The sequence below is a fragment of the Magnolia sinica genome, chromosome 17 (genome assembly GCF_029962835.1).
Source record: "Magnolia sinica isolate HGM2019 chromosome 17, MsV1, whole genome shotgun sequence".
In the NCBI taxonomy this organism is placed as follows: Eukaryota; Viridiplantae; Streptophyta; class Magnoliopsida; order Magnoliales; family Magnoliaceae; genus Magnolia; species Magnolia sinica.
Genome location: NC_080589.1, coordinates 65,301,777 through 65,373,865, shown reverse-complemented (window position 1 = coordinate 65,373,865; position 72,089 = coordinate 65,301,777). Strand labels below are relative to the sequence as shown.

General features: G+C 39.6%; 2 protein-coding genes across 2 annotated transcripts; both read left to right on the top strand.

Moving 5' to 3' along the window:
- The first annotated feature begins 27,078 nt into the window (after positions 1-27,078).
- LOC131230292 (probable E3 ubiquitin-protein ligase RHB1A) lies at positions 27,079-38,218 on the top strand. Its single transcript, XM_058226141.1, has 5 exons — positions 27,079-27,236; positions 31,638-31,771; positions 33,707-34,127; positions 35,367-35,476; positions 37,983-38,218. Exons 2-5 carry the CDS (start codon positions 31,706-31,708, stop codon positions 38,013-38,015), a joined length of 630 nt encoding a protein of 209 aa, XP_058082124.1. The 5' UTR covers positions 27,079-27,236; positions 31,638-31,705; the 3' UTR covers positions 38,016-38,218.
- Positions 38,219-56,758: 18,540 nt separating this feature from the next.
- Positions 56,759-57,238, top strand: LOC131230587 (uncharacterized). Its single transcript, XM_058226491.1, has one exon. It carries the CDS (start codon positions 56,759-56,761, stop codon positions 57,236-57,238), a length of 480 nt encoding a protein of 159 aa, XP_058082474.1.
- Positions 57,239-72,089: the final 14,851 nt, after the last annotated feature.

Sequence of the window (72,089 nt, the reverse complement as noted above, 5' to 3'; positions counted from 1 at the left end):
CATCCGTCTCTATTAGTGGACCCCCCGGAATGTATGTGTCTACGTACCATGCCGTACACCTGTTTTTCTTTGGAGTGGGGCCCACCTTGAGGTATGCGTTGTATCCACCCTGTCCATCTACGTGGCCCACCATGCTAGATGTGTTCTTGCTTGACCGTTCAGACCTGCTGGACGTGGGATGGACGCTGGTGAGCCACCCACATGGCACCTCACCATGATATATGTGTTTTATCCTGGCCGTCCACCATCCAGACAGTGCTGGACGTGGACCCCAGCATGATATGGGTGTTATATCCAGGCCGTTCATGGCCCAAGTGATGTATGTTTTAGATCCACACTGTACACATGAGGGGACCACCGAGATGTATGTGTTTTAAATCCATGCCATCTGTTTGTTTTGTTAGACAACGTTTGGACGGTGCCGATTTACATGGGAATGTTTGATGGTACAGATTTACATAGACAATGTTTGGGTGGTATTGATTCACTTAGACAATGTTTGGTTGGTGTTGATTATCATACGTGGGCCATGTGTGCAGTAATACACATGTTACACCCCGCCTTGTTGTATTTATGGCTACCTTGATTTTGGTGTGGCCCATATGATGAGGCCCACCGTGATATATATTTGTGGCCATCCATGAGGTCCACTTTGATGTATTTGTGACCATCCATGAGGCCCACCTTGATATATATTTGTGGCCGTCCATGAGGCCCACTTTGATGTATTTGTGACCATCCATGAGGCCCACCTTGATATATATTTGTGGCCGTCCATGAGGCCCACTTTGATGTATTTGTGACCATCCATGAGGCCCACCTTGATATATATTTGTGGCTGTCCATGAGGCCCGCTTTGATGTATTTGTGGCCGTCCATGAGGCTCACCTTGATATATATATTTGTGGCCGTCCATGAGGCCCACTTTATGTATTTAAGGTCGTCCAAGAGGCCCGCCTTGATGTATTTGTGCCCGTCCATGAGGCCCATTAGTGCGGTCCATTGATGCAGCCCACTTGTTGTGTTTATAGCCCATGTGCCGAGGCCTATTGAGGCCCATTGGTGCAGCCCGTGGATGCGGCCCGCTTGATGTAATACGACTTATTGTGATAAACTTCCAGCCTATGTGATAAGGCCCAATGTGATGTATTCAAGGCTCATGGGTGAAGCCCATTGTGATGTATTCGAGGCCAATGGGCGTGGCCCATTGTGATTCATTTGAGGCACTTGTATGAAGCCCAACATGATAAATGAGGGGCGCATAATGGGGCCCATTGGGATGTATGTGTGGCCGATACGTTGCGTATGAATCCCTTATGTGGGCTACTCCTTGGGCACAATGTTGGTTAGATGTCCACATTGATGGGCAATGATGGTTATATGTCCTCATTGTGACCTTCCCGTAGGCCTTGTTAGGCCCATTCTCATCATTCTCTTAGTGGGTTAATCCAATTAGGTGAGCCCCATTCGCCATAAACCGATGGTTTCGTGTTATTGAATTTGGTATAACTACGGCTGAGGGTCGATCTTTATGTTATGGTTGATCGGTTGTTCACATATGGACCCCGCCTTATTTATATGATGATTATTGTGATCGATTTGCTGGCTCTGATTATCAATCGATCCGATTGTCGTGACCAATTTGCCGATTCTAATTATTGATCGATTCGAATGTCGTGACCGATTTGCCGATTCTGATTAGCGATCGAGGCTGATTATCGTGACCGATTTACCGATTCTAATTATCGATCGATCCCGATTGTCGAGGCCGAGTATCGAAGCTGATTCTGATTGTTGAGGCTGATTTCGATTATCGAGACCGATTTCGATTGGCAAGGTCGATTGTTGAGACCTATATGATGTATATGCGACCCGTAGTTGAGGCCCATTGTGATGAATTTGAGGCCCATGGGCAAGGCCATTGTGATGTATTCATGGCCCATGGATAAGGCCCATTGTGATGTATTCATGGCCCAAGGACAAGGTCCATTGTGATGTATTCGTGGCATATGGGCAAGGCCCATTGTGATATGTATTAGGCCCATGATGCATGACCCATTTGATGTATTCGAGACCCATGTGTAGGGCCCGCATGTCATGTATTTGAAGCCCATGAGCAGGGCCCACCTGTTGTGTATATGTGGCTCTTGAGTGAGGCCCATGGTGTTGTATATTTAACCCTTGTGAGAGGTCATAGGTCCACCATATTTTAGGCCCTATGTGGGCCATTCCTTGGGGGCGATGTTGGTTAAATGGCCACACTGTAGAGGTCGATTGTCGATGCCGGTTATTGATACTGATTATGAGTATGTGACAGCATAGCATCATGATACATGCTCATACGCATCATCTGTATGTTTGTTATGAGATGTGGTTGACCATTGCATATGTCATTGGGCAGGTTGTTATGAGACTCCTTGATAGGCAGAGATTATCTCACCTGAGCGCATGGTATGCGTAGGAGTGAGGCATGATTGGATTGTATGACTCATGCATCTTGCATTGTGATCACTGCACGCCCTAGCGACATCAGGGTCGTAGCCTCCACAGGTATTTCGTGGATGACGAGATGGGACACCGAAAATCTGTTCTACATGGGGTGCTATAGATATCCCTGAATGAAAGTCCCTAAACCCTCTTGGTTCCAGAGGTTGCTCCAACGTCTAGACCGAGTGGATGCACGAGCGCATGAGGGTCGTATATCGTTAGGCCGCGTCTCCCACTGTGTCGTGGTCGGTTGGAAGGGGGTACGGCCTTACCTGCCCGAGAGGAGGGGGCAATGCTAGGCTGAGTCTGACCAGCTCGAGGAATGGGTCCGCTATCGACGAGCTGGGCCCGATATTGGCAGGCGGATAGTGAGGTCTCTTTCACTCACCTTATTGCGCGCGATGGGACGACAACCTGGTTTGGAGTGTAATAGACCCCGGTGATTTCCAAGAGAGTAACCGCACTGATATGTGGACTTATTGAGCAGGAATTGCATATTCATTCATTCATTCATTCATTCACTATCCACTCAGACTGGTGGTGCGTAACTATTTGTTACTGTACCTTCGCATGGTGAGGATTTCGGTTTGGCGCGCGACTAACCTGAGATCAGGAGTTTACCACATTGAGTCTGACTATCCAAATTTAGGTATGAGACTGGTTTGGATAGAAGTCCCTTGTGGTGGACCCCGTAGCCTGCGATACTACGTACTATCATCCCGACTTCACACTCCAGCATGGTCATCTCATTCGCATCGCATATCACATTGCATCTGCAGTACTTAGCATTTTAGGTTGCTATGCTTCTGCATTATACGACCTAAATACTACTGACGGTATTCGTGGAGTCATCAGGATTTGCATATTGCATTGCTTCATCGACATCTGATATTCGACTTACTGTCTCCGCATTGCATAGCTGATCTGCATTGCTTCATCAGTACATAATATTGTTTTCATTATATTTTTTTGCATCGCATAGCCTAGATAAGGCTGATGGTATTTATGGGCCTATCAGTATGTTTTTGCATTACTCTGATATCGTATGATTCATAATCTTGTTAATATTCCCGCTTACTCTGATATCGTATGATTCATGATCTTGTTAATATTTCTGTGTACTCTGATAATTCCTGATCTAGTCAGTATTCTACTTATTCCAATATTATACGAATTATGGATTACCAGTATTTTCGGTATTGTATGATTGTGGCATTGTATTGAATACTTGACACTTACCTTGTGCACACACTTTCACCACCCACTAAGCTTTCTATAAGCTTATGCACGATAGATGCGTGCAGGTGGCATTTGGTCGCGGCAGCGTTGACCTTGGAGCGTGCAGCAGTCTTTTGGAGCTTGATTTTTTTATATGTATTTCCTTTTCAGCATTGTACTCAATGATTATATTAGTGGACATGTGATGATGATGTTGCCTTTGTGATTCAGGTAATCTTATGGTTATGCTTATTGTGAGTTAAATGTACACAAAGAAAAAAAAAATCTTCCTTGTAGAATCCCAGGATCGGAATCTGGCGTATGAATGTTAGGAGCCGAGAATGGGGTACTACGGAGGCTGTCGGCACTGGATTCGGTGATCGGGATTTCTGTGAATCCAATTTCTGGGTTTGGGGCGTGACAGACTGTCACGCCCCAAACTCAGAAACCGGGCTCACAAAATTCTCGATCGCCGAATCCGGCGCCGACAGCCTTTGTAGTACCCCATTCTCGGCTCCCGGCACCCATTTACCAAGTTCCGATCCTGGGATCCTATAAGGAGGATTTTCAACATCAATTTAATTCTTAATAAACATAGCGTACGAATAATAACCACAAGAACACCATCACAACATTCATTATGATAAAAAACTTTAAGGTACAATGCGTATGAAGGGAAATACAAGATAATAATAACGAAAACTCCTGAAGCTCGACTGCACGCTCCTGCTATGATAAGCTACGACTGCATCCTGACGTCACCTGCACTCATCAATCGTGCATAAGCTTATAGAAAGCTTAGAGGGTGGTGTAAGTATGTGCGCAATATGAGTGTGCTCAGAATACAATATCAGAGTAATGCGGAATCATACTAATGAGTCCATGAATGTAATTAGCCGTACCAAGGCTATGCGATGCAAGACATGAATGATATCGGCTACATCAAGGCCATACGATGCAAGGAGTGAATAATGTCGGCCATACCAAGGCCATGCGATGTGAGATGCAACTCAAGCATACCAGTCCTCATCCGAATCCACATATTAATGCAACTCATCGCTAGAGCATCAAATATCAGTACAGCTCTCACGTTGGACAATCATCGGGGTCTAGTTCACTCTACGCCAGCTTGTCGCCCCTATCCGAGCATACAACTAGGTAAGTGGAAGAGACCTCACTATCCACATGCTAATATTGGGCCCGACTTATTGATAGCAGACCCATTCTTCAAGCTGGTCAAACTTAACCTAAATATTGCCCCCTCACTCAGGCGAGTAAGGTCACACCTCTTTCCAACTGACCACGACACAGTGGGAGACGACCTACTGGTATACGACCCTCGTGCCCTCATGTATCTACTCGGTCTCGACGTTGGAGTCATCCTCTGGTACCATTGGGTTTAGGAATTTTCACCCAGGGACATCTATGATGCCCCGATGCTAGTAACAGTATTTTCGGTGTTCGATCCTGCCATCCATGATATGCCTGTGGAGGCCACAACCCTGATGTCGCTAGGCGTACAGTAATCATGTCATACAAATGCGAGGTGCATGACTCATACTATCAATCATGCAGCAACACTGTGCGTACCACACACTCATGTGGGGCAACTCTACCTATAAAGGAGCCACATAAACAATCTGCCTAATGGCATATGCTATGATCAGTCACTCCTCATATCAAGCATACATATGATGCGTATGACCATGAATCATGGAGCTATACTAAGCATGTTATATGGTAATGAACTCTATTCATAGCGAAGATGGGCCTAGACGGCCTACACGCTACAAGTATGGGCCTAACAATGGGCCCTAGGGAGAGTTACAATGCGGACATTTAACCATCATTGCTTTTACAATACGGATGTCAAACCATCATTGCTTCCAAGGCGTGGCGGCCATAAACATCATTACATACATCATGGTGGAATCTCATATCGCAATGAGCCTCATATATAATACATTCAGCCCCACACAAAGGCCTCACATACGTCTCATCGGGCCTCACTCGTGGTCCTCATGTACATTACATTGAGCCTCAATCCCTTGGGCCTTAAATATATCTAAATGGGCCTCATGTACATCAAGTTGGTTGCATCATATGGGCCGCACTAATGGGCCAACATACATCAAATGGGCCGCACCAATGGGCCAATATACATCAAATGGACTGTATCATATGGGTCACACCAATGGGCCAATATACATCAAATGGGCCGCACCAATGGGCCAATATACATCAAATGGGCCGCACCAACGGACCAATATACATCAAATGAGCTGCACCAATGGGCCAATCATACATCAAATGGGCTGCATTATATGGGCCACATCATCTACATTATTCTTCTATTTTTAGAGATCATTTTAGAGCATTTACCATAACTAAATCATATCGAAAGATCATCTGGACCATACCACAAATAACAGTGGAGATAATGATTTTCATAGTTTAAATTTGTGGGGCCCACCATTTTATTTTCTGTCCAACCTGATCATAAGGTCACAAAGACCTGGGCTAGAGGAAAAAATAAATTTCATATTGGTCCAAACTTCCATGACCCCAAAAGGGTTCCAATGGTGGATGTTTACTCAACACTATTTTCTGTGGTGTGGTCCACATGATCATCAGATCTGCTTCATTTTTTTTATCCTAAGCCTTAAGATGAGCTTGCCAAATGGGTGGACGGTTTGGATTGAACACATCCATCATGATGGGACTGCTGGCCATCCAGCAGATGGACGACCTAATATAACACATGAAATAGTGGGGCCCACAGAATTTGCTGACGTCACTCACCAGCTGGATATCTGTGGGACCCACGACTCTTGCTGACATCAATTCAGCTGTATAGCTGGTGTGAGGTACCCAGCCAAACCGTCTAGCAAGTGGGTCCCACATGGGGCCCACCACCTACACATATATAAGTATAATATTATATTATTAATATATATATATATGGAAAATCTCCAGCGTTTAGATAGATGAACGGCTGGATAAAATACATATATCAATGTGGCCCACCGTCCAAGCAATGGAGGGTGAGGATCCACATGCACATCAAGGTGGGCTGCTGCACGGACAGTGCAGATACAATATGCATCATGGTGGGTCACGGTGACCCACAGCTTGTTGCTGCACGTACATTAACAGTTTGCAGCGGCTGCTGGCCCACCGTCGATCGAACGAACGGTTTGGATATTCAATAGATGGACGGTGAGGGTGTGAAACACATAGGGTGGGTCCCATCCAAATGGATGGACAACGTGGATGAGATCCACATGCAGCTGGGTCCCACGGACCTTGCTGACGTCAATACACAGCTATGTATATAGCTGGTGTGTGAAAAAACCAGCCAATCCGTTTCCAGATGGGTGGGTCCCATGTGGGGCCCACCTCTAATACCTATTATATATATATGTATGTATAATATATATATATATATATATATCATTTATTATATATATATATATATTATTTATTATTATTCTTATTATTATTTTAAAAACATAACTGTCCAGCATCCAGGTGGTGTTCCCATCCCAACAGTGGATGGTGTGGATCATCACATGCATACGGTGGGCCACACCATCAGATGGATGGAGTAGATATAACACATATATTGGTGGGGCCCACTTCATCATAAAAGGGAGAGAGAGAGAGAGAGAGAGAGAGAGAGAGAGGGAAAGAAACATGAAGGGGAGGGACCCCGCCACTATTGGGCCCTCCCTTAAACAATGCAGACATCAAGTGGGTCCCACAACAAGTGGGCCCTCCCTTAAACAATGCATACATCAAGTGGGTCCTATAACAAGTTGGCCCTTAAAACAAAATAAACGGCGGATCACCTACCTATTGGCTTCCTCTTACAGCTTCTTAGACTCCTATGCTCCTTGGCTTGCTCTTTGATGGTGGATGATGAAGATCGAATGACTAAGATGGGAGATTGGGTAGTATGGAGTGGGCCATACTAGGCTCTCTTTGGGAAGAGTTTGGACATTGGCTTCTCTTGGGTTGCTTGGGAGTGAAGGGAGAAATAAGAGAGAGAGAGAGAGAAGTGATGGGTGGAGTGATGAAGTTGTAAGAATGAGATGGGTGGAGAGAGAGAGAGAGAGTTGACTTTGGACAAGGGAAAGGGATGGGTTGATTGTACTTGTGATAAGGTATGTACTTGACTTGATTGATGGGATAGGTTGTAGAGATTCTTTCGGAATTCGCACGCGTGACATTTTTCTCGAAATGAACGTGGGCCCACATCTTCTCTTCTGGGTATCGTATCGGCCTGTGAGACACGACGATGGTGCGGTCGCTAGGATATAAGTTTCGAGTCGAGCCGACTTAGATATACGGGTTGCAACCTAGGATTGCGCACAAATGCCGATTTCAGGTCGAGGGTTGCCGGAATTTGACCAGGAGGATCGCGGAAGCGTACGGAATGGTACGGTTTAGGATATGGGTCTTACACTGACTGTCTCAACATTATAAGTAATCTTAAACATCACTACAGACTCGGTAATTCATCACGTAGTCATAGTAAGATTTCATATGAAGCATGGATTCAATGACACATCCACTTAGACATTAAAATTAAACATATGAGCATAAGTGGAACAATACATTCACTTGGACACTTTATCAAATATATGAGCATCAATAGAAAAATACGTTCACTTAGGCATTTCATCAAACATATAAGCATCAATAGAACAACACATTCATTCACTTAGGCATTTCATCAAACATGAGAGCATCCATAAACAACTAATAACACATGTTGCAATCAAATTGAAAATATGAATATGTTAGTAATCACTTATTCACAACAAAACATCATTAACTAAGACCCTCAAGGGTCGATAAATGGAAACATAAGCATAATGGTCCGTACATTTACAATGATTCGCCCAACTCAAAGCGCTTGTAGGATTAGAGTTATAGGAAAAGTTCACTAAAACCTAAACAATCATACAAACAATTGTAAGGACTAGAAAACCTAATCTAAAATACTAGATAAGATAGTATAATATATTTCTTATCTCCAATTGTCACCAAGAAAATTCCGATGATGACTCTTATTACGGCGAGGCGGCTAGAGAGTGGATGAGAGGATAGAGGTGTACCATCACTCACACCCCAAGCTCTCTCTCTTCTCCTTTCTCCTCTTTTTCTTCTCCCTTTATCCATTTTTCTCTTGCTAAAATTCGTATGGGAGGAGGGGGTGCCCAAATAAGGGCCTTATATAGTGTCAGAAGTGGTACAAATGGCCCCAATGACCCTTTATTCATTATACTAATCCTAGAGGGGGTTCTTTCCAATCAATGAGATCTAGGTGTCCAACAATGCGATCTTTGTTTGGACATAAATATATGATGATCGGGCGTGTCGATCAACCGGGAATGCCCTAACTTAGATCGAAGGTCACCGATGATAAATCGGGGTTGCTGTTATACGGATATGTGTGGAGAAATATCTTTAGTCGGTACCCTAAACTTTGCAATGAATCAACAGTCCGAAAGTTACAACTTTGTAAAAGAGCAATGGGCTAGTTTCACTTAAATTTCAGGCTTTCACTTATGACATTTACACATCTTATTGTAACGTTTCGAAAAAATTCGTACAAAGACCCGAATACCACCTCAAGTAGAAATCATTAAGGGCCAAATCCTTTAGAAATTAGACGAAAATTTATTAAACACTAAACTAAATAAATCGGAGAATTAATTCGAACCACTTTTTATATGAACTGTAATGTCAAAACTATTATAATCGCTAACCCAACATTACACAGAAACCAATGATCAGTCTCAAAACCTAATTGCTCTCGGGAGCATATTGAAACTCCGTATCGGTCTTAGACTGCGCGTCGAAAGTCCGATGACAGCAAAACTATAAGGTTATGACCACCTTACTGGGCTTGACAACCATCGCGGGAATCAAGTCCAAATAGTATTCAGAAACACATGACTTGAGCCTAGAGCGAAGTGTGTGATAAACACGAATATCTTTAGAAAATGAACTCAAACTTAAGTGAATTGAGCCGTTCGCTTGCAGGCCAAATTTAAGGTTTCAGGTCGTCAGATTCTGACCCAATTACATCCTTAGATCAGGAAAATTTCTCTGCACCCATTGGTATACTTGTGGCCCTGATCGAGTGACGATGACTGTTGATCTGAAACGGGTCCTCCACGATTGATTCACTAATCTGATCAGATCGAAATATTAACCTGGCATAAATCCATTGTCAGAGAACTTTCTCTAGATCGTATGTGACCACTGGACCTCCAGATGAGCTCCGTTGGCCTGAAACAACCATCCTTTGGCTATACCCTAAGTATACTATGGCCCTGGGGCCATTGATATCGGTTCTGAGCTTATATAAGGACCTTAACCCACCCCTCTCTCATTCCATACGAATTTTTCTAACCCTAGGAGAGAGAAGAGAGAAAAGAGGAGAAAGGAGTGAGGAGAAGAGAGAGAGTTCAGGAGATCGTTACTGGGATTCATTCCCACTGCTCCTCGTATTGAATCACCACTCCACTGTCCCTACACCGTCAATTCTAGCTTCGATTTGGGTAAGAAATTCTAACCCTAATCTTGTTTTAAAAATCCAAAATAGAGAAACCGGTGAAATAGATAACCTATTTCAATATTTAGGTAGCCGTTATGCCGTAGACAAAGACGTGGTGTACGAACCGAGTTCGTAACAAGCGTACCGACGAAAGGTGTGGACTATAAACATTTATATTATGGTTTTCAAGGCTTTTAATGTCAGCAATGATATATGCTTGACTTGATCGCTGCCATATGATATTAGCTACGACGTTTTGTCTGATAAACTATACATATGTGAAATATGTGAGTTTAAAATGCATTGTATGTGTTTGTTGAAATGTTTGAATGAAAGTGAAATTATGATTTATGCTGGCCATGCCTATTAACGTAGAATACATGTTTGTTGTATGTGTGACAACTCCTTTATGAAAGGATTTGTTATAATATATGTTATAACTAGATTAGTTCATGTATGTAGTATTATATAGTCTAAATGTTTGCTAAAATGTCTGAATGATATTTTGTTGATGGATTGTACTTATTAAATATATTGAGACATGATTCTTAGTTTCCTTAGTCATATGATTCATTTTTCTTCATGTGTTGCAAATTGTCACTATATGATTTGTGAATGAAATGCATGTGTATGTTAACTTGTCAAATGTGTTTGATAAAATACTCGAATGAGATTCATATTTGTATTATTTGTTAAATGCGGATATGAGTAAAATATGTGATTCCCTATTGCATTTAAGTATGTTTGGGATTACCACTTAGTCCAGGCAATCGGTAATGGCCCATAATCGAGTGGCAAAACTAGTTTCACCACGTTAGACACGTTCGAGGAATCCAAGTCATGCGGTGATTGTCGACAGTAGTTAAGCCACGCGGAGTGCTTACGTGCTTTATGTCGATCAATTCAATGTGCACTCGTATAAACCGAACTTGATAAATAACCCGATTGGCCTATTGTGTGTTTACCATGTATAGACGCTATTGCTTGAATCTAAAGTACCACTTACCAATGTAAAGCTCATTTCAACCTTAGTACCACGATTCGCTAAGACTCATGAGCCGAGTATGGTGGTATGTGACACCGTGGTCGAGCTGTCGGCGTACGCTGGGGTGACAAGCCTCCCCGTAGTGACCAGTGAGCAATCCAAACTCGTGAGCCGAATACGGTGGTATGAGACACTTTATTCGACTTGTCGGCCTACGCTAAGGTGATGAGCCTTCCCGTAGTGACCTCGAGTATAAACTAGGCCTACGCCGAGGTGACGAGCCTCCTATAGAGACCTGAACTTGCCTATCCACTACTTTTAAATCAGGGGTGATGTTGCCCTATAACTTGCCTAACGTATGTGATTAAATAGGATTGACTACCTTAGATGGATGATCGTTTGGGTAAATGATATAAAGGAAGGTACCTTAGCTTCCTGAATCTGCTATATGAATAAGCCTAAATAAATTACTTGGCTAACATGACTATGCACCGCATTGCATGTGCTTTGGTGAGGAAGTGTATGTTTAGGGAGTTTGCCATGCGCGATTGTGAGATGATGTCGTTGAGGGAGTGCAGGCGAGGGCATGCATCATTATAGCATATCATTCGTGCATTAAAAAGAATACTTAGGACATGATTGTTGTACTGCTTTATCATTACTACTTGACTGAGTTGATAACATGTTAACCTTTACCTTATAGTACCACCGAGTTGATCACTCACTCCCACTCTGGGATGGTGTTTTAAAATATCAATCAGACTCTGTTTTAGCTGCAGATGTTGGTGAGGCTTACGAAGTGGAGCCTGACTTCTTCGATGATGAGGAGTTCTCCTATATGCAGTTATCAGGCGGGTCTATTTAGACCATGTACTGATCGATGGGATTGCAGGGATACGAATTAGTGGGACATTACACTTTGTCATTTTGTTTATTTTAGAACAAACATATATATATATATAGCCTGGTAACATGATCATAATCTGGGGATTTATAACCACTCATATACTTTATATATCTATCACAGTCTTCCGCTTGCTAAAGTTAATCATCTCTGGAGTATGATATACTGTTTTAGTGTAATCCCATTCATGTTTAATGCACTAATATAGACAACATTTAATCATCATTATTTATGTTGCATAAGTGATGCGTTGGCTCGACCCCCGATTTTCGGGGCATTGCACTCATGCACTTGGCTTGCAGGTCTAAGTTGAGCAATTCGATATGCGACCTCAGCTCGATGTCTCGCGATGGACGTCAAGCCCACTAAGACAAATATTTTTCTATAGTCTCAGGTTTAATGGCCCATTAACGAGCGGTCTAGACCTTGTTTGGATAATCAGAGCATTTTTGGAATGAATTAGGTATCTAGATTTCTTATGCGCAATGATTAAGGTTTGGATTAGCTAAGTTCATAATGTAGCTTATTCACAACTAGCAGAAATGACGATTCAGTTATAATCATTATAAGCCATTGGTTCTTAGGCTTAAAGGTTATGTGAGTCAGTTTGGTTTGTTAATTAAGATTCGATCCCTATTTGTCTCAGCCTTTGGTAGGTCTTTATTTAGATGCGGTTGTCTTGATTAGTTAGTGATAGGCCGGCTAGATTTAAGCCATATGTCATAAATCATAAGACTAGGCTCAATGTTTAAGTGATCGAGCAGATTCGTTGGCTCCTACAGTTGATTAATTAGATTTGTGCGGTTCGTTAATAGTACCACTCATATATAGGTTCATTTCGAGCGTCAATGGCCAGTAAGTGACAATGTAGGCTAGTTATATAGAAAAATTTTAAGAATTTTTGAAATTTCAAAATAGTGAAAATCCAGGACGTTACAAATATTGAATTTTGGGCTGTTGAAATTAAATATTTATAAAAAGGGGTTGCTCCATGACTTTTAAAAACTTAAAAAATCTTGGATTTTAATTTCATAAAATTTCATAGTTTTCTTTTATAATTCTAAGGGAGAGTGTACAAAATTGGAGATTTGGGAGTCGCCTCTACATTTTAACCATTGCTGGCTCCTCTCTTAAGCTATTCACATTCATTCACATGTTGGATGATTTGCTTGTAAGATGCTACAAAGTTAAGGGGTGTTTGGATTTTCCCTTATTGTTGCGGAAAAACATCCATGAGTGATTCATGTACCTTGTCAATGTAGGCTAAGCTAAAACACAAAAGAAAAATAACCAAATAAAATGCTAACAGGGCCAAATCAAAATAAGAGATTAGACATGAATTTATATAGTTTAATAATATGCCTACTCCACGGGCAGTAAAAAAAATAAAATATTTCTTCACTAGAAATAAGAAAAAAGATATACAATGATTACTTCTCTCTCACCCATGTAAGTAATCTACTATAAAGAATATATATAAATAAAATAAAATACCTCTCTCTACATAGTGCATCTCGTAATAAAGACCATACTCACAAGAGAATGCATATGGCAAAGATCTATACAAGCTAAGCTTGACCATACATGGCTATACGTATGGCCTTGTGGACGAATGGACATAAAACATGTCTTCATAAAGAGTGATGTTTAAGAGGAAGGAAGATTCTCCAATTAGGAGATGTCGGCACTCTACTGACTCAACATTCTCCCACTTCAGGATTAATTTTTCTTGTAGTTATAAAAATACTTCAAATAAAAATTATCCAAACATCACCAATCACCAGGTACCAACAAGCTTAAGAGAAGTCCTTCACCAAACAAACTTCTCTTTTGCATTAGGCTTCGTCGGCATATTTGTCACGTTGTCATCAATATGAATCTATGTCAATGAGATCTGACAATCTTCTACCACAACATTAAAATCACCATATAGATTCTTTGCATGCTTGTGTAGCTGACATGTACTCTGCTTTTATAGTGAACAAGGTCACCAGCGACTGCAACTTCAACATCCGGCTAACTTCATCACCGACCAAAGAGAAAATATAGCTTGTGGTAGGTATTTTTTTTATCACAATTTCCTTCATAATCTATATCCACAAACCCAATCAACTTTAAATTTTGGCTACTCTAGCAAATAACCACCTTTGAAGCACTTTTCAAGTAACGAAGGGTCTACTTCACAGCCGTCTAATGATATTTATTCAGGTTCGTTATGTTTTTATTGATTGCGCTCACTGCTTACCCAATGTTTAGTATGGGACACACCATATCAAACAAAAGGCTCCCTACCGTTGATGAATATGGTATTCGAGATATATCCGTCTTCTTCGTTTCTGTGCTAGGATATTGATTTGAAGACAATTTGCAATTAATGGGGAATGAAATACTAATTGGGTTAGAATTCTTCATATCGAAGTAATTCAAAACTCTTTCAATATAATTCTTTTGGGTTATCCAGATTTTCTTTTTCTTACTATCTCCAAATATGGTCTTTCGAAGAACATAATTAACAATACCTAAATCTTTCATATCAAATTCCTTAGTCAAACGAGCTTTTAATTTTGTAATAATATCTTGACTAGTACCTACAACCAACATGTCCTCTACATACAATAATAAAATAATAAAGTCAATATTATCATAGTTTTAAACATAGGCATAATGGCCTACCTTATATCTATGAAATCTCAAGCTTACAATGAAGGAATTACACTACTTATACCAATACCTTATCACTTGCTTTAAACCATGAAGTAATCTGATAAGCCAACAAACTAATTTTTTCTTGTTTCCTTTAATAAAGTCTTCAGGTTGAGTCATATAAAATTCTTCATCAAGATTTTCATGCAAATTTTTTTTTTTTTTACATCTAAATGCTTAAGCACTGTTGCCATACTCAACATAGTATAAATAGTACTCAATCAAAAAACTGGAAATAAAATTTTATTGAAGTCTATTTATGCATAAATCTAGACGTCCTCTCTAGACCACTTGAGACCTGCAAAAAAAGACAAAGATTGATACCCTGGCTACAACAAGGGACCCTCCAATGCCAAAGTCAGACAGGTAAGCTAGGTCTAATTGAACGTGGAGTTTTAGGGAGTATTTTCGGAGTTGAATTGTGCATACCTTTCACCATTAGGGACACCCTTTTTATAGTTGAGAGAGGGTGGTAGCGTAGAAGGCGATCTCCCTGATTAGTAGGCATGTATTGTAGAGAGATTCGGAACCCATGTCTATCACAGATATCTCCCGAGATCCTCGGCGGAGATCTCGAGTGGATCTATGTTGCGATCGCCTTATGGGATCCTCGGCTAGGATTTCGGGTAGTTATAGTTTGAACCAGGTCGGAAGGGGTACGGGCACGTGGTAAGAGTCCGAGGTGGACGGCGTTCCGAAGAGAGAGTTTTACCGACCTAGGTTCTCTTAGCGAGTCGTGGTCGAGTTTTCCCTTGGCATTAAGTAGATTAACGACCCGCTGACCTGCCCTTAGGAATCATGTTAGAGGATCATGACCGAGCTCATTTCCTTAATATAATATAGATGGATGTCCATTCTCTTCATTTTGTCGTACGACGTTGGGTCGTACTTTGGGGTCCTTTTCCAATAAATGTTCTAAGCATCAACTCGGAAATGTATGAGTCCATGGAAGGGCTCGACATCTAACGGAGATGGAGAGAGTCCATCTCTCGATGGCCGAACCTGAGGTCGTTCAGTTAAATATAACAGAGTGTTCTTCCTTGGCCATTAAGGAGCTCCTTGGTTATGGCTAGTGTTGGCCAACCTCCTTGCATTATGCATATATGTCCGAGTTGATTTTTCCTTAGTGGCTAGTCCATTTTTACCCATAACAGTAAGCCTCCTACTTTTGAGCTCGCGAAGTAGGCTAAAAAAGTAAGCTGAATTCAGTGAGGTCGGACGTTCTTGCACATGGGGCATTGGGTCTACTAGTCATTAATACAAAGTAAGGTGGCGTGCACGAGAATCAGGGGCGTATATGCAATTACGATACATCATGCTTGAGATAATGCGCACCGCTCGAGGTCACGTGCCCTGGCAGCACACCTGCTCGATTTCTGGCCTATAAAGTGCTGACGGGCGGTGTCTTGTGGAGATTTGGGTTGACTAGCGAGTGGTAAAGCTCCACGTGTCCGAGCGCGGGTTTCAAGGAGCCGTTTTGGCTGTCGCGATAAGTGTGAGCATTAAATGACGTACAACCGAATCCCCTATAAAAGGGGATGCCCAAGCATCGTTAGACCCATTTTCTCCGTCATCCCTCTGCCTCTTTCTCTTCTCCTCTCAGACTTAGGTGATTTTCGACAATCCTCAAAGGACTCATTCTCCTCCTCCAGTGAGCTTCATCTCCCATCTTCCCTCCCTTTTTTCTTATTCTTCTAGGTTCAGGCTTCTAACAACCATTTCAATCAAAAAGAAAAGTAATGCCAAGTCCATCGGGCTGGTGGGGGGAGTAGTCCCATTGTGATGGTGGGCCAGACGATTTTGATCTCCTGGAGAATCCGCCCTCTCTGTTGGTGATGATGAGTGATAGGGACTTCCGGGCATCCCATGGGTCAAGGATGACTGCCCAGTCCTCGGCCGAGCGACCAATGGACACCGAGGGGGATGCCCCAGCCAGGGAGAAGGCCAGTCAATCTTCATCGAAGTTAGAAGAAACCGGACCAATCGGGTCGACATTGACGGAATCTGCCCTCGTACGGATTAGGTCGGAGTACCACATTTTTGACTCTGTGGTGCTCCGAGCTCCCTTTGTGAAAATTTGCTCGACATTGTGCTCTTGGACGAGAGAACCAATGTGTGAATCTTATGGAGTTTTGATCGAAAACTAATCCCACACCCGATGGACAGTTTGGATTATCCATCTGGATGATTATGGTAGGCCAGGATCGAACGCAACGGACAATTTCTATTTAAACGCCCACGGGTGAGAAACTATAAACGGAGAAGAAGATTTTCTTCTCTAGCCTTTTTCAAGTCAAAGCCGGCTTGACCGGATTCTAAGTTCAGTGCACTGTGGTGCACACTCGTTGATACACCTACCAAAGAAAATCTGGGGTCCACAGAGTTTTTTAGCAAGATCCACACCAACCATCGGATTCTAATATTCTCATTAGAATATATATGGAGCGATGAGGCAGATCCATACCTCAGATGGGCCATATCACTTGATTTTGTGCATTTAAATGTCATTTTTCAATGATCCATTAATCAAATAATTTCCAGATCGGATCATAAAGGTTACTAATAGGTTTCTACTTGTGAGGTTTTACTGCAATTTGAATCCTATAAATAGGTTTCTACTTGAAGATTTTGAAATTCAAAGTGTAATCTACGTGTGTACACACATACTTAGTTTAAATTTAAATAATTATGCCGATTACTTCCAACACCCGAGTGTTGGAAAGTTCAGGGTGTTACACATAAAATGGAGAAATTCCATGTGGCGTGTACACACGTTAGATTGACTCGTTAGCGCAAACTCACTTCACTTGGAAGGGAAAAGACAGCGATGCCCTCCCCTTTAGCCAAAATTATAATCTATGCCATCGATCCAACTGCTTGGATTGCACTATGTGGCAGTAGCCAATCCCGGCTCTTAAAGCCTATTTTGCTCATGGACTTTATAAGAATTACGAAAAAAATGACTAGAAACTTTATAAATATCCATTCCCTTTCATTTCAAACCATCTCTTCTAAGCATCGAGGGACCTTTCACCCACCTCATTCAGCCTAAACTCATCTCATCCCTCGACCAAAGAGAAGTGAGAGTTAAAGGAAAGGAATCTAGCCCAGGTAAACCAAGCCAAGCCCAGCCCTTAGTCACCTAAGCAACTGAAAACATTGATCTAATCTACTCATTTCTTCCTTAATTGTCTTGCTTACTTAGCCCATGAACATCTCATATTGCATGCATTACATTTGAGTACCTAGTTAATTTGAGTGTATGCTCCACGGCTTACCAAAATATCAAATCCTACAACAAAACTAAAAACTTAATTGACTAGTTATTTGACCGCTTCCTCAAGTAGATGAGTCAGGTAGATTTATCTTACCCGGGCCATCACTTGTTGTAGTCATCGCATTATCACAAAGCATCGCACACACATTTACATCACTTAGTGCTCTAATTCCTGATATTTTATTTAGTCCTGTGAGTTAGAGACTATACACTTGTATGGGTAAAGAGAGTGCCTAATACTTTTACTCTTTATAACCGTCGTTCTCTACCCAGAATTATGCTTGCAGATCAATGAATCGTTTTAGGAAAGAGTATCCAATGATTCATTTTCATAAGGCTCCTAAAATATCTAGCGATTGTGGTAATATGAGCAATTGGCTAGTGGTAAGGCTGCCGATGGGCTGATCCTGTGATATGTCTCAGCCCATATTTTGAAATGTTTTGGGTAAGGTTGTCAATAGGCTAGGCATGTTATAGGTCTCGGCCCAAATTTTGAAATGTTTCAAGCCGGGCCGTTGAGCCGGCCCTATTCAAAATTCTAATTTTACAGGCTCAAGCTTGACCCATTGACAACCCCAACCGGTGGCAACCTCTCTCTCTCTCTCTCTCTCTATATATATATATATATATATATATATATATATATATATATATACACACACACACACACTTGACAAAAATCCCAAAAAATCACCTGCGAGCGCAATCCACCCACAATCTAACGTCCACAATATTCAATCCCGATGATTAAGTCATGCAGACCTCGAAGAAGGGAACAAACAAATACTACCCTGATCCAAAACTTGTGTGGTCCTAGAGAGGGCTTGAACATGGTTTCCTGTGATGTGGTCCACTTGAAATTTATTTCATTTTTGGGCTCATGCCGTAAAATGATCTGAAAAAAATGGATACGCGGTATGGATGAAACACATACATCATGTTGGGGCCCACAGAGCACCAACCATTGGCCAGTGCACCGACACTAGCCAAACCGCGTCGTGTACAAACACCATGTGGGACTCACACACAGCTAGTTGGACTTACAACTTGCTGAGCCCTCGCAGTCGGTGTGTTTATATAACGGTGCATCAGGACGTTATCACGTCCTCATGCATTATCGACTTCAAAGTTTCTCGTAAGAAGGTTTGGCTAATCTCACACGCGCATGTATTACAACACCAGACCAGCCCCACATGCATAAACGAGGCATAAAAATGACAGATCCAAGCCGTTCATTAGGTGGGACTCAACATATAAATGTGATAAATGATTTATTTTACCTTATCTGATGGATCAAATGTATGAGAATGGATCCTTGAACAAACGTTGAAAAGACATCTGACTTGTTCCTTGAATAATAAGAAAGAAGGCCTGATTCTCGGTTCTATGAGATCATATCTTTGGGCCCACCCATTGGACGATTTGGATCTAGTACACATATCTATTTGCACGTGTTAGTACTTATACATGAGTCGCTATTCAGGCGCGTGGGATTAGCTGATCTCTACGCAGACAGACAGATGCTGCACCTGTGATTCCATCCAAGTTGGAGAGGTTATTCTTCTCGACGAATTATATTCCTCACACGCAAATCCATGCTATGCTGACGTCAGCTGTGGTGTCCATGAGTTGATGATCCTGACCGTTCATCTAACGGGCTTCACTTTCCATAGTGAGTTCCTTACAAGTTTCCCACATTCGAAGATTTTAACCTTCAAGATTTGATTACTTTTCCCCCGCTGAACGTGGACCGTTGATTTTTTTAATTTTTTATTTTCCAAAACCACAGTGTTGATGTGGACCGTCCACATCGGGTCCCATCAGATCTACGTTGGGATCGCTAGACTGCAGGCCCCACATGAACGGGTCTAAAGTGGACCCACCTATAATGACGCTGGATCGTTGGATAGGATTTCGGATTGCTCATGGTCTAGATATCACCTTGATCGAGTGATCATAACCATTGAGATCAGGTCCTGCAAATATGAGACCTCTGTAGGACATCCAATCCATGCAAAAGGTGGGCCCCACCGTTAATATCACATTGTTGAAAAATCAAGTTGATCCACTCATCAGATGGGGCACGCTATCAAAATAAAGTGACATCCTATATTCTGACTTAAAATACACGTATGGCCCATGTAATTAATGGCTTGTATTCTCCTGACAAATGATACTCATTGTGGGACCAATATTTGAACGGCTAAGATGCACTTAACGTGTAACAACGTAGGAAAAACAGGATTACATGCAATGATAAATCCAACCGGCCGTAGGTGATCACTTCTCGAATTGTATAGCTGTGATTATCCATCCATGGAGATTTTCAGGTCTTGTGCAATCTACGGTGGATTCCTACCATCCAACGGTCTTGATCATAAGTGAATCACTTTGGCCCACCTGTGATTAATTACAAGAATGTGCAATTTAATAAGGTACTAAGTGTCCGTACCAGACCATAGCTTATGGAACCAATTCCATTCTAAGTTGTGGCTACTGGCCGATAGGGCTGAAAGTTGGGCGGGTTGGGTTGGGTTGGTGCTCAACCCTAACTCAACCCAAGGCTCCTATGCCTCAACCCTAACCCAACCCAACCCAACCCAACCCAACCCAACCCAACCTCACCTCACCTCGGGTTGGGAATTCTCAACCCAAGCCCAACTCAAGCGGGCTCGGTCGGGTATACGTGTTAATATTTTTGTTATTATATTAGTTTATTATATTTAAATATTGGACTTATTTTTTGTATCTATGATTTTATTAATTATATATGTGATTATTTGTCATAGAGAATTTCATTTTTTAAAAAAAATCAAGCTAAAATATAAGACAACTACTTCTTCAAAAGTCATGTAGCATAGCACGCAATCTATTTGCGAGAGAGAAATCCAGCATATCTTGTTAGCTTGAGTCCTTGAAAATGATGTGGACAAATGAGACCCGACATCACTAGTGTGCTTTCGACACAAATGATCCACACTCAATTATAATTTATAAGTAACTTATATATTGATCGGGTTCAGGTTAGGTCGGACAACCCGAGCCTAACTTAAGTTTTATCGGGTTGGTGTTTGTATAGCCTAAGCTTAAGATCGAACCTGATATATCCTACCCGAGCCCAACCCAATGTCGGTCAATCACGGTTCGGTCGGGTTGAACCCGCCCAACTTTCAGCCCTACTGGCCGGTCAGCTTTAACGTGGAGGATTTATTTGATACTCTGCACATTGTGATGGTTCATACGCATGCACTCAAATTCACACACATGGAATACATTTCACTTAAATCTAACCGTCCAAATTATGGGACCCACAATTTGGATTAATTCAACGGTCCTAACATTTGATTTTGAATTCGAGTAATTGACTATTTTCATTCTGGCTATCCATCATTATACGCTCCTATCAACTAAAAGATCTGAAGTGGGGCCACAAGAGAGAATAATGGTTTGGACCATCAATGGTGGGGCCCATCAGGTTGGATAAACCTCATCAACCACCATGCATGGTGGGGGCCTGGTGCAGTGGTCTGGTGAGCTGCTCAACCTATCTTGGCAACTAACAGAAGGGGAGTTGTACCCTCCCAAGGACGTGCAGTCAACTCAGGTTCTGTTTAATCAGGTGGGTCCGTATTTCATCAATCCCCACCGTTGATCTGTTCAGGACACCTTCCATGGGCCACGTCCCAAAGAAATTTCTATATTTTATGGGACGCGGATTGTACAATGAGGAGCTCACCACGCTACAGCTTGTGTGTGGATACTCTGTGGAGCCCAACCTTATTACATGTTTTATCCATGCCATACATCCGTTTTTCCAGGTCATTTTAGTTTATAATCCCAAAATTTAAATAAATAAAATGATCAGGTGGACCACACCATAGGAAACAGTGGGAATTAAACACCTACCATTGAAAACTTGTTGTTGGGGGCCACCAAAGTATTGGATGAATCTGATATTTGTATTTTCCCTTCATCCAGATCTGTTTGACGTAATCAACAGGTTGGATGACAGATAAACATCCATGTGGGCCCTAGGGAGCTTTCAGCTTTCAACGGTGGACAGCATTATCCTCATTTTTTCCTGTAGTGTGGTCCACGTGAACTTAAAATATTCTAATTTTTGGGCTAATGCTCTAAAATTATCTGCTAAAACGGATGGACCGTGTGGATAAAACAAAAAGATCACGATGTGTCCCACAGAGTATCCACACCATGGATCCTCTCTATACAATCCGCGTTGTATTCTATGAAGCTGGCCGCCTAACACTGCCCCCCTCTTTTAGTTGCCGGTGTACCATAACATTACTTCTCTCCTTGACCGTCCATTTTCTGGTGAAAAAAAAAAAAATGGTTATAAGCGTTCGTGAAGCCGTCCATCGACGTTGGACCTTAACTGATCAATGGTCTGGATCACTGAATCATGGGCTCCGCTCATTCAAAATGAAAACCCGAGTATACTGTACAAATCCTTGGGTTAGGGATCATGTACTTTCCCATACGACCTTTCCTAAGCCCATGCGCGCGGACAATGCAGCTTATTTGAACGCCGTGATATTTCCCATCTTGGCACACAAGTACATAATCCAATCCGTCCATTAGGTGTAACCCATATATAGAATTCTTTCATTAAAAAATCAAGTCAATCTATCAGTCAGATCGACCGTAGTCGACTAAACAAATGGATGGCTAAGATATCTTCGAAATGTCTAGCTAATTCCATTTACCTGTTTCAGCATCGTGGCTTATCTGATAACTAACGCAATCTATTTTGTGGGCCAGGATATCTACATTATCGCACCCATCTGATGGACGGCTGAGACTGTGGGTGGGATGCGCGTGTGCTAAGATAAACTCACTGAAAATTTTAATAAAACATAGATAAACGATACTCGAGTCCACGGCCACTCAAATCAAGTTGTGGAAAGAATCTACGGCGAGGGATCAAAGGGTATTTTAGTAAATTTACATAATCGCTTAAGGAAAGCATGGTTAAAAAATCTCTGTAAAAAAGGAAAGCATCTAATACAACTAGTTGTATGTACGGTTACTATACAGCTGGTTAATTCAGACATGGAGGATGGTCCAATCACGATCTGAACTGTCCATTTGTTCCATAACACTATTGATGGGTCACAAGTAAAAATAATGCCAATCTGATGATCATAATCATTTCTAACCGTTAATTTTGAAAGTCATAGATTGGATGATCAGCGTCAACTAACAAAAATGTTTCTAAGAATGATAAGCTGTCCAATGTGGTGGCTATTGAGTAGATTTTTTCAGAGTTGTAGATTGAACCTATCTTTCTCTTCTTGATCTGAACCGTCCATTTTTTATTGGATGGTCGAGATCTATAGAGGGGTTCTTTCTTCATGGTTGATAGTGGTATTATGTAATGAATGACGGTCCAGATCGATGATTGGAAGGTCCATGCCATCGGATTATGGTAGCGTCATCTCCATACTGTACCCGTGGCAGGGTTATGTGAAAATCAGGTCCGTCCATATGCTCGACTCTATCATGGATGATTTTTGTGACAATCTTATCCATCCATCTATGGCCATTATAAGAGAAAGTGGAAAACCAATGTAGTTAACGGTCATAATTTAGGAGTGGGATAAACTGAAGAAAAATCAACGGATAAGACCGTCTCATGGATCCTACGATTAAAATATAAGCCATCCATCTTGTTACAAGTACATGGGTTGACACAATCCACACGTCACCTTGCCACGTGTCCTACAGAAATATGGCTCTACCATGTTCCGGTTCTTCCTTCTCTACCGTATCATTTCCCGCTTGAAAGATCGAGAGCGGATTAGGTGCGGCCCTGGCCTAATCCACATTGGTGCAGCCCTTAACGTGGGGCCCACATTGTTGTATATATTTTGTATCAATTTCATCCATTCGTTTTTTCATATCATTTTAGGTATGATTCAAAAAATCGATCAGATCTGAATCTATGTGGACCATGCTAAAAAAATAGTCGTGGTTGAACGATCCACAATTTAAAAACTTTCTGAAACTCGTCTTAATATTGATTTTCCATCCAACCTGTTGATAGTGTCATATAAACATGGATGAAGGGTAAAAACAAATATCATATTGACCCAAAACTTTGTGGCCCATAAGAAGGTTTTAATGGTCAATCACCATCGTTTCCGATAGTATTGTCCACCTGAGACTTGAATCTACTTTATTTTTTGGATCTAAGCCCTTAACAATTTGGAAAAATGTATGGACGGCGTGGATATACAATGAATGCATCAAGGTGGGCCCCACGATAAGGTCCGTACTGTGTTGTGTGAGACCGGGGTCGCACCTAATCCGCTCCCAAGATCATCACCGCGCACCCTTGAAAACAGAAAATTCACATGGTAACGCTTACTGGATTTAAGGAGCGGATTACATGCGGCCCCGGCCCTACCCAACATGGTGCGGTCCTGATCGTGAAGTCTATCTTAATGTATGGATTGTATATCCACACCGTCCATCCGTTTTTTCAGTCCATTTTATTGCATGGGCTCAAAATGAAACAGATCTAAAAATCTCACGTGGACCCCACGCAAGGAACAGTGGTGATTGACTATTAAAAACTTTTTGTAGGCTATTAAATTTTTAGATCAAGCTGATATTCTGTATTTCCCTTTCATCCAGGTCTGTGACCTTATCAACAGGTTTGATGGAAAACAAACATTACGGTGGGCCCTGGCAAGTTTTTAGTGGTGGGCGTTCCGTTAGCACTGTTTCTTATAGTGTGGTCCACCTAAAATTTTTACCTATTTTATTTTTGTACCATATTTAAAATGATCTGAAAAAACCGATGGACGGCGTGGATATACAATACATAGATCAAGGTGGGCCCCACCCGCAGGGGCGCACCCTGTTGGGTGAGGCCGGGGCCGGGCCTAATCCGCTCCCCGCATACTGGCGCGACTGTATATTGACCGTTCAACGCCATCTTTTAAGCGTTGGTATCTCATCAGCCATCCACGCGTCACTCACTACACGACAATCCTTGCCATCCAAATCGTGGGCCCCATTTTCTTCACAATGGTAAAATATTTAAGCACTTTAATATTCTCAGAGGATTTGAACACCGACCATTCTACCTTTAACTGCCGTTTCGACGGTTGTAATCATTCGATCAGTGTGATTTTCGGGCCATGTTCTGTTCTTAGTGGAACTTAGAAGTCGCGAGGTTTGGATTAACACGTATGCATGCCACGTGTACACCGGATGAGACAGCACTAATTTCTAAGTGGCGTGGAAATATCACTCCATTCACACAGCCCAACCCTCGTAACCAAATCGTGACCTTGTGGGCCCCACTTCCGTTTTTGAAAACCGTTCATGGATGGATGGTCCCCACTAAAAAGATGACATCACAACGTTCCTACCCTTCTTTTTGTCTACAGATGGACGGCTGTTTGTTTTAGTTGTCGTCGACGAGACTGGACGGTTAGAATCATGTGATCTATGCAGTGTTGCTCTTGGCCCACCCATAGGTGGGACCCACATCTGTGATCTGAGCCATTCAGATGTGGGGCCATCATCGTATGGGCTATATCAGACATGAAAACCCGATGGTGTTATTGGCCACATCAAGGAAGAGAAATGATATAATGTGATAAGAGCATGGAAACTTTCCCATGCACGTAGTTGCATTTTGGCATTTGCATCACCCATCTCCACCGTCCAATAGGTGTACCCCACTTTAGTATAGGTACCACACAAAAATCACGGCAATCGGATGGTCCTGGACATCCATGACTGGACCTATCTTCTAAGAACATCTTGTCCATCCATTTTTTCATGTAATCAAATGGATGGTTTGGATCATCGGATCGCTAAGATTCTTTAAAGATGGCCTGGGAAGAGTGTACCGGTCCTAATGGACGGTCCGGAAAGGTGATGGGATTCCAACCAGTCCAAATGCAGCTATGCGTATGGTAAGGTTCCTATACAGCTTAGCCCACCAGACCATTAACTAGGAAATCATCTAAATACTCTACACCACATGTCAGAGGTTTGCTAATTCCATACGCATCTAGAGCCCATATATCCACACGTGGGTACACGTGCAGTTGTGAAACACGTGTGTGAAATCTGAAGTGGGTCGCAGCCATAACAGTAAATTGACGGTCTGAAATGGCCTGATTTTTACGCCAGATGATCTTGACAGTGTGCGTCACATGATGGAAAGCTCAGATTTCTCACATGTGTGAAAGTATAGGCTCCCACACACGTGTAGATCAACCAACCTCCTGTATTCCGACATGCTTCATCGGCAGGGCCAATCGCACAGAACGATCAAAATGCAGGCCGTGAATTGGACCGCTATAAACTCAAAATATCGGTAGTCCAATCAAGGTCACTTTTAAGTAGTGGAGAACGAGGCCCGGTACTTGGACGGTCCCGATGATCGTGTATGCCTACGTGTAAGGTTATAAGAGACGCCACAACTTTTAAAACGTGACGTTTGGTAGAATGCATCGCAGACGCACTTCCTTATAGGATGCGTCAGGACTTTATGTTTTGGGGTCTACAGTCATCATCCATTGATCCAAGCCGTTCATATGATGGACCTCATCTTGGATGGCGTAGTGATGGAAACTAAAAATATCTAGATTGGAAAAATCCAACCGTTTATAAATTGACTAATTTACAATGTATGATCAAAGGACCGAAATCTTTCAATCTGCGTGCAGTGACGGTTAACTACTATCCACGGTAAGAATCATCATATAAGTGGTTTGGTTCGCTAAAGAGGCCTCAGATCCAACGGCTGTGGTACCGGACGTATCTTTGTAGCGGTACATCGGGATGTATGGTAGTAAAGTCCTACTACCAGTTTACCACTGGGTCTGAGGGCAATTCCGTAATTGAAGAAATTATTCACCGAAAGATTTCCCCATTCTCACTAACTTTCCAAATCTCTGCCCTCAATCTTCTTATTAATTGCGAAAAGAGCCCCGCTTCCTTCCATCAAAGCTGTCTCTCTCTCTCTCTCTCTCTCTCTCTCTCTCCTTCTTGCTGGAGAAAAAATCCCTAAAAAAAAGAGGAGAAATCAAGCACTCGATCTTTCGAGGTATCGATTTCGATCTCTATTCGTGAAACTCTCGTATTCGAATCTTTGCTTTTTGCAGTCTTTCTTCTTTGTTCTTTCGATCTTCTTCTTCTTCTCTTCTCTCTCTCTCTCTCTAATTGTTTTTAGGTTTTGATTTTTGACTGAGTTTTAGTTGAATCCTCTTTCTTGTAGTTTGTAATTCTTAGTTTTCGCGATTCGAAGTGATTCCAATTCTGTTTTTGTGTGAACTGAATTGCTTTGCTTGCTAGTTTGAAGTTGTTTCTGTATTGAATCTGCGATTCTTGTTCTTGATTTGCCTTTCACTGATTCTGTTGGAGCGTTTGGTTTCATTTATGACTGTAATTCGGTGGAATTTTTGCTAAGGAATTGGTATTTGGATTTAGTGGTATTTGGGGATTTCTTGGGGTTGCTATGTGTCTATATATATATATATATATATATATATATATATATATATATATATATATAATAATAATAATAATAATAATAATAATAATAATAATAATAATAATAATTGGTTATTATTATTATTATTATTAGTATTATTATCTGGATGTGCTACTTTGGGAAGGAATAGGAGTACATATGGTTCATTCACATTAACATCCAATTGAAGAAGGAGGCGGGGGCACCCTGTGTCTTCAGTTATAGTTATTATAATTGAAGGAATAGGATGTGCTACGTTGCGTGTATCCGCGGGATTAGTCTCACTTCAAAAAAGAAAAAAGAAAAAAGGATGTACATATGGTTCATTCACATTAACATCTAATTGAAGAAAGAGGTGGGGACACCCTGTGTCTTCAATTATAGTTATTATAATTGAAGGAATAGGATGTGCTCCTTTGCGTGTATCCGCAGGGATTAGTCTCACTTCAAAAAAAGAGGTGGGGACACCCTGTGTCTTCAAGAAAAAAAAACGTCTAATTGAAGAAACAGACTGAAAAATATCGTCCCACGTATGATGAAAGTTTGTGCAAGTTTTTGAGAACCTACTTGGTTTCAATGGTTATAAAAAACTCAAGATAATCAGGGATGCAATGTCCCCAAATCTTTTAACTGGCACAGGGGTGACATATCATCGATCTGAACTATTCATTCATTCATACAAATAGGAGCAAGCCATGGTGCAAGAATCACGCCACCTTCATAGAAATGTTAGCAATGTCCCCAAATCTTTTAACGGGCACATGGGGTGACCTATTGTCGATCTGAACCATTCATCCATTCACAGAAGTAGGAGCAAGCCATGATGCAAGAACCATTCATTCATTCTTTCTTGTAATTTGTAATTTGGAGTTTTTGCGATTCGAAGTGAACTGAATTGTTTTTGCTTGTTTGTTTGAAGTTGCTTTTGTATTGAATCTGCGATTTGTGTTCTTGATTTTTCTTCACCGATTCTGTCTGATCGTTTGGCTTCATGTGTTATTGTAATTCAGTGGATTTTTTGCCAAGGAATTGGTGTTTGGAATGAGTGGTATTTGGGGATTTCTTGGAGAGAGAGAGAGAGAGAGAGTTGTGTGAGGCTCACCATTGTGTTGTGTATGATATCCAACCCATCTAGCAAGGTAGTCCCACCATGAAAATGGGTTGCCCCAAAAATCAGGTTGATCAAACTATCAGGTGGGCCACAACATGGAGAACAATGAATGACCACCCAAAGACCACATTCATATGGGTTCCATCTGAATGACTTGATTTTTGGTGTATCTCATTTTTGTTGTGGGATACTATGGTGGAAGGGTGGGATGGCATACAAATACCACTAGTTGTGCTCTGTGTGTGTGTGTGTGTGTGTGTGTGTGTGTGTGTGTGTGAGGTTTTACTAATGTCCCCACCTTCATGGGAATGTTAGCAACGTCTCTAAATCTTTTAATTGAGCCATGGTGCAGGAACCACGCCGATTGGATTATCCTAACCCCTTGAATGGGGCCAGTTTGTTACCACTCGTCTGTTGTTTACGAGCCATAATTAGTTAGAATAATCAAATCTAAGTGTTACTTTATAATCATAAGAAATACAAAGTGGGATCTATCTAGTAGATGTTTGCAGATGATGATTGGACCGGTCTTGTTTCTCAGGTCAATCTTGAGTGTCCATTTTCATGCTATTGATCCGAAGCTTAGATCATCGGATTAGCACGATTCTTGCACCATGGCTTGCTCCTAGTATGAATAGTTTGGATCAACAATGTCTTCCTCCCCCCAAAGAGAGAGAGAGAGAGTAGGATGGTCTGCTCATCGGGTGGGCCACACATATACAGAAGCGATGGACGGTTTAGAAAAATGATCTCACTATGCACAATTTGATGTACATTTGTTGCTTGACTAGCCCAAATCATCTGCATGGTGGCTCGCCTGATGACTGGACCTGCCATTGTGTGCGTGTTGTTAATCACCCTTGTTTTATTCATGAAAGCAGTGGACGGTTTAGTAAATTGATCCGATGATGCACAATTTGATGTGCATGTGTGGCCCGGCTAGCCCAGGTCATGTGCATGGTGGCTCACCCGATGACTGGACTCTCCACTGTGTACTTGTCTTGTTAACCACCCTTGTTTTATATGTGAAATGTAGGGGACATGTACAAGTTCCCACTTCACGGATGGCCCATGGTCCATAAATGAGGCTGGCTGGACGATCCTCACCACTTGATTGGAGTAGGTAATGGAATTGGCAGTGGTTGTTTGTTTCCCCAAATCAAGCAGTTTGGAATAGGATTGTCCAATCTCCTTGACTTTTGTTCATCATGGAGCCCTCTAGAGGATTAATCTGGATCTTGTACACATCTAACATATAACAACTGATATTATAGATGCATAGGGCATTTCCTTTCCAATGTTTTAGATTCTCTCAGGGTGGTCCATTATATGCTGACTTGGGACAAGTCTATGATGATACTGATCTTTAACCTGAAATAGGGTTACGTAATCGTCTATTTGGAGAAGCTGTCCTTTGGGAACTGAAAGAAGTAGCATTACCTACTTCGTTTGTTCTGGTTATGTAGAGTTTTGACTCCGACTGAAATTTCCTTGAAATATTTTGACACATTTATGGCTTCCCTTCATCACATCCTTCAATTGTCTATTTTCCTGTAATCCAAATAAAGACAATTTGAAATTTAATGTTCTCATTTCACCCTTCCAATTAACAACATGGCAGCCCACCAGATCTGCAGTCCCAGAGTCCCAATCACCATAACATTTGCCATGTGAGTGGTTGGGGTTTGGCTTACTGGAAGTGAGGTATTCTGTAATGGTAATGGTGGCTGTAATGACGACCACCGTCACCTTTATGATACGGGTCATAATGGTTGTTATGACCCCTGTAACGGCCATTACAGTCTCTCTCTCTCTCTCTCTCTCTCTCTCTCTCTCTCTCTCTCTCTCTGTTTTAATTAAAAGGAAAACCCGAAAAACCTGTATCTGCCATATAATTTTGAAAAAATATATATTGAAAACCCTGTATCTGCCCTATAACAGACCATTACGGGCTGTTATGGTCTTTTTAGGGGTAATGGACGTTTAATGGTGGTTACATGTCATTTTTTTGCATAACGGTTGTTACAGCCTTTACGACCCTATAACGTGTAACGGTTGCCATCATTACCTTTACGTAATGGCCTTTACGGCACACCATTGAAGCATGCATCACATTTTCTGATTTATGGAGGTCTAAGAATTACCTGAATTAGCTATTCTGTTTATCTGGAGGTTTGTGCCCTTCATGTAATAATTATTTTTAGTTTTTAGTTCTAAATACAGCCGCACCAGTAACAACCAGGTTGGTTGTCGAAGTGTTTTTCTGTTACTGAATCTTGTTCCTGTTGCCTTTATGCCATCAGCTGCCTGGTTATAGATGTTTCCCAATCATTCTTATGAGTATTTGTGGTGCTACTATCTTTATGTCTATCTTCAGCAAAACTTTTCACCAACATGTAGTCTGTGTCTGGAAGTACTGTTGAATTGAAATTTGTCGTTTAGTTGAATGGAGAGAAAGTGACCAAATTGTAACTACCTTAATATTTATAGTGAGGAAGTATCCCTCAAAATGTAGTTATATCCTTTGAAGTCCAACTTGAAAGCGAAGTGATTGTGTTTTGGAGCTGTCCCTCAAAATGAATACAATGGTAATTTTCCAATTTGGTAAAATTTCATGTTATTGAACTAATTATGCAGTTCAATTCCTTAGTACATCGAAATGTAGTCATGGTGATTTCCTCAGCTACCTCATGATCATGCTCCTAGCAATGTGGCTTGAACCATCAATTTTGAGATATCGCTGTAACTTTACTTGTTCTTAGGCTTCAAGTAATATACTGATATATAGTTCTATTCATTACTTGGGTCTGATTGTTGCTAAAAAAAGAGCTTCGATCTGATAACTTTAATGTCTTTTGTCAAAGAACGGAAGCCATGCATCAACATCCAATAGCTCAAGGCGGACAGCAGACTTGAAAGAACTAGAGAGAAAATGGGTGGCTGCTGCTGCTGTCTTCCCAGAAGACCACAATTGAATGAGGCACCAGTATGCTACTATGTGAGTAGTTTCTCCTCCCACATTAGATCTTGTGCAATGACATGGCATTTCATTTATAGTTTCTTAGTAGATCCATCACAGGGCTTTATCAGAATGGTGTCTTTATGTCATAGGCATATGCCAAAAGGGGGAAAAAGCTTCAATAATTCTGCAGCTTAGCTGGTTATTGTGGTTATGAATCTGCTTGTAGCTAGAAGACCACCATTCAGTGTTGCTATATGTATATTGCTGTTTCGTTTTTGGTGTTCTTGCATTTTCTTTCTTCTTTTCTTTCCTCTTTATTGGCGACAACAGAAAATTTTGTTCATTCATCATCACCACCCACCATCATTAACACCACCACCCTCACCACCACCATCGTTGTTGTCTCCAGCTATTTCGGGATGCTGTATGAATCCTATTTCTTCAATCAAGATTTGAAATAAGAATTCTCATAATTTTCCTTGTAAAAGTTTGATGCTCACCTGTTTTCATGTTGGCCAGAGATCTGTAAATTCCATAGCTATTAGTTTGCCAATAGATGATGTGTTCAAGCCTATCTTGTAATTAGTAGCTGCTATTCACTGCCTTAGTGGAGAGATTTTCTGTCTTTTTGTTCCTTTTTTTTTTGTGTGTTTTGTTTTGTTTTGTTTTGTTTTTTTGTTTTGTTTTTTGTTTTTTGTTTTTTGTTTTTTTTTTTTTTTGTTTTTACTATAATAGTAGCCAGTATTCTATAAAAAAAATGTTCTCTTCCCTGTCCACATTTTTAAAAGCAACTTTCTAAGGAACGAGCATCCACCGGACACCCACACATTTGCATTATGCAGGACTCCTGTCAACAGGTCAACAAAGCAAGTTGAGAGATATTGGCACCATTTTTATTCCAAAACCTCTGCTCTATTTTGATTCTACCCCAATTGCATTTTGTTTTTTTGGTGCTGGTCAATGAAACTTTCCCTTTCATTATTTCTTTCTTTCTTTTCTTTCTTCTTCTTCTTCTTCCTCTCTTTTTTTTTTTTTTTTTTTTTGTTTTTTTGTTTTTTTTTTTTCAAATAAATTCTTTTAAAGGCTTGCTCCATTGTCTTCATGATTGATTGTTTCTTTTCCTTGTGGTAAAACTATGTTCAAACCATGGCAACATAATTCTTGACATTTCCACAATTTACGAATGGTGAAATTTCCTGAATAATTCATGAATTATGTGGTAATTGAAAAATAAAAAATAAAAGAAAATAAGAAATGTCTAAAGAAGACACAGTTGATGCCCTTTCTTTCTACTCTATTTTAAAGTCATAAGTGATGGGATGGAGAGAGGACAAATTTTTTCTTATTAGTTTGTTCCCAAAATTTTCCTGGTTTTTTACTGAAAATTATCCTTATTATTTCCAAAGTCTCAGCAAGTTTGAAGCTTAAACTGTGATTTGAACCAATGACCTAGTGTTCGTGGTACTTAGTACTAATTGTTGGGGCATAAAGCTCAATCACTATTGTTTCTTTCCTGTTTAACATAATTTGAAATGCTACAACCTGAACTTCTTCTCACAAGTGATGTTTAGCATCTAACGGTTCATATTCTGCCTTATTCATATAAAAAAGAAATCCGTAGAGCAGATATTTTCTTTCCCTGAGTTCATATGTGTTGCTGTATAGAATTGAAACTTTTAAGATACTTGATTTATGAAATTGATTGCACGCAAAAACCATATCTAGGTAACCATGCCTAGATCTCCATTCAATGACTGTAACTGTTACTTGCTCTGATTTGGTAAAGGATTTTAGTTCATAGATGTAATCTGGGGGCGTTGTCTCTGCATTGTCTCTTCAGTGTAGTATTATTTGATTGAAAAACTCTTTCTGCTCGGGAATTTCTTCAGAGCCTTTTTGTTTTCAGAATTAATAGTGGCTGTTGCATGCTTCAGATGTCATCCTTTTTGAACATTTCAACTCCTTCCACAGTGTCCACAAGATTTAGAAGAGCATGGTTCCTTGTCATCTGGCCATGCTACTACATCTCCACTTTCGACGGGACTCCTGGTTGATACAAATTTGGAAACGTCAATTCCGGACACCTACCGTGCACCTCCTGCACCGTTGCCGTATGATGTGGATTTGGTGGGCCCACAAACTTCGTCCAGGAGTCTAGAAATTAGTGGCGACAAGATCAATCCAGAGCAGGTTGCAGATTCACAGCCTGCTGGAGAAACAGTCACTGACAAAAATGTGGTTTTATGTGAAGATCTGAAGGGTTCAGGTATTAAGAATCAAACAGATGATGTACCTGGCTCCCTGAAGTCATCTGAAATTGAAGCTTCAAAGTCAATTGAACCTGTTGGTTCAGAGATAAAGGAGGAGGATGCTTGCCCTACTTGTTTTGAAGGTTCTTTCCTCTCCTACTTTTTAAGGCACTGCACTACATTTAACTGGTTTTCCATCCTTGGTTGTATTATGTATCCATTAAGTGCGTGTCTTATCTATTTTATGAAATTTGATAGTGTCATTGTGATTAGTGGCAGTAATGGTTATCTGAGGGCTTTTCTAAGCCCATAGATTCATCTACACATGGTCACATGCGCCAACCTGGCAGTTGTGTGGGACATCCTCCAGCATCAGATGAATTCCATTGCGTTGATGCCTGGCCCAAGAATCAGATGGTTCAAACTCATTGGGCAGGCAAAATGCTGAATGTGGATATGCAACTTTTTTGGACAATCGACTGTTTTCCGCACATACATATATGATAAGATGACCAACCCGATTTTTTGTCTCCTCATCTATGCTTTAGGACCCACTGATACATGCTAAGATGCATGGATACTTGTATGTGCTCATTTAAGTCATGTTGAATGCGGCCAATATGATAGTGATAGTAGTACCGGATACTTGTGGATATGTTAACCAAATGATGTCGTATGGAGTTTATTATTTTTAAAACCCTCACACTTTCTTATATTGATGCTACACACCAGGAATGTAAGAAGTCTTGCTATTAAGCTCTATAAACAAAAACTTTGGTAAGTCTAGCATGTTAAAAAGACTACAAAAAACAACTTGTTTTATGAAATTGAATAGTAAAGCTGGTCAAAGGGTTCAAGTAAAAACCATAAATTGAATCCGAATAACATGGTACAAATTTAGTAAGAAAGGTAGTCATACTGCCATTTTCGTTTCCATGTACATCTAAATATTTGTATATTGGCATCATACGGTGCTTTGTTTGGATGTCATATGGCCGTGTCTTTAAAGGTTTATGTGTTCTGTGTAGTTGGCAATTTCAGACTATCTGAAATGGATCCTTTCTTCCTTTACATACTTTAAACTTCTATTCATTCTTTGTAAATGATAGTTTTGGTTGTTTGAAAGCCTTTTGTTCCTTTTGTTCCTTTTTTTATTCTTTTGTTTCTTTAAAGAAGCACCCAAATTTATCAATAAAAAAGAAAAGTCTATATCAAGATAGTAAATTGATGGGTGCACATTTCCATTGAGGATACATCAAAATTTATTGGCACACCTTTTCTTTGTTTTTGGAAAACCTTTTCTCAGTTGGATAAGAGAACGGAAACAATATAATTTGAGGTTGTAGAGCATCTTGTTCATTGGGTGTTTTTAAATCATGCAGAATACGATACGGAGAACCCAAGAATTATCACAAAATGTGGCCATCATTTTCATCTATCGTGCATTCTTGAATGGATGGAAAGAAGTGATACATGCCCTATATGTGATCAGGTTTGTCACTCCAACCCTTTGACTGCTGTTATTAGATAATTACATGGTGCTCTTCTCTTATTAACTGACAGCTCGTGTCCTCTTTCTTTATATTGTGATTCCAAAAGGAGTAATGCTCTAATGCTCTTCTCTGTCTAGTTGCATTGGGACACTTAGACATTCCAACACATTGATCTAGATTGTTCATTGTGGTCAATGCTCATTTCATGGACTACCATGTCAAATAAACGTTTAACCAATGTATTTTTTAGGTCCCATCATGGATTGCGTATGATTCCAAAGGATCACTTTTGTTGGGCAATCCTAAATATCCCATGGCTTAGAAAAAGGATGGCCAAGAAAATAAGTTCAAATCAAGGATGGATTGGATCATCTGATCAGTGTGTTTTTTGCATGGTAGCCCATGGAATGAGTTCTGGACTTGATAGATAGTTCAGAACTATCGATTGGACTGGCAAATGATCCAACACAACTAGGAGCACTATTATAGTTCTCTGAGACCACTGGAGCATCCCTCCAAAAAAAAAAAAAAGGAAAAGAAAAGAAAAACTCCTGTTATGAGAGATGCTCCAGTGCTCTCAGATGCACTGTAAGTTATGGTGCTCATAGTTTGCATTGGGAAATAAACAGTCCAATCGATTGATGTAGACGATCCACTAGGTCTGGAACACAGTTTATGGGTGTGACGTTCTTAACCATCTGATCAATGGCCTCCTGTATGGACGGTCAAGAATCAAGATCATTTGTACAAAAATATGTCTAACCAACAATATGAACCATCTATTTGATACCTTCCATAAAGGATTGCATATGTTTCTAAGGAATCACTTCTGTTAGGCAATCCTAACCATCCCATCTGTGGGTTGGAAAAAGGATGGCTACAACAAACAAGTCAGAGTCTAGGATGGTTTGATCATCCAATCAGCCTTTTTGTTTTGCATGGTAGCCCTTGAAATGTGTTCTACACTTATGGACAGTTTTGATCGATCTATTGGGCTGTCCAAGTTACCCGATGCAACTAGGAGCACTATTACTTATGGTGTTCAAGAGCAATGGAGCAATTCTTTTTTTTTTTTTTGTGGGTTAACAGGTTAGTACACACCCCACAGTTAGCCACACCCCACTTGGGAATCGAAACCAAGACCTCAGTGTTCAAATCTCTTATATTATTTTGTATATTTGCTTGAGGTGTCAAGTCTAACTGGTTGGATAATAAGTTATTGTACACCCGGCAAATAACCTCCGCCTAACATGTGCGTGCCACATCCAACCTATCCAATAGGTTGGCCTAATCATGAGGATCACCTTGTGCAAATGTCAGCCCCATGCAATTGGTGTAGTGCGAAATTGGAACTATGGCTATATATTTTTTTCCTATGGCGTGGCGGTCGTGATGATTCTATTTCTATAGAGTTGTTTTTTGCACAGTTGTGATCCTTATGGTTAGGCCAACATATTGATAGGGTTGGATGTCGCACAGACTTGATAGATTGGAAGTTATTTGCTGGGTGGACCATAAACTATGGTCCAACTGGTTGGACTTTAGACTCTCTTTTTTATTTTTACTTCTTTCATTCATGGCCTCTGGTCAATCTCGTCAGAACCACATTAATCTTAGTTACAACATGAAACCCTAGATCCGATTAAGAGGCAAATATATCTCCTGTATACAGAATGTGTGAATGACAGAAATAGTTCTCTTATATACAACACGTGTGAGCAAAGCCTGTGGTCAGGCAACATGCATGCATGTGACCATATCCCGAAATCATCTGGTCGAAGAATCTGAGGTCCAAAACACTGAATTTGAGCATGTAATCCAGACCATTGATCCACTTGTCTTTTTCCGAAGACGCAGTTTGTCCAACCAACATGATTATTGGATACGGTCCCAACCATGGTGGGGCCCTCCTGACGAGCTGCTAGGATCTTGCATGCATGTGCCTGTTCATATGACTGTTGGGATGAACAAAACCGAGTTACCCCTTTAGCCTGCCCAGATACTTAATGGAGATAACTTGGACTTTATTTTCAAGATACGAGTTTTTTAAGATGGCAGATGGGATGTTGCGTATTTTCAAAAGAGCGAGGGAGAGGGACGTGAATGCTTGATCATATACATTACATTTTTTACTATTCAACACAAAATGGCCCACCTGTCATGGGACCACCCCCCCCAACACACACGCACACACACCTGATGAAAATGGTCAATACCTAAAAAAATCCAGTGGAAAAAATTATTTGGGTGGCAAGTCCATGATGATCACCTGATGGATGAGATTTTCAATGTCTCTCCCATCCACCATGGAGCCCACCATATAAATGATTTGGATCAGCAAAAGGTGGGCCTCACATGTACAGTTTATGAAGCAGAGCAAATGCTCAATAAAACATTGTACATTGCCTCATTTAACTTGAAACCACATTTGATCTAGACTTCTCTGCTCCACACTTCCTTTCCACATTTGATCAATGAAAATATGCTTCTTTGTTGATGATACAGGAAATGGTATTCAATAGTAGTTTTGATCAATAGCGGTGGATGATCCGTGCGCCAGGGGAGAAAGATAGTGTGGTCAGCAGTATGAAATGGAGCTGGCCAAACGAGTGAAGGGATACAATGCACATTTTCTTCTTTAGAATTTGTCATGGCCCACCAGATTTTGCCACAATCTGATCTAGTTGTTTGTAGGGCGACTTTTGTTTCTCTGATTGTCGATGTCTTTGTGGTTTGTCTTTTGGATTTGTCATGAAGGAAAGAAAAAGAAAACAAGGTGTTTGTTAATGACACAAGCGTGTATAGCCTCCGCAGTCCATCTACATGCCAGCAATTGTTGTAAGCATCCAATCCGTCCATCAGTTGAGCCCCCTAATGTAGATCCCTGGCCCAATATCAGGCCAGTCAACTTGTCGGGTGGGTCAATGTATGAAATAAAATGAAGCTAAATCAATCCTCTCTGAAACCATCGATCTGTTTGGTTGACAGTCTCACTCCCGACAAGTTGACTGGCTGGATTTTGGGCCAGTTCATCTACATGGCAGGGCCCACCTGATGGATGACTTGGACTTCATGCATGTCTGGCAGCTTGGCACATGTGCTCCCATGCAGATGAGATGGGATATACAAGTGTGTGAGATTAACAAACCTTGAAAACCCAAAAAACACAACAGACATTTCTATCTCCCCCTTATTATATTCTCCTTGCATGCATTTCTCCTCAACGCCTGGACATGGCCCAACAGATAGAATTTTAGAAAGAAAGAAAGAAAAAAAAAAAGTAAGAGAGAAGGGAGCAGAACAAGTATTTTCTGTTGAGAAACAGTAAATTCTTCTTTCCCACAGCTCTCCCTGTTTGATTTGGTAGTGGTTCTTTGTATAGTATTTTTTTTCTTTCTTTTTCCTTATATTGCTGCTGCTGATTGTTCGTTTGTGATGGATCTGTATATTGTATATATGATTTTTTTTAGGGGGAATATCTTTGATAATAAAAAGATTATTTTGTGCCAGTGGTAATATGTACTGTAAATTATGGGAAAACATTATATTTTTGGGAATTTCTGGTAATTCAGCGATACAAACTTTCTGTTACTGTATTACAGAAAGTTGGGTGGGTGGGTGTGCTTTATCAGTGAGAGGGGGTGTAAAACGCAAATAATGATTTCCTTTCCCTTTTAAACTGGGAATGAATGAAGACATGATGTTTTTTTTTTTTTAATTGCCCTTTCTTGTTCAGTTTTTGTAAGCCTGCACAGGTTTAGAGGGCCAAGGTGGCATCTGTAGGCCGTTGGACATGGCATTTGGTGGGTCCCACCATGTCGATGTTTAAAATCCCTAGTGGGCTGGTCTCAGGTGGGCGCCAATGTTAGAAACAAATGGACGGCTGGCTAAGAATGGCCAAGCTTTTCTAAAAGGTGCACTTCGTTTTCCAACTTGTGGCCCACATCATGAGAGAACTGGCCTGTTTTATTGGGCGGGACACGCCCGACTGATGGCTTGGCTCTTCTAGTCGCATGACACTGGCAGATGATGATGTACATGTGTAGATGGTGTTCATGGGATAGTTTTGGTATCTCTCTTTAATCTAATGGAATAAGAGTTACTTTATTGAGCGCCAGAGAGTTAAAAGACTTTTTGTTCAAGCACTTGTTTGACAATAAGCTAGTTTGGTCAAATCAGTTTTTCATAACACTCTAAAAAGCTTTCATTTAAAATAAGATGTTTGGTAAAACATTCAAATCAAAGCTTTTTATAGAGGGTGGTGGTTGCCGCCGTCTCAAATGAGTAATCCCCCTTCCTGCCTCCCGCCTTGGATGTGGGCTGTCATACCATCATGCGGAGCTTGTTTCCATCATATGGATTGTCCACTGTACGGGCCAAACCTTCAAAGTGGGCCGTTCAATGGGAAGGGCTTTCCATGGATTTTGACCATTTATCATTAGGGGTACAAGTTTGATCTGGACCATCGATTATGAGCGGCCCAAACTTGATGTAGGTCGTTCATCATGGGGACCTCACCCATCAATGTTCATTGTCCTTCAAATGGAGCCACATTAGATATGTACATCTTGAGGGCCCCATCTTGGAAGTGGGTTGTCCATCATGAGTGGCCATGCCAACCTTTGATGTGGAATGTCCATCATGTGGGGCCTACCTTGATGTGTGCCATCTATCATGTGAGGCAACGCTTTGATGTGGGTCATCCATCATGTGGGGCCTGCTAGGGATGTCCGTCGTCCATCATGTGAGGCGCACCTATGTGGATCATCTATCTTGCTAGACCACTATGAATATGGGTTGTCCATCATGTGAGACCTTGGATATGGGACCGTCCATCAGGTGGGGCCCATTTCATGCGGACAGTGTATAATGCGGGAATGTGGGCCAACCATCATGTGAGGCGACGAGCTTAGTTGCAGAAAAACAAGAAATCAGAAATCTGTTTTATTTCGAAGGAATGAAATCAGGAAGAGTCAAGTGCTTAAATCATTGTTTCAAATGGGTTAAGTTCGTTGGGTTTAAAAATGCACCTAAACGTGGACCTGACACAACACAAGGCGTGTGCGGTCAAAGGCATAGGTTGGGGCTAATGACATAGTTCCCACGGGAAGATATAAACTCTCAGTTATTGTATGCGGTATGGCCCACTTAAGTCATGAATTGCCTTGATTGTTAGACTTGTGACCCACCATGGAAGGGTGCATCTAATTAATGGGGTGATATCTGCTGCACATCATGGAGGAGCCCACAGAACTCGACATCATGAGAAGCTTCCCATGAAGTCACACACACCCATATCACTTGGGTGGGCCACACCACATACAACAGTTGAGAGGGGTTATCCTTCCATTAAAATTTTCATAATCATTTATTGGGCTGACTTAGACGTTGTTCACAAATCCAGCCCATCCATTATGTGTGTCCCACTAGGATGAGGGGTCGTACCAAGTTTCAGCCGCATCCAAAACTCAGGTGGGCCCCACTCAGTGCTTTTATATGTTTTAGGCATGTCTTCACATGATTTTAGATGGTATGGCCCGCCAAAGTCACTTATACGGTTGATTTTTGGGATATCTCCTTCCCTCATGGGAAGTTCCCATGAGATCGACCTATATATATATATATATATATATATATATATATATATATATATTGTTTGACGCATTTACATCAGACGAAGTCTCACACGCAACTATGTGCACAGTAAAGCCATCCTCTTACCTAATACACATTGTGTACGTCAAAGGCATCAACATTTAACCCAACCATCCAATTGTTCTACGAAGAACAACGTCCAAAACAAAAATTACGCCGTCCCACTCATTATGTGGGCCACACCGTAGAAACCACCAATGCCTAATCACTAAACTTACGAAAGTACACGTGTGGTCCACTAAACGAGCTGATCAGGCTGATTTTTGCACCAGGTGATCTTTCATGGTGATCCAACCTTTTGGACGGTTTGGATGTAACTCACACATAATACATTGTGAGTTCACCATGGCTCATGTGAAACCATAAGTTTAATTTTTGTTAGCGGTTACTTTAATATCACTATCAGTAGCTTTGCTAAACCCACACGACTGTTCAAGTCAGCTAACGGCAAAAAGGCACCACATACGCGAGCGTAGCATATAGGTGCAATATCCAAGCCGTCCATCAGAAGGTTACCACTATGCAGATTTCCTTTTTGAGGAATCAGGTCAGTCCACTTCTAAGGTGGGCCACAATTAAGTGAATAGATGTACGTTTGTAAAAGAAAAGCTGAAGTTTTCAAATCCGTTAAATTATTTCTAATATCAGTGTACACCTGATGAACGGTCCACCTTTTTCTTTTCAAAGTAAAATCTATACAGTGAGGTCCACCTGATGGATGGCTCGGATATTTCCACCTGTCTGCCATGCTGGCATTTGTGGTAGCCTGTGTAGTCAAATTGTACACGCGGAGAGGGTTTAGCAAATCTTTCGTTATCATCGTTGGGAAATCGGATTGCGTACTGAGTTACTCAGTACACTCTTATCGTACTGAGTAAACTCTGTTGGGCCCACTGTGAAAGTATGTGGTTTATCCACACCGTCCATCCGCTATTAGAGCTCATTTTAGAGGTTGATCCAAAAATTGAAGCTTATCCAAAGCTCAAGTGAACCATACTACAGGAAACGGTGGAAATAATGATTTCCACCGTTGAAACATTGATAGACCCCACAGTGATGTTTATTTGTCATCCAACCTTCTCATAAGATCACAAAAACATGGATGAATGTAAAAAACAAATATAAGGTTGATCCAAAACTTCTATGGCCCTCAAGAAATTGTCTACGGTAGACATTCAATTCACACGGTTTCCTGTGGTGTGGGCCATTTTAACTTTTTATTTGTTTCATTTTTGGTTTAAGGCCCTAAAATCATCTGGTAAAATGTATGGACGGATTGGATAAGATACATAAATCATAGTGGACCCCACAGAGTTTACTCAGTACGCAATCCGCCTCCGTTTGTTGGAGTCTAAAAGGGGTTTAATACCCCACCCATAAAAAGGGTTTAATACCCCACCCACTACAAAGATTGCTTTTTGAAGAGTAAGTGATGGGAAAGGCACGTCTGACCAAGTTGACAAAATCTCATCTCCTCCACTTTCTAGATTCTTTTCAAATCAGTGGATCTAAACCGTCCATTGGGTATGTATATTTTTCACGGGCCAGTGTTCAAGAATCCATGCTGATCTGACAATCTTAACCACATGATCAATAGCCTCTATATGAACGGTCAAGATGATTTATCCGCAAATAGGTCCAGTCAATCAAAATTATTATTATTTTTTTTTTACATATCCTGAGTCAAGCCTAAGATGTGGACAACCAATAAATTATCGAATCGCACTATCTGTAGTAGGTAGATGCTCCATTTTCTCTTGGAGCCGGTCGCAAATGATTCGTAATAGGAAATTGGCTATAATAAAAGGACGTGGAGTGGGTGGGGAAGAACTCATCACCCCTCTCAGTGCTAAGATGATGTGGAAAAATTTGATTGGTAGAGCTGTACATATTAGAAATAGGGTGAATTTTTAGACATAAATACTTTGAAAAGAGCCAGCCATATGTGACAATATACACCCCACCAATCAAATCTCATCACATCATGTAATAAGTAAAAATATCCTTTTAAAAGCTCGGAGTGGTCTTTGACAGCTTATATACAGCCTCGCAAATCAAATCTTGTCACATCATTTCACCATTCAGGTGGGTGATGAGCTCCTCATTAGAACTGGGCAATCCTGACCCGATCCGGTGGATCTGACCCGATCCGACGGCCTGGATCGGTGTGGATTGAGTAGGGCAGTTCAGATCTGAAAACTTTTTGGATTAAGTTCGGATCCATACCTATCCGGACCGATCCGACCTGATCCGGAGTGGATAAACCATATGCATTCCAACTCATCAGGCTGATTTTTGGGAAAGCGCTGGTTTAACCTTTCACACCTAGTAGGTATGATAGATTTCATCACGTATCTCACTTTGTTGTTTTGCTTATCATGTGCATGTTTACAGACTCACTGTACACATAGCTTACATTTGCCTCAATACAAATATAAACTGTCTAAATTGTGTGACCCCTATGGATGTAGTCTAAGAAGGAAAAACGAAATTGATAGAAGACACCAACAGTGTGATTGGTCATCATCAAATGGTTGAGAGAATAATTAACGACTTATATTTACCTAGTAAATGCCCATTAAGGTCTATATCGCTGTTCAAAACCATCTGTCCACAATGAATCTCAAGATTTGATGGTTTTGATTGAGATACGTGTATTCCATATATATAGTGGATGGTGCATGTGTATGATACAATAGATTTGCTGGTGTACCACACACCAGCTATATAGCTGTAATAGGTACGTGTCGTGTGCGAAGACGAGTACTGGCGCTCCTCGAGCTCCGAGTTGTACGAACGATTCAAAGGAGATCAAAGTTATATGGCCCCCACAGTGATGTATTTATTATATCTGCACCATTCATATATTTTTAGAGATTATTATAGAGCATTATCCAAAAAATGAATAATATCCAAAGATCATCTGGACCACACCACAAATAGCAGCAAAGAATGATTTTCATTGTTAAACAATTCGTGTGGTTCACTTGATAGTTAGATCTATCTTATTTTTCGTCTTAAGCCTTAAGATGAGCTTGTCAAATGGATGAACAGTTTGGATATAACACATACCTCATGATCAAACCCACAGAACTTGCTAACGTCAATACAACAAGTAGCATGAAAAGCACGTCACAGCACTTTCGTGCACTGGACGTCAACACCATCCGATAAAAGCGTGGATATGGTAGACGAATAGTTCTTTCAGAGCCATGTAGGGCTCACCTTGATGTATATGTTTTATCTAATCCGTTCATCCATTTTGACATATCATTTTAGGCCTTGAGCACAAAAAGGCAGTATATTGAAGGCTGAAGTGAACCACACCACATAAAATAATTGGATTAAATTCATACGATCCAAATCGTACCTAACCCGATCCGACTTGGTTTCCTTGACCAAGTCGGACTCGGTTCGGGTCAGGCCAACTATGCATCAGATTGGTCCGAGTCATGTGACCTGGACTCGGTCCCGGATCGGATCGAGTTCGGGTAAGGCCATTGAGATTTCGGATCGGATCGAGTTGGACCCAATCCGATCTGATCCGGACTGTTGCCCAGCTCTACTCCTCACTACCCTATTTGTGTCCTAAATGAAAAGGTTTTATTTATAAAATTTTTATTTACTTAAACGATGCAGATTGGGTGGTGAGGAGCTCATCACCCATTTTAATATTAATTAAAGGACATGAATCAGGTGGTGAGGAGCTTATCACCTATCTCAATGGTAAGATGATGTGGTGAGATTTGATTGATGGAACTCTATAATGTTAGAAATGGGCTCAATACATACTCCGTTAAAAATCCTTCAAAGAGACCTTTGCCATCTTTGACCACATACGGCTCCACTGATCAAATATCACTCATCATCTATCCACCGAGGTTGAAATTCCTTTTAAAAGACTTGGGTCATGTTTGACCGCATATGGCCCCACCAATCAAATCTCATCACACCATGCCACCACTAAAGTAAGTGATGAGCTCCCCACCACCCAATTTGTATTTAACTAAAGAAGTTTTATTAATAAAACTTTTATTTTTTAAGATTTAAACAGGTTAAGTGGTGACCTAAATATAGGTTAGTGGTGGTGAGTAGAGGTGTACATGAACCGAGCTAGCTAGGTTAGCTCACTTGACTCGACTCGAAAAAGCTCAATTCGACTCGGTTTGAAGGTGAATTCGAGCTGAGTCGAGCTGATTTTTTGAGCTCGAAAATGAGTTCGAGTTGGCCCCAGCTTGACTCGACTTGGATCGAACCTAGCTTGAATTGCCTAGCTTGAATCGAACACGGATCGAACCAGCTCGGTGACTCAGTTACTTTGATATTGATGTTGCTCACCAAGTGTTTGATGAAATGACTCAACGAAGTGTGGCTGGTGGCAAGGAAGGTATTTCTACTGCACCATATTACACAACTAGTCGGGAAGGAACGAATGGATATTCAACATGTATTTGGCGATCCAAACAATTGAGTCAGTAAATGAATCTTGCAGCTCACTATCATAGAAATTAGCCATCTCCAATGCTACCAACAACAAAACTTCCTCCACTCTCTTTCTTGGTTTTTAGGTCACTCAGAAGGTGTTTGATAAAATACCTGTAAAACCATTACTATTGTTTCACAAACAATGCGATTTTGAAGGTGCAGTCCAGGTGTTTGTGGAAATGCTGCAAAGACGAACTCAGCTCAATCTTGGCTCGATCTCGGATCGAAGTGGCCCAAGCTATTGACCAAACCGAGTCGAGCTGACCAGTCAAGCTTGAGGACCGAGCCAAGCCGAGCTCGAGCTGAGGTCAGCTAGTGGCCGAGCTGGGTTGAGTTGAGGCTAGCTCGACTCAGTTCAACTCGATGTACACCCCTAGTGGTGAGATGTGGTAGGATTTGATTGGGTCGTGTGCTGCTCTCGGCCGTCAATAAAAATTTTAATACATATCTTAAAATCAAATTGAAAAAGATTCATATTTCAAAATGAGTAGTTGAAATTCTGGCACATTATTACTTAATGGCGTGTAAAACTGGTGCACGCCTGCTCTCATTATGCACTCCCCGCACATTGGGAAAACAAAGGCCCGCTTTTCAAATATCATGCCGTTTTTCGATTACGACGGGTGGAACCCACATCGAGAAAATCCAGGCCATTACAGAGAGAAAGAGAGATCTTTTGTAAACTTCATGAGTGGACGAAATCTAACGCAACTGTGCCAATAAGCTCGTGTGACTATTAGTGGTACACGTCCTAGCTTTGGGATGTTTACTGTGGATGGCTTCATTAGGGCATGTGTCCTGTCTTAGAAATCGTAATGGTCCACACATTGGTGAGCAATACATGCACATTGCGCATAAACCTTTGGTTGTCATTTTCTAACTATTCATTTTACAATATTATTTTAGGAGTCGTCTTAAAAAATAAGAAAAATCCAACATCCACACTGTCTGTAAACCTTAATAAGTTTTCAATGACAGGTTCAATCTACACTAGTTGTAGTGTGGTCCAATACCACTATGAATCTGCTCAATTTTAAAATTTTTTTTTTTGGTTTCATTTTATAAAATGATCACATAAGATTAATGAATGGTATAATGAAACACATATCATGGTGGGGCTTACAAAACTATGATACATCAACACACTTCTGACAATTCATGCCATGTGGTGATTGATTTTACTCTTCTTGTAAGAACTACCGGTTAGGAAGCTAAGTGGGCCTCGTTATGATGTTTGTATGAAATTCACCTCATTTATCTATTATGCCAACTCATTTTAAGACATTCTACCAAAAACGAGTTGGATCCAAGATTCAGGTTGGCCATGTAAGAGGAAACGGTGGGGATTGAATGTCCGCCATTGAAATATTTATATGGCCACAAAAATTTTGTATTAGGCTAAATTTTTTGTGTTTTCAGTTCATCAAAATGAGAATTACCTTATAAACAATTTAGATGGCATATAAACATCAAGATGGAGCCTAGGAAGGATTCAATCAGTGGAATTTCTTTCTAAGTTTTCCCACTCATGTGGTCCAATTTGGTATGGTCTGGCTCATTTTTGGTTGTAAGTCCTAAAATGATCTCTCAAAATGAAGTAATGGGTTTCTCACCAGCATTATAGTGGGACCCACCAAGCTTCTTGTAGGGTCCAATCATAAAAACCTCTTTTTAGGAAATCCGGGTCATCCAATCAAAGTAATGTACGAGTTTTACACTATGTTAGGTTGTAGTATACCAACCAAAAACCCTAGAGTTTTGGGTGAGGCTGATATTTAAATTTTCCTTGTCACTCTCTTTTTCAAGAGTACGGATGGCATATAAACAACTGGAGCGGATTATGTGAGACCCCGGACCCACCGTGGTGGGTGGGACCCCTGACTGTGGGTCCCACTGTGATGATTGTTACCACATCCACACTGTCCATCCGTATTGAAAGTTCATTTTAGTGCTTGATCCTAAAAATGAAGGAGATCCAAATCTCAGCTGGACAATAATACAGGAAACAGTGGTAATCGACCATTAAAAACTTCTTGTGGACCACAATAGTTTTGGATTAAGCTGATATTTATGTGGTCTCTTCATCTAGATATTTATGACCTTATGAACGGATTGGATGGAAAATAAACATTATAGTAGCCCCACGGTGAGCCCATAAAGGTTTCAATGGTGTAAGTCCTCATCTTCACTCTTCCTGTTTCATGGTCACTCGTTATTTTTCTTTTATTTTTTTTTTTCACCGTCAGTTCTGGTTTCACGTCAGCATGCACAACCTGGCCTAATGTTATGTATGTGTTTTATCCACACCGTCTATCCTTTTTTTCCAGCTCATTTCAGGCCATGAACCCGAAAATGAGCTACTGTTGAGGGTATTGAATGCCTATCGTTGAAAACTTCCTGTGGCCACGAAAGTTTTGGATCAAGCTGATATTCATGTTTTCCTTCATCCATGTCTATGTGATCTTATCAATAGGTTCAATGGCAAATAAACCTCATGGTGGGCCCTAGAAAGCTTTCCACATTGGGCGTCATTATCCCCACTATTTCTTGTGATGCGGCCTACTGAAGATTTGGATCTGCCCTCATTTTTTGGGATTTTGATCTAAAATTATCTAGAAAAGCAGATGGACGGTGTGACAACCCTAAATTTTAGTGCATTAAAAAAACTAAATTAAATATTTAAAGATTTTATTTTTAAATAAAAAATAAGAATAAGTTAATAGTTGTGTTGGTAGAGACATTCTTAGTTGAGAGAGAGGTTTAGAGATCGATTTTTGAAGTAGTAATAATAAATTTTTAAAAATCAAATGTTATAAAGAAATTTAAATTCAGAATAAGGGTGGATGTGAATTTTATTTAAAAAGGGATGTGGAAGGTTTCTGTATAAGAAAAAAAAAGAGATAATAAACCCTAAAGAAAAAGAAAGAGGAGATTCTAAGAGGGATTGATCAGGTAAGTTCCAACCCCTAAATCTTTTTAATTTTTTATTATGTTGTTAATTTCTTCTTGATCTATACAATGGATGATGTGGATCATCCACATGATCATTGTATAGGTGTGTAGAGACAATTTTAACAAAGTGATGCTTTATTATTTTAGATCTGTTCAATAATTTTAGGAATAAATTTAATAAGTGTAATCTGATTGTGTTAAGATAGATCCGAACGGGTCATTTGATCTTAAGCATCAAAAGATAATAGTACCTTGAATTTCAGATTGATCTAATCATTCGATAGGCCACCCCGATCAAGTAATTTCTAATTAATTTTATAATCATAAAAAGAAAATAAAAGATAGAAATATAAAATAGAAATTTTAATTATTTGATCATTTTAGATTTGACCACTTAAGATGTTAATCAAAAGTGGGCCCCACCATGTAATAAAAATAGATGAATAATAATATTGTTAATATAATTAATAGGATCTCGGAATTCAAACCAACCTAATTACCTTGTAGAGTTCATATTATCAGACTCAGGTGAGTGACCCAATTTGTCTTATAATTCATTAAAATTAAAATAAATCATTTGTGATTGTTTGATTGATTGATATACTGATTTGAGTATTTTGTTATGATAATTGTACGCTAAATTCATATGTGAATATTCTGATTAAGACAATTATGCCAAATATAAAAAATATGTATTTACATATCATCCATCATTCATTACATTTGCATAATGTATGGTCGATCCTAGGGGCCCTCCCTGGAAGAAATGTCGATCCTGGTAGAGCGTTACCAGATGCGGGCTATGCCCAAGCCTACTGAAAGGTGGAAGCCTATCCAACAGGTGGATGCAAGTTGATGACCTCGAACCCAAACGGATAGACGATCATCCCATCTGATGCATTCATACACCATTTTGCATCCATATCATAGTACATACATTTTTGTATTATCTTAATTGCTATGATTATGAACCATGCTGGGTTATTTCATTAAGTTTGGCCAGCTTACCTTTTTATTGATGGAAAAACCGTACAAAGGAGCCACTAGCAGTTGATGTGGCGTAAGAACCGAAAGGATTTATCACACTTGAACATGACCCATGTGAAACGTGGTCATACTTATTTGAAGATGAAGTGGTGGCATTAGACCATTTCTAATTATGTGATTTATTTGCCAGAATAGTTTGATTAGCGCATAATGCATATTTGTATTGATTTTGAGATTTTAAGAAATTATTTAGATTTATTTCATTGAAACAATATTGACATGGAATAAACATATCTATAGTATGATGATATAATAAATGAATGATTTTTAATATTTATATTATTTTAAGAATCGTCAATATTTATATATGACTGGTTGATTGGTGCTAAGTGTTATGTATGTGTGATTGGAGTTGGGGTGAAACTTAGACTGAATATAATTATCACCTCTGATTAAACTGATTATGGAATTTAGTATACTTTGTGTACGAGTTACGAACTGAAACTTGGGTCTAAGGGTGCACATTCTGTATTCGAATTTTAGGGTGTGACAGAATGATATTAGAGAGAGGTCTTTTTTAAAATCTAGAGTGACCTGTAGGTTATGTACCCCATTAAATTTCATAAATTGTAAACCCTTGAAATTAGAAACATTTTATTAGGATTTTCCTGTTCATTGATGTATGGATTGATGAATATATAGACCTAAAACTAAGTTCCTATTCATTTTTGTTAAACGTATAAATAAGAATTTAGATTCCCTATACTCTTATTTGAATATAATTTAGATTAAGTGGGTCAATATAACGAAATGAATTTTAAAGATATTTAATCCATAAAATTCTGTTGGACAGCAATGGGCAGTAAGAATTACCCAACTTGTAAAATTCATAACTATAAAAGTACTACTCCGATTGAGGTGATTCAAAAACCTGATTGAAGATAAACAAGTCTAAATTAAGATAATAATACTAATAAAATTTAAATCTCATAATAATTATATGATCCGGTGTGTTAGTACAGGCTAGTCGTAAATCATCAAATTCTGAACAGATCTAACTGCAGGAATTTAAAAATTTTTTAAACTTGAAAATTTTAACTAAAAGTTTAGAGAGACATATTAAACTTGTAATAAGATCTCCAGAAAAGTTTGATCATAATACAAAATTCCAAGTACAATAAAATGTGATAGAAATAATAGTCATGAAATTGAAAATCTATCTGCCCGTGCTGATTTTCTATCGATTTAGCTAATAGAGTTTTTTATTTTGATAATTACCTTTGGTTAAATTAAGATTTTTATTTAAAGATTTTATTATATATATATTAAATGTAAAATAAAATAAAATAAAATAAAACCATAATCTCTACTAAATTTTATAATTCCTTCTTATAAGATCATAAGTCCATACTTGGAAAAAAAAGAACTTTTACTTAAAGAAAACAAAAAAAAAAAAGAGAAAATATTAAATAACAAACTTATTAGAATCTTTTTTCAGGTTTAGGACAACGTCTTCCCCAAATTTCAAGGTATGGGGAAGGGATTTCTAATTTTTAACAAATTTCAATATTATAGAGTGAAAATTTGGACTATTTTAGTATCCCTAATCAAACTAGATAAAATTATTGCTCAAAATAATTCTCGAATATTTTTTTGAGTCATGTACATACCCTTGGACAACTCCATAAAATTTTTACCATGATTTGAATTGTAGAGAAATTATAAATATTTAAGCACTACACTGTAAACGATAAAAACGACTGTTGGACAGCATGATTTTTTTCCCTTAGTAGCGATGAAAACCCTAGTAAAAGTAATGATTTTAATGTATTTTTTTCTTTCACCAGATAGTTAATGACATACTTTCCAAATATCAAGTCATTCTAACTTTTGGTTCGAATTTTAAAATTTCATAAATAATATTGTGTTTGTTAGTCCGAATTTGAAATTTTCTGTTGGCCATTTTGAGATATGCAATATATAAGATTATTAATTTTTATGATGTCTGAAACTTATAAACCCAACCTAGGATCCCATAATATTTTTTAAAAAAAAAATTTTACCCCTCATATTTTGTTAAATAATGAAAATTATCTGATTTGAGAAACTCATAACTAATTAAGTACGAGTCCAATTAAGGTGATTCAAAGGCTACATCGTAGATTGATAAATCAAGTTTAAAAGAAAATAATTAAGAAATTAGAAATTTAATTTTTTTAAAAAACTAAATTTAGTTTTATTTTTAACTGAAAAAATAAACGTGTATTTCTAAACAACCCTCACTGTCTGAATTTTTGAATCTTTAATAAACCTTAGTTTTTGAAAAATTTTAATATACTTATAAATTTACTACTAGAAAAACTAAGAGACCAATCTGGTGTCTAAAACTATCCATAACATAAGCGATACAAACGCCATTAAAACTAGAAAATTTTGAGATATTAGTTTCTAAATCTCGAGGACGAGATTTTATTTTAGGGGGGGTAGAATGTAACAACTCTAAATTTTGGTGCATTAAAAAACTACATTAAATATTTAAAATTTTTATTTTAAAATAAAAAAAGAATAAATTAATAGTTGAGTTGGTAGAGACATTCTTAGTTGAGAGAGAGGTTTAGGGATCGATTCTCGAAGTGTTAATAATAAATTTTTTTAATCAAATGTTATAAAGAAATTCAAATTCAGGATAAGGGAGGATGTGCTCATCTATCTTATAAGAATTTTCTTTAAAAAGGGATATGGAATGTTTCTGCAAAATAAAGAGATATGAAACCCTAAAGAAAAAGGAAGAGGATATTCTAAGAGGGATTGATCAGGTGAGTTTCAACCCTTAGATCTTTTTAATTTTTTTATTATGTTGTTAATTTCTTTTTGATCTATACAATGGATGGTGTGGATCATCCACATGATCATTGTATAGGTGTGTAGAGACAATTTTAACAAAGTGATGCTTTATTATTTTAGATCTGTTTAATAATTTTAGGAATAAATTTAATGGGTGCAATTTGATTGTGTTAAGATAGATCTGAATGAGTCATTTGATCCTAAGCACCAAAAGATAACAATGTCTTGAATTTCAGATTGATCTAATAATCCGATGGGCCACCTCGATCAAGTAATTTTCAATCAATTTTATAATCGTAAAAAGGAAACAAAAGATAGAAATATAAAATAAAATTTTTAATTATTTGATCATTTTGGATTTGACCACTTAGGATGTTAATCAAAGGTGGGCCCCACCATGTAATAAAAATAGATGAATAATAATATCGTTGATATAATTGATAGGATCTCGAAATTCAAATCAACCTAATTACCTTACAGAGTCTATACTACCAGACTATACTACCGGACTCAGGTGAGTAACTCAACTTGTCTCGTAATTCATTAAAATTAAAATAAATTTTTTGTGATTGTTTGATTGATTGATATGTTGATTTGAGTATTTTGTTATGATAGTTATATGTTAAATTCATATGTGAATATTCTGATCAAGACAACTATGCCAAATATGAAAAATATACATTTACATATCATCCATCATTCATTGCATTTGCATAATGCATGGTCGATCCTAGGGGCTCTCTCTGGAAGAAATGTCGATCTTGGTATAGCATTACTAGATGTGAGCTATGCCCAAGCTTACTGAAAGGTGGAAGCGTACCTAACGGGTGGATGCGGGTTGACGACCTCCAACCCAAGCAGATGGACGATCATCCCATCTAATGCATTCATACACCATTTTGCATTTATATCATAGTACATACATTTTTGTATTATTTTAATTGCTATGATTATGAACCATGCTTGGTTATTTCACTAAGCCTGGCCAGCTTACTTTTTTATTGATGGAAAACCGTATAGAGGAGCCACTAGCAGATGTTGTGGCGCAAGAATCGGAAGGATTTACAGCACCTGAATACGACCCATGTGAAACATGGTCATACTTATCTAAAGATGAAGTGGCAGCATTAGACCATTTCTAATTATGTGATTTATTTACCTGAATAGTTTGGTTAGCGTATAATGTATATTTGTATTGATTTTGAATTTTAAGAAATTATTTAGATTTATTTCATTGAAACAATGTTTGCATAGAATAAACATATTTGTAGTATGATGATATAATAAATGAATGATTTTTAATATTTTTATTATTTTAAGAATCGTCAAGATTTATCTATACCTGGTTGATTGGTGTTAAGTGTTATGTATGTGTGATTAAAGTTGAGGTGGAACTTAGATTGAATGTAATTATCATATCTGATTAAACTGATTAAGGAATTAAGTTAGTACACTTTGTGTACGAGTTACGAACTAAAACTCGAGTTCGAGGGTGCACACTTTGTACTCAAATTTCGGGGCATGACAGACGGTGTGGATTAAAAAAATACATTATGGTGGGCACCATGGAGTCGGGTCATCAGGTATATATCCCTGGTGACCCGATTTACGGTCGAGCCGCATCCGTGTATAAGCGAACTGCTCGAGCGAATCTCCGGAGATATTCACTAGTTCTGTGGCATGTGAGATTACCAAAACTGTAGTCCTCCTACCTCCCCACGATACGTTGGGTTTCCTTCACTGATCCTAACCATTCATCTAGTGGGTCTTTTTATATATAACCCTTGGTAAAAGGGTTTTATGCATTGGAAGCTGGTTTTCTCATGGTTGAAAGATCTATTTATGGAGGATGGGTGGCGTTGGCTTTTACTGCTCTGAACATTCATTTGCTGGCCACAAAAGGCAGCCAATAGATCATCTAACTTAGTATGGTCTGTGGTTTATGGGCCATTATGGTGGGCCTAGGGATGCTTGTTTCTTGTTGTGGAGCATAATTCAGGTACGGTGGACGGTCGAAGGATTAGTGGTCCGGCGGACAATCAAAGTTATATGGTGGTGGTTGACAACTTGTGTATTTCTATCCTCTCGAGAAATGCTAAGGGGTCGTTTGGCACCGTGGATTGGAGGGGAATGGAGGGGGGTTTCCAATCCCCTGGTTGTTTGGTAGCATAAAATAACTGGGGGGTTTCAAATCCAGGGGGTTTCCAATCACCTCTTTTGAGTTTCAAATCTAGCTTGGATTACACCTAAAATCATTTCAATAGTTGCAGGTGTAACATATGTGTCACTATATACTATCATTCTATTGGGCACATGACCCACTAATGATGATCAGCACCGTCTAAACATTGTCCATGTAAATCAGCAACGTCCAAACATTGTCCATGTAAATCAATGATTAAAAATCATTGGTTAGTCACTCAGACATGATCTTGTACTTGTGGCCCATCCGAGACTTGGAATTTCATCATTTTCAGGCAAAACATATATTTCAGCGGGCTTATTACAACCATTGTATAAAAAATTACATATCTCATTAATTAGAGATATTAAAGTTGATTTAGTAATTAAATTCAAATCCCTATAAATATACTACGTATAACCTACTTTTAGATTAAAGTTGATTCGCACTCCAAGGTGTTAAACACAGGGAGGATTGCAAAGCCAGGGGGTTACAAATCCATGCTCCCAAACAGGCCCATTCGTGCGAAAATACGGATGTGGATTGCTGTGCAAGGATTCTGCAGCCGTTGTGGGCCACCATGATGTATGTGCTATATCCACTTGTTCATCCGTTCCGGTACACATGTGGCTACTGGCCCCACATTATGTATGTGTTTTATCCATGCCGTCCATCTATTTTCCCTAATCATTTTAGGCATTGAGATAAAAAATAAGGCATATCCAAATCTCAACTGGACTACACCACACCAACACGGTGGTGATTGAACACCTACCGTTAAAAACTTCCTTAGGCCCACTGTAACGTTTATTTGCCGTCCAACCTATTTATTAGGTCATGAAGACCTAGGTGAAGTGAAAACACAAATATCATGTTGATCCAAAACTTTTGTGCAATCAAGAAGTTTTTAATGATAAGAATTCAATCATCACTGTTTCCTGTAGTGTGGTCCACTTATGATATACGACTCATTTTTAAAGATCATTTCATAAGATGATATGGTAAAATGCGCCGTGTAGATAAAACACATTCATCATGTGGGGTCCACAAAGCTCTGAGCGTCAGTAGGCAATCCTCTTACGCCCATTTTAAGACATGAGCTAGCATATCTAAAACTCAAGTGGACCGCACAATAGGAAATAGTTGGGGTTTAATAACCACCTTATTGATTGAAATCAACTTATTTGGTGAGAAATGTTAACTTTCAACCATGGTTAAAAGACCCGTGATTTGGATGGACCCTCTAGCCTCAAATCAGGTCTAGACTTGCCCGAGCTCAAACTAAATCAGGTCCAAATGAGTTTGGGTCTACTCAATTGACTCACGTGGAAAACCATGGATAGAGGAAAACCATGCTTTGAACATTCTATGATTCTATCCATGGTTCACCAACAATTCAATTAGCCACGCATCAACCTTATGTTGGGTTAAGTTGGCTTGGATTGAGGTTGGGTTGAGCATGGGTTGTGGTATTAGATAACCCTACCACAACCCAAACCCAACCCAGACCTAACCTTTACATGCATTAGATATAGGCATGAGTTGAAAATTAAGACCAATGTGCATGATATAGAGTTAAGTATAAAATCATGATATGCATCGAAGATAAGATATATATATATATATATATATTAAAATAATTCCCATCTATGAAAAATAGGATTCATAATCAAAACTAACCTGGGGAGTATACGTGCAGTGTTCTAATGAATAGAATTGTCCGTGGTAATAAAATTAATAGTTTTAACCATTAACTTTTTAAGATGAATTTTAAGAAGAAAGTCTTTAATGACTTGTATTCAACTCTAAAATTAAAATGTTAAAATTGTCAATGCATCATAAGTATAGGGATAATAGCTTATTCATAGTAGTAATGGTTGTAACGAGGGATGAACCTTATCAATTGAATGTTGCATGTTTATTATTAATATTCAAGAGGGACGAACCTTGTCAATTAATAGTGTGTCAGCATATTCAAGAGGGTGGTGCAGGTGTTAGAGATCTCTAGAGCATGAATCGGGCTCTCTTAGGCAAGTGGATTTGGAGACTTGGAACTAAATCAGGGACTCTATGGAATTGTTTGATAAAGAACAAATATGGTCAATCAAAAGGTGGGTGGTGGTCAAGAGAAAGCACAACCTATAGAGCTTCGGCCCTATGTAAAGGAGTGTTAGGAATGAAGCAGGAGATTCTTAAAGGCATTCGTTTTAACATTGGAAAAGGAGACAATATCCTGTTTTGGGAAGACGTATGGATGGGTGATCAAGCTCTTAAACATGCTTTTACAGACATCTATCACCTTGCCCCAAACCGGCTTATCTCAATAGCCGACAACTATTATCTTCAAGGGAATGACATTGTATGGAACCTGTCTATAAGAAGAAATCTCCGAGACAGGGAGATTGAAGAGTATGCAGCTGTCCTATCTTGTATTAGCACCGGTAAACCAGATCAGACAGGCATGGATAGGTCAGTGTGGAAACCAAACAAATCGGGCTCCTTTTCAGTTAAATCCCTACATAACTTGATTTTCGGGTTTCCGGATGATTTAGAAGAGACAATGATGGATAAAATGTGGAAATACAAGCTTCCTCCGAAGATTGCGGTCTTTGCCTGGTTGGTCGGTGGAGACACCCCACCCTGGTCAATATCTTGAGAAGGCTAAGATAGTCTGAGAACCATGATCCTATCCAAACCTCAAAACCCTAATCCTCACCCCAAAAACCTAATCCAAACCCCCAAACCCTATTCGGACCCAAAAACCCGAAAGAAGACTATCGGACGAACCAGCTCACCAAATGAGGCCCACCAGACAAAGCCTGGCCTGGGCGGTAGTTTGACTACCGCCGGCGGTACTCCGATTACCTCTGCTCGCGGGGCGCATGTGTCCTCCGAGCAACAGCTGTCTCTGTGCCCGAAAGTCAACTTTCTTTTGAAATTACCCCTCCAGCCTGCATTATTTACCATTTCACCAACACCAAGAGCTAATAGGAGTATGCCACGTGGCGTCCCTTACCCCTCAACCAATCCTAAGCTGCTATGTCAGCATTTACCCCTCTCAAACCCATCAAATACCACATCACATTGGAGAAGGCTATAAATAACCCTCTCCTCTTCACATTTTAAAACAACTATCACTTTCCAATTGTGAGAGAGAGAGAGAGAGAAAGGGAGAGAAGAGAAGAGAGTGAGAGTGAGGGTGAGGGGGAGCTCCCAAGCCTTAAATTTAAGATTTTTCCAGCCACCTCTTAGCCTCACCTCAACCATCTCAACCCCTAAGTTTAGCCCGAATTAACCATGGTGTACCCCATGTTCTAGCCATCTCAAGAGCAAGCTAAAGATCATCTCATTTGCATCACAAGCATTTATTATGACATTTATTCCTTTCTCAACCCCCATGCTCCTCTAGATTTCTAGTGAACGTATGCTCTGTGACTTACCGTACACCGGATCCTGTCACATCAGAAATTCCTAGCGATCTAGTACGATTTTCTTTATCTCTTTATATAAGTATCATCATATCTACTTTCTAGACTTGCCGTTGGATGTATGCTCTGTGGCTTACTAAAATCTCGGATCTTGCTGCATCAGAAATCCACGTGTGTGCCTAATCTTATCTCGACAACATCATCCATCCCTTGAGATCATTTTACTACACCAAGTAGAGACCATACATTTGTACGGGCAGAGAGGGTGACTAACACCTTCTCTCTTTTTAACCGAGGTCCCTTACCTAAAATCTTGGATCGCAGATCAGGAGTTAATTTAAAGTAGGAGAGTCTTTGGATTTCTCCAACCTTACATATTCCGCGGGTTATAGCTGACTGCGGGATTTTGAGATTAATTAGCTAGTGGCGACTCCAATATCCACAAATCAACCTAACCACCCCCATAAATCAAATCCCAAAACACGCCAATCAGCGTGGGTGCCGATTCCCAGCGTTCACAGTCGGTAAGAGGAAAGTCTTGACAGTTGATAATTTGAGAAATAAATGTATGACTATCACCAATATATGCCTTTGTTGCATGGTGGATGCAGAATCAGTGGATCACTTGTTTATCCACTGTCCTTTCATATTCCAGATTTGGTCCTCTATCCTCTCTTGGTTTCATGTTTCTTAGGTATTCCCAAATTCGACGGGGCGGTTGCTAAAAGCTTGGCACAATGTCTCCCTTGGAAAGCAAAGATCTATGGTTTGAAGAATTTCCCTTATGCCAGTTTGGTGGGCATTGTGGGAAGAGAGGAATGTGAGATGTTTTAAAGGGGAGTCTAATTCGATGGGATCCATTGTGAAAAGAGTTCAGTTTTATATTTTCGAGTGGGCCTCCAATGTAATGCTTTAAAAAATTGTAATTTGCTTTTGTATGGAGGCAACTAACTCACTATCTTAGTGGGTTGGTTTCCTCCCTGTTTTTCTTTTCGTTTTAATGAAAGTCTCTGTTATCTCTTTAAAAAAATAAAATAATTATAAGTGTTAATTTAATTATTAATTAAAATTTTGATATTTGATTTTATGTATTAATTTATTAATTGTAGAAGCTAACACAATCTGACTTGACCTAACCTGATTTAACCCAACCCAACTCAAATTGCATTGTTTGGGAGCTTTGATTTAGAACCCTCTGGATTTGAAATTCTCCTATTGTGTTTGGCACCTTGGATTGGGAATCAACTTTAATCCAAAAGTAGCCATGCATTGTCTATTTATGGGAGTTTTCAATAGCTATAATTAGTGACATATGTAGTGTTTGACACAATGGTTGTAATAAGCCCGCTTAAATATATGTTTTGCTTGAAAATGATGAAATTTCAAGTCTTGGATGGGCCACAGGCAAAAGATCATGTTCGAGTGACTAACCAACGATTCTAAGGGCTTGTTTGGCACGTGGATTGGAGGGGATTTGAGGGGGTTTCAAATCCCATGGTTGTTTGGTAGCGTAAAGTAATTGGGGGTTTCAAATCCCCTCTTTGAGGGGGTTTGCAATGCACAACAGGGCTTGGATTACACCTAAAATCATTTCAATAATTGCAGGTGTAACATGTGTGTCACCATACTATCATTACATTGGGCACATGGCCCACTAATGATGATCAACACTGTCCAAAATTGTCCATGTAAATCAGCACCGTCCAAACATTGTCCATGTTAATCGACGATTAAAAATCGTTGGTTAGTCACTTAGACATGATCTTGTGCTTGCAGCCCGTCCGAGACTTGGAATTTCATCATTTTCGGGCAAAGGATATATTTCAGCAGGCTTATCACAACCATTGTGTCAAAAATTACATATCTCACTAATTAGAGATATTAAAGTTGATTTAGTAATTAAATTCAAACCCCCGTAAATATACCATGCATAGGTACTTTTGGATTAAAGTTGATTCACACTCGAGGGTGCCAAATACACTGGGAGGATTGCAAATCCTGGGGGTTCCGAATCCAGGGGGTTCCAAATCCACACTCCCAAACAGGCCCTAACCGTTGATTTACATGTACAATGTTTGGATGGTGCTGCTCATCATATTAAAGTAATTAATGGTAATGCCATTGATAATCTAATTATTTTTGGATATCATTAGTGGCCCATGTGCCCAGTAGAATAATGGTATGGTGACACACATGTTACATATGCAACTATTGAAATTATTTTAGGTGTAATCCAAGCTCTCACCGTGGATTTGAAACCCCCTCGAGGGGATTTGAAATCCCATGTTACTTTATGCTGCCAAACAACCAGGGGATTTAAAACCCTTGAAAACCCCTCGAATCCCCCTAAATCCATGGTGCCAAACGACCCTTAGTTTGAGTTTTAAATTCCTTGGCATGGGCTTGGCCAGGTAGCTAGGGTTAGGTTAGGCTTTGTGCCGACACCTCTTGAATTTGAGTTAGGCTTGAGTCACCACCTTCTATTTACATTTTGATTCTTTGTAGACGTGTCACTTGCTTATAACAGTGGAGATGTGAAAAAAGTGGGCCACATCATAGGTTGGGATAGAAACTTTTATAAGGCGCTCACATTTATTTTTTTTTGCAAACGTGTTGCTTATGCATAACATTTGACTTGTGAAAAAAGTGGGCCACATCATAGGTAGGCATAGAAATCTTTATTAAACAAGCTACACCATTGAAATAAATGAACATGCAATAGAATATTTTAATGTAGTGTTTGTGGACCACCCTATGAATTTATTATTCTAATTTCTTCTCTGAGTGTACTGTCTGCCCTTTTAATGGCTCAAATGTTTCATTAAAATAATAAGTTGAAATAAAGATAAATATCTATTTATCTATACATATTCAAAAATAAATATCTATATATAAATTATATATAAAGTACATTGGTATCATCTATATTTATATCCATGTTGGACCTGAAATAGATATCTATACTTATATACATTAGCATGTCATTAGCAAATAATGGCTGATGGTAAGAGATAATCCATGCCATTCATCAGGTTGGGAACCATTCCCAACATATCCAGACCTATCTACTCATTCAAATAGGTCCCATTTGTTTCTGAGAGAAGTAACTGATGATCCATGTTGAATCTACATTTGTGCCCCCACATGTTGAGTGAACCGGCCTTTTTTGGGTATGATGGCATGCCAGGTGGGTCCCACCTGATTAATGGGCCTAATCTCTTACACACTTCGAAATTCATGTGTTTTGCATCGCTTTCTTGTATCCTGCGTGGTTGGCGTCATTATCTTTATTTTTATTTTTTTCCTATGATGTGGTCCACTTGAGCTTTGGATTTTGCCTTATTTTTGAGCTCATGTTTTAAAATAAGCTGGAAAAGCATATGAAAGTATAGGTAAAGCATACACATTCCGATGGGCCCACAAAGTCGGGTCACTAGGGATGGCGACTAGTTAATCAGACCGTAAGTCCATTAAAAATGATACACATGGCATGTAATAATTTCAATTGAGAAAGTGTTGGGTCCAACCGGTTAAACCACAAATTAGGGTCCACCTAGCATAAAAACTTCCAACATATTACCCATGGGACGTCCCCAACCTTTCCAATAGGTTGGCCTCACCATGAGAATACCTTAGTGTAAACATCTATATCCACTCATCATAATAGAAAACATTGATGTATAACCATTGGGTGGGCCACATGATAGAAAATAGTGTATAACCATTGATAAATAGTAAAAATATAATGTTATACTCGATGGGCGAATGTGACTGATTTGTCTCATCCACCCAAAATGTTATCCATTGGGTGTTGGCCGAGTTTAGGTTGGGTCCTCCGCTACCCATTCCCAATCTAACCAGGTTTGGTTCTTGTTGGGACGTGTCTTTTTGAGCCCTCTTGAGATTTGATTGGGTTCTGTTGGGTACCCATTAGGTCTTTAGATCTAGGTTTTGAATTAGCTTTGGAACACTTAAAGAGCGTTTAATGGTTGAACCTACTCGATATGTGGATTAGATTGCACGCATATGTGCCATTTTAAGTCACATATGGTGTGTAAATGGGCTCCTTTTCATGTCTTATGTTTAATATTGTCATTTATATTAGTAAAATAATCAATGCAATGTTAAATATATATAGCTTTACTATTAAAACTCGTAGACCTGATCCGGACCTGCCCAAACAAACCAGAGCACCCGACACATAGTGGGATTTCACCACATAAGGGTCTCGAACCCAAGACCCTGGGCAGAAACTCCTTATAGTCTACCACAAAGGTAAAGACTCGAACCCCATATTTATACTGCTACCTAACTTAGTTGTATGGTAGCAGAAAAAGTTTCATTTAGGTAGCCTTATCCAAATAAAATACATATCCAAATACATTTTTAACCTTTAATTCTAATACTGCTTTTTGAAATATGATCATGAACATGTGACCCATTTTAAGGGTAGACCTGATCTTGGGCCAAAAAATACTAGAAAAATTAGAAATATAAAGAAAGATACTATTCATAGGGAAAATTTTATTTATTAGGAAATTTGGAAATTTTAATATTTTCAATTTCCTTATATATATATATATATATATATATATATATATATATATTGGCAGTGTCGCAAAATTGCAGTCGCGCGAATACACCTACTACGGCTTAGGTTTCTTCTTTCCATATCAGTGGAGGTAGGGTCAGCCTTACCAGAATACCGGCTTACATTACGGAAAAAGAGATAAAAGTCAAAGAACTCGTCTCTCCAACCGAGAAATGTGATGCCTACTCGCGAACGTGAGATTTCTATCGTGAGTGTATCTGGGTCGTCCATCTGGCTGCTCCACACATCACATGATGGGGCCCACAAATCACGTCGGTAGGGTGGGGAACGGATTGGCTACTCCCCCTGACACCAGCCATAGGCTGATGGCCGGTGCTCTGTGGGGCCCACCATGATGTATGTGTGTCATCCATGCTGTCCATCTATTTTTATATATCATTTTATGGTATGATAAAAAAAAAATGAAGTATATATCAATCTCAAGTGGACCACATTACAGGAAACAGTGTTGAATGAATTGTGACCATTAAAAACGTTTTGGAGGCCATAAAAGTTTTGGATCAAAGCTGATATTTATTTTTCCCCTTCATCTGGGTCTTTATGACCAAATCAACAGATTGGATGTCAAATAAACATTACAGTGGGCCTTATGAGGATTTTAATTGTGAATATCCATTCATTTTTTTGTCCTGTAGTGTGGCCCACCTAAGATTTACATCCCTATCATTTTTTATATAAAGCCATAAAATGATCTTTAAAAATGGATTAACGGAATGGATGAAACACGTACATCATGGTGGGGCCCACAGAGGACCCACCACCAGCCACGGGGATGGTGTCAGGGGGAGTAGCCAATCCGTTCCCGGTAGGGTGGAAAAATGTGCAACAAATGCATGGGAAAAAGTCACATCAGTTAAACAGATTGACCAATGGTCCACGTCAAGAGTAGGTGAGTGGACCACTTCATGATCAGGCGTGCCTGATATTTTGGATATGGTGTACATACAGCGATTCCAACGTGATGAACGGTGCAGATCATTTTTGTAAGAGTTGATTTACAGGAAACTGTGGAGAGAGCACGTGTCTACTCCATACTTCGGCATAGCATGGTTGATGGCATGCAACCAGATGTATTGCAATATAATGCAGAACTTCACCCTTTCAATCTGAGTCATTTTACATGATCCAAACCGTTGATATGATGAGTCTTACTTTGTATGGTGGAAAAACAACAAGATAAAGCTCTCATTTAAATTATTTTAATCATCATCGCCTGATCCCATTCAAATGGGGTCTATGAGTTTTTTTTTTTTGTCATTTTACTCTTATCAACAGTCGTAACTCTAGTTAAACTATAGTAGGGCTGAAAGTTGGGGATGTTTGGTCGGGCTGGTGCCCAACCCTAGTCCAATCCGACTTTCATGTGCCTCAGTCCCAACGCAACCCAACCCAACCTCGGGTTAGTAATTCTCAACCCAAGCGGGCTTAGACGGGTTGGTTGGGTGAATGCATTCTAATATATTATATTTTCAATACACATCTTATTTTTTATACCTATTTTTTTTAATAATTATATGTGTAGTTATTTATTATAAAGAATTTCATTTTTTCTAAACAAACTAGCTATATTATTGGACCACTACTCTTTTAAACGTGTTGTGTAGCTCACAATGTATTTGGGAGAGAAAAATCTGACATATCTTGAGTTATAGAAATGACATGGATGAATGAAATCCGACAACATTAGAATTAAAAGTGCCTTCAACACAAATGATCCACACTCAATTATAATTTGTAACTTATATATCGATTGGGTTTGGTTTGGTTTGGGTTGGGTCGGGTCAAGTCGGGTCTGGCAACTTGATATCTCAACTCGAGTCTGGCCCAAGTTTTATCTGGTTGGTGTTTGTATAGCCCAAGCCCAAGCCCGAAACCGAACCCGATACATCTTACCTGAGCCCAACCCAGTGTTGGGTCAATCATGGGTTGGTCGGGTTGAACCAGCCCGACTTTCAGTCCTAACTATAGGTTATTTGATCTTTTCTTACCGCCTCTACTTTAAGTCTTTAAGGTTGGACTGTCATGCTCCTGCCTAGACTATAATTTCCTGCATCTCTAGGGCCCAACATATTTTTTTGGTATTATCAACAGCACTGTTCATCCATTTTTCTAAATCATTTTAAGTTATTAACAAAAAAAAAAAAGAGACAAATCCAATCTCAAGTGAACCACCTAATGTGGATTAAATGCAATTAAAAACTTTTTGAGGGGTAGAAAAATTTTGAATCAAGCTAATATGTGTTTTTTTCCTTCGTCCGGTCTATATGACCTCATGAACATGTTAGATGGCAAATAAACATCATAATAGCCGCTAAGAAGGTTTCAACAGTGGATGTCATTACCACGGTGGGTTCACTCAAGCTTTATATCTGCCTCAGTGTTAAGTTCATACCTTGAAATGATATGAAAAAATACATGAATGGGATGAAAAAAATCCAAACATCACAGTGGTCCCCACAGACAATCAATCTAACTCACTCCTAACTAATGCAGTTCTTGATCTCATTGTCCTCATTTTATTATCTATCAACATTACTCCTAAATTTCTTCAAATACAACATTTCTACTTCTATCTTTTGTTATTATTATTATTTTTTTTGTCATCCATTTCAACTTCCTTATTTCAATCTTTCGATAATATGATTCTTTTGTTTTATATAAAAAAAATTTCACCACTACCTTTGTATAATCATTGGATTGAAATGTTGAGTCTGACAGCTTTTCTCCAACCAACATGAAAGTACTGTTGAACAAAAATAAAAATAAAATTGAATAATGCAAAAAAAGACCTAAGTCCAACTGCTAGAGTTCCGACAAATCTTATCTCAATGCATGGGATGTAATCCAGCAATCCTCTGCAAAGTTGTCTATTCCAGCTGGAGTGAAGTTACTTGTCATTTTATAAATGACGGCTATTTTTGAAACATATTTTATTTTATGACTGAGCTTTCCTAATTCCGTGAGTACACATCCCAAGGCTATGTCACTCCTCATGTGGGCCACAACATATCAATTCAAATGAACAGCTGGATATTAATTTGCTTTATATTTTGGTCCACCTAAAGTATGAAATTGTCTTCTTTTAAGGCAGAAGACAGATTATTTCTATCCTTAGGTAATGCTCTAATGATGTTTTTTTATGCATGTGTATGAATAAAATTAGTGAACCTTTTTTAAAGGCTAAAACAATGGTCTTAGAAAATTCATGAACCTATTTGGAAAAGAGAGATAGACGTGGAGAATGTGACGGCTGACACAACAGTTTGAAATTACTGAGAAATTGAATGCGGGGTGTTTATCATAATTTTTTATGCATTCATGTTGGCGAATAAGAAGTTGTCATGTGTCAATATTATGAGTTCAACGTTGGTAAAATTATATTAGCATTTGAAGAAATCTTTTACTAATTTTTTTAGGTGATACAACTTTCGTTATTGATATGATGGTTATTAATGCGGTGGCATACAATTGTACGCATGCTTTTAAGAGAATGAAACAAGAGATGATATATGGCCGTAATTCATGTGGCATGTTATTAAGATAGGGTAGTTAGCACATTTATAAAAGACTTACCAAGGATCTTGCTGTGATACACTTGGTAAGGGTCTTGCTTTGATACACTTGGTAAGGGATGCGGATTGCGTCCTACCCCTGCCCGGATGGTAATGCGTATGGGAAGGGCTCTGCGGGGCTCACCGTGATGTACGTGTTTTATCCACACCGTTCATCACTTTTCTCAAATCATTTAAAGGTATGATCCTAAAAAAGAAGCAGGTATACAACTCCAGTGGACCACACCAAAGGAAGCTACAGTGATAATGACACCCACTGTTGAAACCTTTTTAAGTGCCACCGTGATGTTTTTTTTACCATGCAACCTATTCATAAGGTCATGTAGACGTGGATGAAGTGAAAAAATGAATATCAGCTTGCTTCTCAATCTCCTAACAATTTTTAATGGCGGACGTTCAATCCCAACTTTGTGGTCTACTTAACCCTTGTATCTCCCTTATTTTTTATCTCATACCTTCAAATGATCTGCGAAAAATAATGAACGGCGTGGATAAAATACTTACATCACGGTGGACCCCACAAGGCCCTGCCTGGACAGATTACCGTCCGGGCGGGGGTAGGACGCAATCCGCGTTCCTCAGTAAGGTTGTTTCTTGTAATTCTTATAAAATGGGAGGTCTTCTTAGATACATTTGGAGGTCATGTGATGATCATGAAGATTCTGAATATCCAAAGATCAGAATAGTATTCGAGAAGATTGGTTGCAATACGAACCCAAATCAGGAGAGGATTGACACCAATAGATCGAGCCCATATCCGTGCACAGATAAGAATAAAGAGAATGGGAGATCAGGACTTGGTGCATTTGGTCCCACTAGTGTCAGATTTAAAGGGAGCGAGATTATGGAAGGGTGAAAATAGTGTTGATCGGGTCATTCTGATGCAACAATGCTTGACAATTTGAGATTTGGGAAGGGTGGAGATGGCTCTGATTGAGCCCAAATTTAGATACAATAGTGGCCCGAAGGTCTCCAATAAGAGAGTATTTATGTAAAAGTGGATATATGAAAATCGACAGTTTCAGATTTACAAAGATCTCCCTATTCGGAATGCAAGCCATAAATGCGAAGGATCCTTTACCATCAATGAAACCCAATGAAAGTTTTGCCACCTGACAACTTATAAAAGGAGCGTATGATAAAGAGCTCAAGGCCCATGACAAACATAATTTATCTTCTTTACATTTATCTTAGCATAAATTACTACTATAGTACCGTAGAATTAGATTAAACATCCACAATCTTAAGTTATTAGATCTCGATCAATTGAGTCTGTACTTAGGTGATCAATCTTTCTGGTCATATCTTGCTGACCATCTGTCAGGATCATCTGTTCACATGGATGGATTAAGTATTTATCTTTCTTATTATCTTTAGTTATTTTTATTCTATCAATTGTAATTAACTATATTTATATATTAATACAATCGACATTGTTTTAACCTTCTTTCGTTTATCAATTTATCGTCGTTCTTTTGATAAATACATTGTTCGCAAGAAGTGATGAAAGAAAAGTCCTTAAAATAAGGAAAAAAGAATTCATTCATAGGAAGGACTAACCCTTACCCTTTCATAAATCGCTTGATCGCTAATTCAACCGATGGTTGACTCGATAGATGAATTTTTGAATATGATCTTACTCAGTCATCTCAACACGGGGGTCACCACCATTCATTCAAACATTGAGTTGAGTAAGACTTTGGCACACCCGCAATATCTATTCACACACATAAATCGAATACAGGCCCTCGATCACACGTGTGGCCTTGTGTTTAATTGAATTGTGCAAACATATTTTTTGGCATGGGACTCACTGTGCTACCTTTAGTATTTCTTAACAGAATAAGATGCCTTTTTTAAAAAAAAGCTAGTTCTGTTGTTGATGCTACAGAAGAATGACAAGACTTGAGCAACCAACATGAGTCCATCGATGTTGAAGTAGGATCATCTTCGCGGGAGTAGTATGGTGTCCTTGCTACACATTTCATCCGGATGGAAGAATATATGTAGCAACTCGTTGGCAGTACTAAAGAACAAATAGAGTTTTTTTAGAGGTTCGTCGAAGGCTTCTTCCAGAGCATCTCAACAGACATTGTTACCCTTACTGCCCCCAATTGATCAATTGAGTGGGAGGCAGAACGATCGGTTGAGCTTCCTGCATAAGCAAGCTAGGTCAAGCCACAACGTCGACCTTTACTACTATCAATTGTGGTGATAAAGAATGACTGAGATGGTCGGCCATATAGACACCAAAATACCCTAACCAACATAACTATTATGCACCCGAGGTCAATCCCTGGTTGGTATTGAATTTATTTATTTATTTTTTCTTTTTTTTGGGGGGGGGGGAGAACCATCCATTTGACAACCAACTTTAATGGTTCAACATCTGGATATATCAGGGAGTAACCTTTGGTCATTTCAGCCGACCACAATGGCTTATAGAGGATTGATCACCATGGGGGGTAACCTCCAGTCAGCCCGGCTACTTATAAAGGATATCAAAGGACATAGAGGGTCATCCTCTAGCAATGCCTTTTATCTATAATGGCTACCATAAAGTAGATGCGCCCGGGGGCCAACCTCCGTCCATTCCACCTCATGTTGCCATTAACTACGACGCACCAGGGGCATACCCTGTGCGCCATAAAGGATTCTCGACTGAAACGAACTGGTAAGTCCATAGAGGTTGGTTGGCTGGGACGACGTCATAAGACTCATTTAGGAATACGAAGTCCAACCAAATGGTCGAGCATTCTGTAAGAAATCCTATCTCGAGTGGGTCGACTGACATTATGAATTTTGTAGAGGCTTTAGGTTTCCTGATTTCACTCTTTTCTTGGGAGACAGGGAAACCTTTACCATCAAGTATGATGGCTGCTTCACCATGCAATATGGTGAAGCGTCCCATTATGACTTCCTGAGGCTTAGGCCATTCAGGAAATCTCTAACCAGAACTACCTTTACGTTGTATAGAAGCTTCCCAGCCAACTCGATTCAAACCTAGAATGAGATGGAAGAGAAGTTTCACATGCAGCTCCATCGAGCCTAAGGTGTCAATTGCCAACTTATCTACGCTACGACAATTGCCTGATGAGACGGTTGAGAAACTTATTGTTTGGTAAAAGGGCACGAAAAATTATTGTCCAGTCATTCTCTTAAAGGCCGAGTTCGTCATGCTGGCTTTAGAAGGCATGGGGTTCGAGCTTCACAAGAAGTTCAAAGGCATGTACTTTGGAGATTTATTCCGACTATTAACCAGACTGCTAGATACGAATGGATCCTCTACAAGGAGACAACAGATGAACGCATCTAAGTGCATATTTTATCGTGACCTAAATTATGAGTTGGTCGTAGAGAAAATAATTCCTATGAGGACAGGTGAAAATCATGATACTTGCTATGAGGTGGCCATAGCTGAGATAGTAAGCACATGGTCATATGAGTGCTCGACCTTAAAAAAGGTAAAGTATAGAGCTTCAACCAGAGTAAACTCGAGGAAAGGTGGCTCCGAGCCTCCAAGGCAGTACATGTTCGACATCTCCAAGGTCGAGGATATATTCAACATTCTCTTAAAGAGAGAGTTTATTAAGCCCCCCGACTATCAAAAGATATCCTCGAACGAGGAACTCAAAAAGGGAATTTATTATAAATGGCATGGTACTAGGATACACTCTACTAAGAACTATATTGCATTCATGAATAAGGTGTAGGAGAATATCGACAAAGGCCTCTTTAAGTTCCTTAAGAAGGAAGCACGAGAATCATCCGGGACCCTTTCTCGGTGATGGCCCCAACTAATAGTGTTTCCTTAAAATGCTCAATTGACTAGCAAAGGCATCCATATCAGAAGCTCCACCTCCCCTAAGGAAGGAGTAACCATAGTTTGGTCCCTCACGAATCTAGCTAAGCGCGAAATAACTACCAATGGAGCACCCTACCAACCCACCTCCTCCCCTAGACAAGGGGAAAGTACCCTGGATTGAAATTAAGGCTGGACCAATTCTATGTGACTGATGCACCATCCAAGCCAAAAAAGAATGTAAAATGCTAGGGTTCGAACAACCAATGTACTAGGTCTGAATGACCAACAGTGTTTTAGCATTTTTATTTTTATTTTGTTTATTTGTCCGTCTTTGTTCTTTCGAGAAATATACTGGTTAGAAACAGTGGCGAAAGAAAAGTCCTTAATACAAAGCAAAAAGAATCCATCAAGAAGGACTCACCCCTACCCTTTCACAAATCCCATGGTCACTTATTACAACTAATGGCTAAAATTGGATTTCTCAATATCATCTTATTAAGTCGTTTCAGCACGGATCACCAGCGTTCAATCAAACACTGAGTCGAATAAGACTCTAGCATGCCCACACTCTCTAATCGCAAATGTAAGGAAGCCCTCGATCACACATATGGCCTTGTGTTTGATTGAATTGCACAAACATATGACATCCAAGTAATTCAAACAAAACCCTCCAAATTATAGGTGTTATTTTATACGTATAATTAACTAAAACTTTCTTTTATTACGTTATCCAACTACTTAGGGCTCATTTGGCACCTTGGATTGGAGGGGATTGGAGGGGATTAGAGGGGGTTTCAAATCCCCTTGTCGTTGGGCATCATAAAGCAACTGGGGATTGCCAATCCCCTCTTTGAGGGGGTTTGTAATCCAAGGTGAGAGCTTGGATTACACCTAAAATCATTTCAATAGTTGCAGGTATAAATGTATGTCACTGTACACTATCATTCTACTAGGCACATGGCCCACTAACGATGATCAGCACCGTCCAAACATTGTTCATATAGATCAGCACCGTCCAAATATTGTCCAGCACTGTCCAAACATTGTCCATACTAATCAACGATTAAAAATCATTGGTTAGTCACTCAGACATGATGTTGTGCTTGCGGTCCATTTGAGACTTGGAATTTCATCATTTTTAGGCAAAGCATATATTTTAGCGGGCTTATCACAACCATAGTGTCAAAAATTATATATCTCACTAATTGGGGATATTAAAGTTGATTTAGTAATTAAATTCAAACCCCTGTAAATATATCATGTATAGGTATTTTTGAATTAAAGTTGATTCACACTCCAGGGTGCCAAACACACCGAGAGGATTGCCAATCCAGGGGGTTTCCAATCCTGGGGGTTGCGAATCCAGGGGGTTCTAAATCCACGCTCCCAAACAGGCCCTTAGACTGCTGGCCATTTATTGGACGGCTAAAAACAACAATGTCCAATTTTCTGGTCCACATTAAATGGGTTGCTAGTGGTTGAAGACAGGCCGAACAAAATCAAAATTCCGAAAAGCGACGGCTGGCCCACCAATTGAAAAATTAGCATGTCCCCAATAAAGGAATCCAAGCGGTGGGCCTGACTCCTTATCGGCATCTTTCACACGTGTGTATCCATTAGTTAAAGGTCAGGATCGATTGGATCAATCTGAATTTAGGATTATCCCCTATCTGCTGGTCGGCCATATGATTTGAGTCATGAGTATACAAATCCAATTGTACAATTTCTGAGCACGTGAGTATGAACTCCCTGTCCGAGTACAAAAATAATTAGGGAGAAAAGGACATCCTATCGCCTTCTCTATCAGTCTCCATTAATCAGGTGGGACCCACTTGATTATCAGTCATTTCTCTCGTAGACAAATGGTCCTAAGTTCCTACGGACGCGAGTGTCCTGCACCCTATTACAGGAAGCTCTGTGGGGCCACCCCCATGTGCATCCACTCCGTCCATCGCTTTCATCAGCTGATGTTTGGACGTGCACCTACAGATCCTGACATCCACTCCATCCATCACTTTCACCAGCTGATGTTTGGATATGAACCAACAGATCCTCAGCTCAAGTGGACAACACTGCATCAAACAGTGTGG

Coding starts and splice junctions, on each gene's coding strand:
- LOC131230292 (XM_058226141.1), top strand. CDS start 31,706: ATGGGTGGCTGCTGCTGCTGTCTTCCCAGAAGACCACAATTGAATGAG. Junction 34,128..35,366: donor TTGCCCTACTTGTTTTGAAG/GTTCTTTCCTCT, acceptor TAAATCATGCAG/AATACGATACGGAGAACCCA. Junction 35,477..37,982: donor CATGCCCTATATGTGATCAG/GTTTGTCACTCC, acceptor TTGATGATACAG/GAAATGGTATTCAATAGTAG.
- LOC131230587 (XM_058226491.1), top strand. CDS start 56,759: ATGAAGCAGGAGATTCTTAAAGGCATTCGTTTTAACATTGGAAAAGGA.